The sequence below is a fragment of the Theropithecus gelada genome, chromosome 18 (assembly GCF_003255815.1).
Source record: "Theropithecus gelada isolate Dixy chromosome 18, Tgel_1.0, whole genome shotgun sequence".
NCBI lineage: Eukaryota > Metazoa > Chordata > Mammalia > Primates > Cercopithecidae > Theropithecus > Theropithecus gelada.
In genome coordinates this window covers 42,802,799-42,874,887 of record NC_037686.1, presented here as the reverse complement: position 1 = coordinate 42,874,887, position 72,089 = coordinate 42,802,799, and the positions used below count along the sequence as shown (strand labels likewise).

At 43.4% G+C, this 72,089-nt stretch overlaps 1 protein-coding gene and 1 pseudogene across 1 annotated transcript; both read right to left on the bottom strand.

The window, feature by feature from the left end:
- Positions 1-28,635: 28,635 nt before the first annotated feature.
- On the bottom strand, positions 28,636-29,704 carry LOC112611605 (annotated as a pseudogene).
- A 15,699-nt stretch (positions 29,705-45,403) lies between these two features.
- On the bottom strand, positions 45,404-68,700 carry MEX3C (mex-3 RNA binding family member C). The gene is made up of 2 exons (XM_025365572.1): positions 67,414-68,700; positions 45,404-48,430 (listed from the first exon to the last, which is right to left on the bottom strand). The coding sequence occupies exons 1-2, from the start codon at positions 68,159-68,161 to the stop codon at positions 47,205-47,207; spliced, it is 1,974 nt and encodes a 657-aa protein (XP_025221357.1). The 5' UTR covers positions 68,162-68,700; the 3' UTR covers positions 45,404-47,204.
- Positions 68,701-72,089: the final 3,389 nt, after the last annotated feature.

Here is a 72,089-nt window from a genome sequence, read left to right as displayed (position 1 = left end):
CAGGGGAGGCTCTGATTGGCTCATGTGTGTCATATGCTCAATACCAAATGCTGGCAAGGATGTGGAAAGGCTGGATCTCTCATCCGTTATTGGTAGGAATATAGAATGGTACTGACACTCAGGAAAACAGTTTGGCAGTTTCTTAAAAAACTAAGCAGACACTTCCTGTATGACTCAACAATGCCATTCCTGGGTATTTATCTCAGAGAAATGGAAGCTTACATCCACACAAAAACCTAAACACAAACGTTCATAATAGTTTCATTTGTAATAGTCCCCAAAAAGCCAATCTCAAAATGTCACCTATTGTATGATTCCATTTATATAACATTCTTGAAATGAGAAAATTAGAGAGGGGGAGAAGAGATTACGAATTGCTAGGGGTTAGGGATGGTAGGGGTGGGCAGGGTAGCGTGCGGGAGATCTTTGTGAGCTGGAATAATTCTTTATCTTGATGGGTGGTGGGTACAGGAAGCTGCACACTGAGGAAATGGCACAGCATTATACACACATTGTATCAATATCAATTTCCTGGTATGCTGTTTTACCGTACTTATGTAAGACATAACCATTGGGCATAGAGGGGGGTGAAGGTTACATGGAACCTCTCTATACCATTTTTGTAACTTGCAATCTATATTTATTTCAAACTAAAAAGTAAACAAATACTGGAGAACACTTAGCCCTCGGGGGAAATTACCATTCTGTGGGGGCTCAGGCAGTGCTAGGTGAATGACCAAATCCCAGTTGCCCTGGGGGAAGGGTGGGACAGCTGGCTCTATTTCTGCCTGTGCACTGAGAGAAGAGGGTTTTTTCTGTTCTCCCATTAATTCCAGTTGCAACCATAACTGTGCTGAGTGATAACCTTCAGACTCATCCACCTAGGTCTCCCTGCTCACTCTTAGCTCAGGTTGGAAAGAGAGGCCCATACTCCCACCTCCAGGTGCATGTGTAATCCCTTGCATAGGGGAGGAGTCTTAAAGGCACTATTGGCCTTTTGAAATGAGAAAGTTCACCCGGCGTAGTGGCTCACGCCTATGGTCCTAGCTACTCAGGAGGCTGAGGCAGAAGGATTGCTTAAGGCCAGGAATTCGAGGGTGCAGTGAGCTATGATTGTGCCACTGCATTCCAGCCTAGGAAACAGAGGGAGACCTGACGCAAAAAAAAAAAAAAAAAAAAAAAAAAGTCGATGGAATTTTATTCAGACAGCCAAAATGAATCCAGTATAACGTAGGAAATACTTAGGATGGTCAGTGAAACAATTAGGAGACAGTTTTATGTGCTCCATATCTGTACCTATATATAAAATACGAGTATCTGGATAAAAACAGGAAGAGAATATGTCAAAATGAACACACTGTATCATGCTTTTATGGCAGTAGGATTAAGGGTAGGTTTTCCTCTTTTGCTTTTCAAACTATTCATGAAGTTGCTTGTGGTACTTTTTATTTTAGTTTTTAAATGTATAATTGAGACATTCTTTCTAACTGCCCCCATATCCTGGTTCCCAACAACCACTTTAGTTAGTTTCTTGTACATCCTTCTGAGATGTGACAATGTGCTAGCAGCCTTCACTCTCTATGCCTCCTCAGCCTCAGTGTCCCCTCTGGCAGTGCTTGAGGAGCCCTTCAGCCCCACAGCCACTGCACTGTGGGAGCCCCTCTCTGGGCTGGCCGAGGCCGGAGTCGGCTCCCTTGCTTGCCAGGAGGTGTGAAGGGAGAGGCGCGAGCGGAAACCAGCACTCACAGGCCAGCCCAAGTTCCAGTGGGTGCGGGCGTGGGCTCAGTGGCCCTGCACTCTGAGTGGCTGGCAGGCGCCGCCAGCCCCGGGCAGTGAGGGGCTTAGCACCTGCGCCACCAGCTGCAGAGGCTGGGTGTGCCTAGTCCCCCAGCACTGCTGGCCAGTGGGCGCTGGGCTGGAGTTCTCACTGGGCCTCAGCTGCCTCCCAGCGGGGCAGGGCTCGGGACCTGCTTGGCGTCGCCCAGTCCCATCAACCGCCCAGGGGCTGAGGAGTGCAGGTGCACTGCAGGGGACTGGCAGGCAGCTCCGCCTGTGGCCCTGGCACAGGATCCACTAGGTGAAGCCAGCTGGGCTCCTGAGTCTAGTGGGGACTTGGAGAACCTTTATGTGTAGCTAAGGGATTGTAAACACACCAATTAGCACTCTGTGTCTAGCTCAGGATTTGTAAATACCAATCAGTACTCTGTCTAGCTCAAGGTTTGTAAGTACACCAATCGGTACTCTGTATCTAGCTAACCTAGTGGGGACTTGGAGAACTTTTCTGTCTAGCACTCTGTGTCTAGCTCAGGGATTGTAAACACACCAATCAGCACTCTGTCAAAACGGACCAATCAGCTCTCTGTAAAATGGACCAATCAGCTCTCTGTAAAATGGACCAATCAGCAGGATGTGGGTGGGGCCAGATAAGGAAATAAAAGCAGGCTGCCCAAGCCAGTCGGCAACAAGCCGCTTCAGTCCTCTTCCACACTGTGGAAGCGTTATTCTTTCACTGTTTACAATAACTGTTGATGCTGCTCACTGTTTGGGTTCATGCTGCCTTTATGAGCTGTAACACTCACTATGAAGGTCTGCAGTTTCACTCCTGAAGCCAGCAAGACCATGAAGCCACGGGGAAGAGCAACCAACTCCAGACGTGCTGCTTTTAAGAACTGTAACACTCACTGCAAGGTTCCCCGGCCTCATTCTTGAAGTCAGCGAGACCAAGTACCCACTAATTCTGGACACGCTTTCACATTTTTCTTTCGTTTTTTTTTTGAGACTTTGAGTCTCGTTCTGTCACCCAGGCTGGAGTGCAGTGGCGCGATCTCGGCTCTCTGCAACTTCCGCCTCTCAGGTTCAAGCAATTCTCGTGTCTCAGCCTCCCGAGTAGCTGGGATTACAAGCGCAAGCCACCATAGCTGGCTAATTTTTGTATTTTTTGTAGAGACAGAGTTTCACCATGTTGGCCAGGCTGGTCTCAAACTCCTGAGCTCAGGTGATCTACCCACCTCGGCCTCCCAAAGTGCTGGGATTACAGGCATGAGCCACTATACCCAGCCATCCTTCCGCATTTTCTTGATGCAAATATAAGCAACCCTGAACTAAATATATATATATATATATATATACACACACACACACACATATACACATACTTTTTTTTTTTTGAGGTAAGGTCTCACTTTGTTGCCCAGTCTGGAGTGCAGTAGTGCTACCACAGCTTCATGCAGCCTCAACCTCCCGGGCTCAAGTGATAGTTGTGCCTCAGCCTCCAGAGTAGCTGGGACTACAGGCACGTGCAGCCACACACTTGGCTAAGTTTTTTTTAACAAGTAGATACGGAGGTCTCACTATATTTCCCAGGCTGGTTTCAAACTACTGGGCTCAAGCAATCCTCCCCCCTCAGCCACCTGAAGTGCTGGGATTACAGATACGAGCTACTGCACCCGGCCCCTGAACGATATTATTTCTCATCAGTGGAACATAAATGCTGCATACCCAAGGCAGTTTTTGCCCATCCCCCACTTTTTATTACTTTTTCTTTTTGTATCGGTACATAATACTTTTTAAAAAAAGGCAAAAATCCCAAACAAGCAAATAGATGTGTGAGTGCTGTGATTGCCAAACAACAGGCAAATGAGAATCCTGCAGGCAGAGGCTCACCTGGTCCAGGCCACCCCCTCAACCTAAATCTGTCTTCCCATTCACCTCCTAGTAAAATGAAAGGCTCGCGTCCCTTGCCATTTACCAAGCATTGATCTGCAGTCCAGGCTAGTAAGCAAGTATCTGTTCCATGTTGGTTAGTTTTGGGAACAGATCTCAATGGGTTTCTGTCAGCAGCTAGGGGCATCTCCTGCTCTGCTTTGTCACTTACTGGCCTGTTTCCTCCCAGTAAAGAAGACTGTTTCTTTTCTTATTGCTTTAACCTTTTTAGTCGACATGTAATAATTGCACGTGTTCACGGGGTACTGAGTGATACTTCCATACATGTCTAAAATGTGTAATGAACAAATGAGGGTACTTAGCACATCCATCACCTCAAACACCCATTATTTCTTTGTGTTGGAAACATTCAAAATCCTCTCCTAGCTATTTGAAAACATAAATTATTGTTAATTCTAGTCGTCCTGCAGTGCTATAGAACATTAGAACTTGTTCTTATCTCGCTGCAACTTTGTATTCATTAACCAATCTCTCTCCACCCTCCCCTCTGCCTTACCCTTCCCACACTCTTGTAACCACAATTCTTGAAGTGGACTAATTTTTAACAATATAGGCAGCCTTAGTTATAACTAAAGCCGAATTCCCTCCCCTGCAGAGGTAGCCTGCCCTGTCCAGCCTGCCCTGTCCTGCCTGCCCATTTGCAAATAAGATAAAATCTCTGAGTCTCTTGGGACAATTAAGAGCTTCCAAGGCCTTCAGCGGTAAGCTGAGACGCCTCTGGCTGTGAGGGCTGCTCAGTTCCAGTCTGGGTCCCACCCTTGCGTGGCACCCTGCCTTCCCTGTTCTGAGAGCTGGAAGCATCTGAGTGTGGCTGGCCCCAGACACCCTGGGAGACAAAACTGCACTCCAGAACCCCAAAGGTAGGATGCCATCAGGGACAGAGGATGTCACAGCAGCGGGAAAAGGAGCAGGTGAACATTTGTCAGAGGCCACTGCTCTCTCAAATGTCTCCTGTCATTGGTTTAGCTTAAACTGTGTCCCTTTCTTTTCTGGGCCTGGTTGTGGCTCCTGGAAACAGCCATGGGGTGGCTGACTGGACTGGATTCTGCTCCCTAGGCTGGGCAGACCCTGGTTACTTGGCCCTCAAATATCAGAAAGCTGGGAAGAAGCCCCAGATCTCAGGACACCCTCACCCTGGGTACCACACTAGAGCCAGGTCCTTGTGTTTGGTGGATGGCAACTTCTCAGTGCTTCAGGTTCCCCATGGGAGATGGGTACAAGAACCACCTTCCCTTTCATTATGGGATGCAACAAAAAAGTCAGATCAGGATGGCAAACTCAGGTGCCTCCAATGAGCAAATGGGGAAGGCAGCTGGGTTAAAAAGAGAATAGATTTCTTTTTTCTTTTATTTTTCTGAGGCGGAGTCTTGCTCTGTCACCCAGGCTGGAGTGCAGTGGCACGATCTCGGCTCACTGCAACCTCTGCCTCCCGGGTTCAAGTGATTCTCCTGTCTCAGCCTCCCCAGTAGCTGAGATTACAGGTGCGCGCCATCACGCCTGGCTAATTTTTTACTATTTTTAGTAGAGATGGAGTTTCGCCATGTTGGCCAGGCTAGTCTTGAACTCCTAGATTTACTTTCTTGAAACGTGAAGCTCTTTTGGCTTCGCTTAGATTTCCTGGCCATTTGGTAGAGACATAGGAATGAAAAACACCACTTGCCTTCTCAATCCTGCTCTAAGGAAAACTAGAGAGTGTAGTTGACTGTAGCTGCCAACTGCTTCGGGCCTCAGTGCGGGCAGGGGATGGGCAGTGGGGACGGATGGGGGGATGCCACTTCCGGGGGCAGCAGCAGGCCATGGCCAGGCAGGAAAGCAAGGCTTTCGCTGCCAGGGCAAACTTTTCAAGAGAAGTCAGAAACCTGTATTTATTTATTAATTTTTTTTACATTTCTCAATGTTTAAATGCTGGCAAATGATTCAAGAAAGTTTCAAACACTTTGGGCCAATCAAAACAGGTCTGAGGGCCAGATTTCAGCCTCAGGCTGCCAGTTCACTGACCTCAGACCCAGACCTCTTTGGAGCCACGTGCCGGCTGGCACTGGGCCTGCTGTTTCCACAGGCCGTGGGGAACGTCCGCAGACCAGCTGTCCCGCCCCACAGCTGTCATTCTCTGGGAGACACTGAAAGATTTCATTTTGAAATATAAATGTACTAAGGGTTTTCTGCAAGTTTGTCACCCACCTTTTTCACTGTTTCTCAGCAACAGCTTGACATAGCTTAAGTGCCTGCACATGGGTGACTACAAGCTGGGTAAGTCATTCCTCTCTAGTCCTCAGTTCCATCATCTGTAACATGAAGGGGTCCAACTAGACACTTATCCAGCTCAACCTTCACTGGCTCCAAGACCAATTTTGGGGGGTGGGGAAGGAGTTTTTCTAAAGGTAACAACTTCACTCATGGTTTTAGCTGAGTCTCTAAGAGTGCACTGCAGAGGTAATTTTAAATCTTCTAGTAGTCACATTAAAAAATTAAAAATTAGCTGGGCGTGGTGGTGGGTGCCTGTAGTCCCAGCTACTCAGGAGGCTGAGATGGGAGGACTGCTTGAAGCTGGGAGGCAGAGGTGGCAGTGAGTTAGATCACGCCACAGAACGCCAGCCTGGGTGACAGAGAGAGATCCTGTCTCAGAAAAATATAAAAAAATTTAAAAAATAAAAAATAAAAAATAAATAAAGTTAATGTTAATGCATTTTATTTAATGCAACATAGAAACATATCAGTTCAATATGTGATCAATATAAACATATTAATGGGATATCTGACATTACTTTTTCACCCCAAGTTTTGGAACTCCAGTGTGTGTCTTACACTCACAGAACATTTCAGGCACTCTGTGGCTACCTGTGGCTAGTGGCTACCATATCAGAAAGTGCAGTTCCAAGGCAAGAAGTGCCAGCAATTGCCACATTCCCAAGAGAGACGCTAGATTACCTAAGCGGGAAGAGAATCCTGCATCTCCCGGAGTAGGTAAAGCAGTTCGTATTCTCCCCACCTGCCCCTCAGCCACATTTTTCTTTCGACTGAGAATATGTCTTCATGGGCCCCACGTGGTGGCTCACGCCTGTAATCCCAACACTTTGGGAGGCCGAGGTGGATCATTTGAGGTCAGGAGTTTGAGACCCCATCTCTACTAGAAATACAAAAATTAGCCTGGCGTGGTGGTGCATGTCTGTAGTCCCAGATACTCGGGAGGCTGAGGCATAAGAGTCACTTGAACCCAGGAGACAGAGGTTGCAGTGAGCCGAGACCGCGTCACTGCACTCCAGCCTGGGTGATAAAGCGAGACACTGTCTCCAAAAAAAAAAAAAAAAAAAAAAGTCTTCATAGTGAGGGAAGACCACAGCATGCTCAGCTTACCTGGCACACACTGCTGTCCAGGCCAGCAATCAGTAGTCCCCCTTATCCACGCACGGTTTCAGTTACCCGAGGTTAGCCTCAGTCTGAAAACACCAAATGGAAATTCCACTAATAAACAATTCGTAAGTTTTAAATCATGGCTGTTCTGAGTAGCGTGATGAGCGTGATGAAATACTGTGCCGTCCTGCTGTGTCCTGCCCGGGATGTGAATCATCCCTTTTCCAGCATGTCCATGCTGCAGACACTCCCCACCAAGTTAGTCACTTAGAGACACTTCAGTTATCAGATCCACTGTCACAGAATCGCAGTGCTTGTGTCCCAGTAACTCTTCTTTGACTTAATAATGCCCCCAAAAGTGCAAGAGTAGTGACATTGGCATACTGTTATAAATGTTCTATTTTATTATTGTTATTGTTAATCTCTTACTGTGGCTAATTTATAAATTAACATTCACCATAGGTATGTATGTATAGGAAAAAACAAACCTTATAGGATAGCAGGGTAGTAACCCTACCCTATAGGATTGTAGGGTTTCATACTATCTGTGGTTTCAAGCATCCGCTAGGGGGGCTTGGAACATATCCCCTGAAGGTAAGGGGGGACTCCAGTATCTGTTTCCACCATCAGCTATCAGAGTACCCCCTTATTCGGGGCTCAGCTTACCAGGTATGTACTGTTGTCCAGCCCAGCAGTCAGCCCTGGTGCCAGCTTTGAGTAGTTAAGACCCAGGGAGCAGAGAGTAAGAGCCCGCTCTGGAACTTGTAGCTGACACTGCCTCCAGCCGGTCAGGGCCACTATCCCACCGCTGTTGACCCTGAAGTAGACATAGGCAGCTGTGAGGGTGAGGAAGAGAAACTTGAGGTACGGAATGCAGGCAACACCCACCCAGGCCCCCTGGAGAAAGGCAGGCTCCCAGGCTGCAGCAGCCTGGCCCTGGGTGGGAGAATAAGCTTTAGCTGAAAATGAAGTTTGAGAGTCCTGGATCATTCTGTGGGGTGGATTTACTCATTACTGAACTAAGGCAGTTTGAGTTTCTAAAATTAATCAGAGGGCTTGCTTTAAAACATTCCAGAGGCTGGGTGTGGTGACTCACGCCTGTAATCCTGGCGCTTTGGGAGGCTGAGGTGGGCGGATCATGAGGTCAGCAGATCAAGACCATCCTGGCCAACATGGTAAAACCCTACCTCCACTAAAATACCAAAAATTAGCCAGGTATGGTGGCGCGCCTGTAGTTCCAGCTACTCAGCACGGTAATCGCTTGAACCCGGGAGGCAGACGTTGCAGTGAGCCGAGATCGCGCCACCGTACCCCAGCCTGGTTACAGCACAAGATTCCATCTCAATTAAAAAAAAAAAGTTCCAGAAAAAAAATTTGTTGGGGTGAGGTGGGAATTCGTATAACAACATGGCTGTGAATGGTTACATGGCAATCCACCATACCATTGTCTTTTTTTCTGGTGATGTGTGAAAATTTCCATAACGAAAAATTTTAAACAGTGGCTACAGGGCTTTTTAAAATTTTGAGTAAGCAGGAGAGGTACAGAACCTGCTGGAAATTCACACATGGGTGGGATCAGAGCTATCTTCAAAGAGTAGGTTTCAATGGGCAAACTATAGGGGGAAATGATAAAATAATCCAGTTGTTTTCTGAGTACACTCTGTGAGATCACTTGTCCAATGTTCTGCTTATTTTTTCTGGGTGGTTGAATTTATGTGTTCCCATTCTCCATTCCTAGAGAATGCCTTCTGGCCAAGACTTCCCCAGTGCTCACCCCAGTAGGATCTGGGCAGTTCTGTGGCTCCCTGGCTTTTTTGGGCAATCTGACGACATGGCAGCTCCTTGCCACAGACACCAAGATAGATGTTCCCAGAGTACAGAGCCCTGGGGGTGCGGAAGGACAGCCTCTGTGAAGATATTCAGCACAGCAGGGGCCATTAGTCACCAAGGATCATTTGACATTTTGAAATGAACTCCTGGGCTCTCCTAAGTAAGCTGGAACACTGAATCATGCCTAGGCCGGTGGCTGGGTCTGGGGCTGAGGGTCCCCGCCAGGAGGGGAGGCTGGGTGCAGCGCCTCAACGCGGGGAAGTGAGCAGCATAGCGCATGCGCAGGAACCCCCTGGGTCCGCCTGTGGTTCCTCCGCTGGGGTCACAGCCCATGGCAGCTTCAGCGGTGTGGATAGGTGACCTCGCTTACCATTGACCTTTGTGACAAGCCTTACTGGCTCTTCTTCAGGAAGTTGCCACCGAATGTCGGCCGAAACCTGAGTCGGCTGAGGCCTAGGCCAAAGGTCCCTCTAGCTGTCCTTTCTCAGGCCCAGAGGATGCTCACGGAGAAAAGCCACCACTCAGCTGAGTCCATCTCTGGCACCAAAGCTCACAATGAGGCTACGCTGAGGAAACTGGCTTTTCATAGTCAGATTTGGTTTTCTTCCCTGAGCGTGACAGCCGAAACTTTATGAAGACTCCCTGAATGCTGGGCATTGTTCAATGCTTGGAATCATGTAATCCTCACAGCAACCCTGGGAGGAGGGGCTTTCCGCTCCCTGTTGTATGGATGAGAAACGGAAGGCTTGCAGAGGCTGCCATGAAGTGACTTGCCCAAGGGCACATAGCAGGCGAGTTGTGTCTAGGACTCAACGCGGCCACAAAAGCCTGGCTCTCAACCACTGATCCTGCCTCCCCGGGAGCTTTAGGAAATCAGGTTTATTACAAGTTCCATTCAAGGCAGGGATGGGCGGGGATCCCAGCTGAGGCCCTGGAGCAGTCCTGCAGCCTTACGTTTCTTCAGAGCCCGGTACGTGTGGGACATTCCAATCCAGGTGTGGTCAAGTGAGGCCCTGTCATGCAGGGGTTCCTGGGTGACCTAGGGGAAGAATGATTTTTTTTTTTTTTTTTTTTGAGACAGGGTCTTGCTTGGTGGCCCAGGCTGGAGTGCAGTAGCTCAATCATGGCTCACTGCAGCCTCAACCTCCCGAGTTCAAGCTCCCACCTCAGCCTCCAGAGTAGCTGGAACTACAGGCACATGCCACCAGACCCAGCTAATTTTTGTATTTTTTTGTAGAGAGGGGATTTCACCGTGTTGTCCAGGCTGGTCTCGGACTCCTGGGCTCAAGCCATCTGCCCACTTCAGCCTCCCGAAGTGCTGGGATCACAGGCATGAACTATCGCATCCGCCCTGTGCTGTCTTTTAAGGTTCATTGGTGAGGCCGGGCGTGGTGGCTCACATCTGTAATTCCAGCACTTTGGGAGGCCGAGGCGGGTGGATCACAAGGTCAGGAGATTGAGACCATCCTGGCTAACATGGTGAAATCCCGTCTCTACCAAAAAATACAACAAATTAGCCAGGCATGGTGGCACGCGCCTGTAGTCCCAGGTACTCGGGAGACTGAGGCAGAGAATGGCTTGAACCCGGGAGGTGGAGTTTGCAGTGAGCCAAGATCGCACCACTGCACTCCAGCCTGGGCGACAGAGCAAGACTCCGTCTCAAAAAGAAAAATACAAACAAACATTGGTGAATGAGTTCATTCATTTACTAGGAATTCTTGGATGTTTGTTTATAAATGCCTATCTCCCCAACCAGACTCTGAGCCCTTTTAATCAACTCAATGCATTATGAAACAAACCAACGATGCAAGCCGACTAAAAAAAAAATGTGCATCTTGTCCCCAAGTAGGAACTTCCCCACAAATCTCCTGATCTTCCAATAGCCCCTTCTCCCCTGCACAGCTAGCATGGGTTCTGGGGTAGGGTTTCTGTCTCCAAAAGTGCCTAATAGGAACTTATCATTAGTTCTCCAAATCTGGGGAATGCTCATTTGCTTGTGCGAAAATGAATGTATAGTTTACCCAATACACACACAGACACCTACAGACATGCACACACACACACACACACATGTTAGTCGAGCACAGAGAACAACGTTTGGAAAAGTGCCAGATCATAAAGAGTGTTTAATGCTGGGGTTGGGCCAAAATGTCATTATAGGCAATTTTCACCTTTTGTGAATGCTTACAGCTTATTCAAAAAATATTTTCAAAATAGAATATTGAGTATGTATAAAAGAATAGCAATAAAATGTAAGTAAGGTATGAAGAGTTATGATACAATAGACACTCATACTCACCACCTGGGCAAAGAAATAGAACATAGTACTATTTCCTCTGAAGTCCCCTGTTAGCCCTCTCCAGTGCCATCCCTGCCCCTTATCCTTCAGAGGTAACCATGTCCCTGAGTTCTGTATTTATCAGTCTACTTTTCTTTTAGTTTCACCATATATGTTTGCAGCCTGGACAAGCTTATTTTTCATTTTGCATTTTTACATTTTCAATAAATGGAAATATAAGTACTTTTCTGCAACTTGGGAGATTAATCCACGTTGTTGCATATAGTTCATTCATTTTCAGTGAGTACAGTTTATTCGTTTTCAGTGCTATATAGTATTCCATTGTATGAATATATTATAATGTATTTAACTATTTTCTCATTGTTGGACAGCTGCATTGTTTACAGTTTTTTAAAAAAATATTATAAGTGAGGCTATTATGAACATTTTTGCACAAGTCTCATGGTGTTACACACTGCCATTGAGAAAAATATCTGAGAGAGGAATTTCTGGTCATAAGAATGTACATATTTAACTTTACTAGATGATGTCAGTCATTCAAAGTGGTTGTACAAATGTATACTCCCACCACAGTCTTTGGAAGCTTCCATTGATACTCTTCCTTATCAATACTCAGCAATTCTTGTTAGACTTCTTAATTTTAGCTGCTGGGTGGGTGAGTAATAGTGTCTCATTGTAGTTGTAATTTGCATTTTGCTGATTACCGATGAGGTTTAGCACATTTTCATGTTTATTGGCCATTTGGAAATCTTTTCTGAAGTGCCCGTTCGATTTAAATTTTTTTTTCTCTTTGTCCTCTGGTGCTAAAACTGAAAACCTGTTCAATACTTTAGTCTATTTTTCTACTGGGTTTTTGATGTCAGTTTTTGGTAATGCTTTCTATATCCTAGAGATGGGGGTCTTTAATATGTGCAGCAATGATTACCGCCAGTTCCTCGGCTCGCCTTTTCATTCTCTTCGTGGTGTCTTCTGATGAACAGGAGTTCCTAAATGTAATGCACTCAAACTTAGCAACCATTTCTTTTATGTTCAGCACTTTTTGTGTTCTGTTTAAATTTTCCTATCCTGACAGCATGAAGATATTTTCCTATATTAGTTTCTGGAAGCCATCTTGTTTTGCCTTTCATCTTTAGATCTACCATCTACACTGATTGCTGTGTATGTTGTGCGGTGGGGCCACATTTCTTTTCCTTTTTCATGTGGATATCCATGGAGCTATTGAATGGAAATGGGTGCCCTTTTCCCACTGCCCTGCAGAACTGCCTTTTCCATAAGTGTGCATGTGCCATAGATCCGTCTCTATCCTATTGGTGTATGAGTCCATTCTCACACTGCTATAAAGAACTACCTGAGACTGGGTAGTTTACAAAGAAAAGAGGTTTAATCGACTTACAGCTCCACAGGCTGTGCAAGAAGCATGGTTGGGGAGGCCTCAGAAAACTTAAAATCATGGCAGAAGGTGAAGGGGAAGCAAGCACATCTTACCACAGTAGAGCAGGAAAGAGAGAGCAAAGGCGGTTATGCCACACACTTTTCAACAACCAGATCTTGTGAGAACTCACTCACTATCACGAGAACAGCAAGGGGGAAATCTGCCTCCATGATCCAATCACCTCCCACCAGGTCCCTCCCCCACATTGGGAATTACAATTTGATATGAGATTTGGGTGGGAACACAGAGCCAAACCATATCAATTGGTCTCTCTGTGTTTGTTATACAATATAACAGTATAATGTCTTATTTTAGCTTTCTAATGAATCTTGCTTCCTGACAGAGGAGATCTTCAAGATGATGTCAGCTACCCTTGACCTTTTGCATTTCCTTATTAATTTTTTGTTTTGTTTTGTTTTTGTTTTTGAGATGGAGTCTTGCTCTGTCGCCTGGGCTGGAGTGCAGTGGCGTGATCTTGGCTCACCACAACCTCCTGACCTTGTGATCCGCCTGCCTTAGCCTCCCAAAGTGCTGGGATTACAGGTGTGAGCCACCAAGCCCGACCTTCTTTTGAATTTTAAAATCACCTTGTCTGGGCCAGGTGTGGTGGCTCACGCCTGTAATCCCAGCACTTTGGGAGGCAGAGGTGGGTAGATCACCTGAGGTCAGGAGTTCAAGACCAGCCTGGCCAATGTGGTGAAACCCTGTCTCTACTACAAATACCAAAAGTAGCCAGGCATGGTGACAGGAGGCTGTAATCCCAGCTACTCGGGAGGCTGAGGCAGGAGAATCGCTTGAACCCTGGAGGCGGAGGTTGCAGTGAGCCGAGATCGCACCACTGGCCTCCAGCCTGGGCTACAAGAGCGAGACGCTGCTTCGAAAAAGAAAAAATCAACTTGCCTGTTACCACAAGAAGGAAACTTTGATTGGGCTTGCACTGAATCTATAGATTGGTTTTGGAAGAATTTATATCTTTACAATATTGAGTCTTCCAATTTCTGAGCATGATATCATTCTTTATTTAGTTAGATCTTTTTTTTCAGTACTGTTTTATAGTTTTAAACATATGAGTCTTGAACATCTTTTGTTAGAATTATTCCTAGGTATTTATTTTGATGCTGTTTTAAAATTTAATTTCCAAACTACTGCTGGACCCTAGAGATGCAACCGATTTTTATACTGATCTTGTATTTCAAAACTTTGCTATACTGGCCCTTTCTGCATTTATTGAGATAATATGATTTTTCACTTTCATTATGAAAGTGTGTCAAATTATAATGATTGATTTTCCAAAGCTGTCACTCTTGCTGTCTAGAAATAAACTCCACTTAGCCGTGATACATTATCCTTTTTATATTATATATCATTGGATTTGGTTTGCTAATTTTTCAAAGGATTTCAAAAATTGATATTAATGACACTTGACTTACATTTTCCCTTTTTGTAATTTTGCTGTCAGGTTTGGTATCAAGTCTATGTTTTAAAAAATAAGTTTGGCGTGGTGGCTCATGCCTGTAATCCCAGTACTTTGGGAGGCTAAAGCTGGCGGATCACCTGAGGTCAGGAGTTTGAGAACAGGCTGGCCAACTTGGCGAAACCCCATCTCTACTAAAAGTACAAAAATTAGCCGGGCGTGGTGGCAAACGCTAGTAATCCCAGCTACTCAGGAGGCTGAGGCACAAGAATCGCTTGAACCCGGGAGGCAGAGGTTGCAGGGAGCAGAGATCATGCCACTGCATTCCAGCCTGAGAGACAGAGTGTGAGATTCCATCTCAATAAATACATAAATAAAAATAAAAAATAAGTTTGGGATTATTTCTCTTTTTCTGTTCTCTGGAAAAATTGTGTAAGATTAGTGTAAGGGTTTCCCTAAAAGTAAAAACTTACCACTGAAGCTGTCTGGAAGTGAAGGGTTCTTTGTGGGGAAGGATTTAGTAACAAATTTAATTTCCTTGATAGATACGGACTATTTAGATTTTCTATTCTTGTGTCAGTTTTGATTAAGTAGTATTTTTGTTAAGAAGTTGTTCATTGTCAGTTTTCCAATGTAATGCCCAAAGTTGTCATAATATCCTCTTATCATCTTTTTTCTTTTCTTTCTTTTTTTCTTTTCTTTTTTTTTTTTTTTTAGAGATGGAACCTTGCTCTGTTGCCAGGCAGGAGTGCAGTGGCGCGATCTTGGCTCACTGCAACCTCCGCCTCCTTGGTTCAAGCGATTCGCCTGCCTAGCTGGGACTACAGGCGCAAGCCACCACACCCAGCTAATTTTTGTATTTTTAATAGAGATAGGATTTCACCATGTTGACCAGGATGGTCTTGATCTCTTGACTTTGTGATCCACCTGCCTTGGCCTCCCAAAGTGTCTTTTCTTTTTTCTGTGAGACAGAGTCGCTCTCTGTCACCCAGGCTAGAGTGCAGTGATAGGATCTTGACTCACTGCAACCTCTGCCTCCATGGTTCAAGTGATTCTTGTCCCTCAGCCTCCCCAGTAGCTGGGATTACAGGTGTGCACCACCACATCTGGCTACTTTTTGTATTTTTAGTAGAAATGAGGTTTCACCATGTTGGCCACACTGGTCTGGAACTTCTGGCCTCAAGTGATCCACCCACTTTGGCCTCCCAAAGTACTGGGATAACAGGCATGAGCCACCACGCCCAGCTACCTTATTATCTTTTGAATGTGTGTGGGATCTGTAGTGATGGCTTCTATTTCATTCCTCATGTTGGTTGTTTGGATTTCACTCTTTCTAGTCAGCAGCTTATTGATTTCTTTCTTTCTTTCTTCTTCTTGTTTTTTTGAGGTGGAGTCTCATTCTGTTACCCAGGCTGGAGTACAGTGGCGTGATCCCAGCTCACGGTAACCTCTGCCTCCGCCTCTGCCTCCTAGGTTCAAACTATTCTCCTGCCTCAGCCTCCTGAGTAGTTGGAATTACAGGTGCATGCCACCATGCCCAGCTAATTTTGTATTTTTAGTAGAGATGGGGGTTTCACCATGTTAGCCAGGCTGGTCTCGAACTCCCAACCTCAGGCCTCCCAAAGTGCTGCGATTACAGGCGTGAGCCACTGTGCCTGGCCATTGATTGATTTTTTTGAACAAAGAACCAATGTTCAGCATTGTTGAATTCTCTATTTTATTTGTTTTGTATTTTATTAGTTTTGTTCTTATCATTACTATTTCTCACCTTCTACTTTTTTGGGGGGCTAATTTGCCTTCTTTGAAAAAAAGGTTTTTTAGAAGAATGCTTAGATCATCAACTTTTAGTATTTCTCCTTTTCAGTTGTGCAATTAAAGGTATATATGTCTCTCTAGGCATAGTTTTGGATGCATGCCACAGGTTTAGAGATTTTTATTACATATTATTATTTGGTTCAGAAATATTTGGTTCTGGTGGAGCATGATGGCTCACTCCTGTAATCCCAGCACTTTGGGAGGCCGAGACATGCAGATTACCTGAGGTCGGGAGTTCGAGATCAGCCTGACCAACATGGAGAAACCCTGTCTCTGCTACAAATACAAAATTAGCCAAGCGTGGTGGGACATGCCTATAATCCTAGCTACTTGGGAGGCTGAGGCAGGAGAATTGCTTGAACCTGAGAGGCAGAGGTTGTAGTGAGCTGAGATTGTGCCATTGCACTCCAGCCCGGGCAACAAGAGAGAAACTCCATGTCAAAAAAAAAAAGAAAGAAAAGAAATATTTGGTTCTAAGTTACTTTTTGATACTGTCTTTGATCTAAGTGTTACTTAGAAGTTTATGAATTTCCAAACATATGGAGATTTTATAGGATTTTTTAATTGATTAAAATTTCATTTCTACAGTGGTCAAAGAATATATTCTGTGACTTCATTTTTTTTGGCATTTGTTGCAAATCAATGGCCCAGAACGTGATATATATTTGTAAATTGTCTGTGTCCTTAAAACAAATGTGTATTCTGCAGTTGTTGGGTTCAGTGTTATATATATATCGGTTAGGTCAAATTTGTGAATCATGTTTTTACAATTTTGACTTTCAAAAAACTTTTTATTTTTAAATATAACACACCTTCAGAAAATCACATAAAACAATGTACTGCTTAATGAATTTTTATAAGGTGAATATTTTTGCAACCACTACTCATGTAAGAAGATAGAAGCTTGCAAGCAAGTGCCCTCTGCTAATCATAGCCATTCTCTTACCCCACACAAATGTCTACTATTCTGACTTTTATAGTAATGACCTTCTTGTCTTCATGACTTTGTCATCCAAGTATAAATACCTAAACACTACAGTTTAATTTTGACTTTTTAAAAACTGTTTTTATATGTCTCTTAATTTGTAGTTTTCCTCTTCTTCTGTCTCATAATTTGTTTTAAAAAACCAGGTCATTGGTAGAGTTTCTCTTATTCTGGACTTTTCTTTTTTCTTTTTTCTTTTTCTTTTCTTTTTTTTTTTTTTGAGACAGGCTCTGTCACCCAGGCTGGAATGCCCTGATCTTGGCTCACTGCAGCCGCAACCTCCTGGGCTCAGGTGATCCCCCTCAGCCTCCTGAGTAGCTGGGACTACAGGTGCACCACCATGCCCAGCTAATTTTTGTATTTTTTGTATTTTTTTTTTTGAGACACAGCTTCACCATGTTGCCCAGGCTAGTCTTGAAGTCCCGGGCTGAAGCAATCTGCCTGCCTCAGTCTCCAAGGGTGCTAGGATTATAGGTGTGAGCCACTGCACCCGGTCATATTCTGAATTTTGCTGGTTACATTTCCATGGCATAATTTAACATACTCCTCTATCCTCTGTATCTCTTGTAGATTGGTAATTGATGCTAGAGGACTAATGAGAATTATGTTAGTTTTGTTGTTTTTTGACAAGAGTCTTCATGAATAGTTGCTTGTTTTTTGTTTTTTTCTATCAGGAGGCACAAAATGTCTAGAATTCCCTCTTTATGAGATTTAGAAGGTATTGGTGTTTCATGTCTAGGTGCATTAATTCATTCAAGGTTGCAAAATAGTGATATTATAGTTCTATCATTCCTCCTTCATTCATTTGCTGGAATACTTCTAGAAAGAGAAAGTTTACCTCATCTACTATTTAATTCCCAATTGTACAATTCAATAGAAAAGGCAAGATAAATGCTTAATCATTTCCCTTTTCCTACCAGTTTTCCAAATAAAGAGTTGGTTTCTCAGCAATCCTCCAAGGGTAACCAATTTGTATTTTGTGTGTGTGTGTGTTATAATGAATCAATGGATTTAAACATATTTGATGTGTTTCATACATTGCAGTAATTACCCTGGATGTTCAAATTGTCCCATATTTGGGCAGTTGGAGAGCTAGTTGGCTCCTGTGTTTCTGAAAGCTTCTTTTCCATCTGATAAAATGAGATCCTCCAGGCTTGTCTTGTACAATTCTTGTCCCAGACATTTTTCCCTGAAGCAGTGGTTTCTTTTAGTGGAAAATGATACACTACTATCCAAATATGGTTACTGAAAACAGTTGGAAAGATTATTTTGTGTGTGACTTCTCACCCCATTCTACTTTGCCCTGCTCTTGCTCTTCCTCTTCCAGGGAGCATACAGTTAGTTTCATATGTGCACTTTTTCTTTTATATCCCTCATGCAGTGTCAGTTTTACACACACACACATACACATATCAAAATGCCATTCCTTAGCAGTTTCCCAAGAAAAGGGTATAGAATTAATATCCCCTGAGTTTTTTAATGTTTTGCATGTAATTCTTCTGCAATATTCATATTAAAAGTTAATTTGGGCTGGGTGTGGTGGCTCACACCTGTAATCCCAACACTTTGGGAGGCTGAGGCAGGCGGATTACCTGAGGTCAGGAGTTCGAGACCAGTCTGGCTGACATGATGAAACCCTGTCTCTACTAAAAATACAAAACATTGGCTGGGTGCGGTGGCTTACGCTTGTAATCCCAGCACTTTGGGAGGCTGAAGCGGGTGGATCACCTGAAGTCAGGAATTTGAGACCAGCATGTCCAACATGGTGAAACCCCGTCTCTACTAAAAATATAAAAAATTAGCCAGGCATGGTGGCGGACGCCTGTAATCCCAGCTACTCGAAAGTCTGAGGCAGGAGAATTGCTTGAACTTGGGAGGCGGAGGTTGCAGTGAGCTGAGATTGAGTCACTGCGCTCCAGCCTGGGCAACAGAGAGAGACTCCGTCTCAAACAAACAAACAAAATGTTAATTTGACTAGATAAACAAAAAATCTTGGCCTTTATCTTCTTTACTTGAGTATCTTGAATATCTTACTCATTTTCTTCTGACATAAAATGTTGCTATCAAAATGTTTTTTGACAAGCACATTTTCTTTTTCCTGTAAGTTACTTGGTCTTTTTGCCTATATATCCAAAAGATTTTTCTCCTTTTTTTCTAAAGTATAATATTTAGTTTCTCCAGTTATACTGTGCCCTTTAGATTCCTTTCAGATTTTTTGTGTGTTTTCCTCAAAGTTTTGGGAAAAAAATGCATTACTCTTTCCTAACTATAATTTTGGATTTGCCAATTTTTTATTTTAGTTCTAGTTGCTTTCTACATTTTTGAGTCAATGCTATTATGTACATGCAAATTTAGATTTGCTAGATCTTTCTGGTAAATTAAAACTGTTATTATAATAAAAGACCTCTTTACCTCTAGTAATGCTTCTTGCCTTTAAATCTATTTTTTTCTGATATTAATACCCCAACTTTCTTTAGATTTTTGATTGCTGTATCTTTTTTCATACTTTAACTTTTACCATTCTGTGTTTCTTAAGCATGCTTCCTGCAAGCACCTTATAATTGGGTTTTGTTTTTTTTAATTAAGCCAGACAATTTTTATATTTTAATTAGAGCATTTAGCCCATTTATATTTAATATAATTACTGATTCACTTGAGTGTAAATGTTATTATTTACTCTCCTTGCCCCAATTAGTCTGTGTTCCCTTTTCTTTGTTGCCTTTTTAAAAATTATTCAATTTTCTCATCTCTTAACTTGATAATTACTTTTTTTTTTTTGAGACAGAGTTTTGCTCTTGTTGCCCAGGCTGGAGTGCAATGGCACGATCTTGGCTCACTGCCACCAACCGCCTCCCGGGTTCAAGTGATTCTCCTGCCTCAGCCTCCCAAGTAGCTGGGATTACAGGCATGTGCCACCATGCCTGGCTAATTTTGTATTTTTAGTAGAGACGGGGTTTTTTCATGTTGGTCAGGCTGGTCTCTAACTTCTGACCTCAGGTGATCCACCTGCCTCGGCCCCCCAAAGTGCTGAGATTACAGGCATGTGCCACCATGCCCCGCCAGTAGTTACATATTTTTAAAAATAAGCTCTTTAGTGGTCAGATATTGCAACATATTTGAGTTACCAAATTCTAAAAGGAATTAGTACATTTACCTCTTCTCAGACAATATGAGTGCCTTAGAAAGACATTAATTCCATTCACTCTGCTTCTGACTTATATGCTATTATTGTTGTTGCACACCCCCACCCAGCAGCCTGTCAGGCTTTCAAAAGCCATGTTCAGTCTTATCAGCTGTCTGTACAACCAGTAAATGCATCTAGGCCCCAGAAACCTGCCTTATCTGCTTGAGTTTCTGCTCTCCAGAGATCTTGGCTGAGTAATTTTTCACTGTCATCTGGGCTCTTTGATGCTTTCAATAATTTCCATATTTAGTCCAGCTTTTCTAGTTGTTCTTGGTGGGACAATTGTTCTGGTTTACCTATTCTGACATTAGTGGAAGAAGAAGCTCGATGCTACTAACTATACTTGATGAAGACCCATTGAGCAGGCATAGAGTATGGCTGCCAGCAAAGCAGTCTAAGCCCCATAGCTCCTCAGAATCTGCAGTGTCTGGGAGAGGTGACTCATGGCCCAGCATGCGATGTTGCATCTGGAGTCAGAGGTGTGTGCTAGCCAGGCCTGGGAACTGTATGCATTGCTTAGCTGTCTCAGTAATGGTGTCTCTTCATCCACAAGGGCACCTGAGGCAGCCCGTGCTGTGCTGAGATTTTGGATCTGTGCCCAGGGCCCAGTGCCATGGAGGTCTACCTAGAAAATAGTCTCTGTTCTACCTTCACCAAGATAGATACAGTGAGCGCTTGGTGCAGGTTCAATGCCCTGTAGCTCAAAGACAGGAGTCTGGGCCAAAGGTTGGTGTTATACCTCATCCTTGCCAGGGGCTGAGGAAGGGTGAGAGATGGGCCACTCCTGGAGCTACTGCTTCATCTTCTCATGAAGGTGAATGATGCTGCCACTGCAGGTAAGGGCTCAATAAGGACAGAGCTCCAGCCTAGGACCTTCACACCTTGCACAACGCCATTTTATCGGTGTTATGGACTGAATTGTCTCCCCCCAAAATTCCTGTATTGAAATCCTAACCCCCAACACCTCAGCATGTGACTGTATTTGGAAATCGGACCTTTATTTATTTATTTATTTTGAGACAGAGTCTCACTCTGTCGCCCAGGCTAGCATGCAGTGGCATGCTCTCGGCTCACTGCAACCTTCGCCTCCCAGGTTCAAGCGATTCTCCTGCCTCAGCCTCCCGAGTAGCTGGGATTACAGGCATGTGCCACAATTTGCCTGGCTAATTTTTGTATTTTTAGTAGAGATGGGGTTTTGCCAGGTTGGCCAGGCTGGTCCCAAACCCCTGACCTCAGTTGATCTACCCGTCTCTGCCTCCCAAAGTGTTGGGATTACAGGTGTCAGCCACCTCGCCTGGCCTGGAAATCAGAGCTTTAAAGAGGTAATTAAGGTTAAGTGAGGTCATGAAGGTCTGGCCCCCACAGTGTCCTTACAATAAGAGGAGGAGGAGACGCCATGTATACACAGGCACAGAGCAAAGCCCATGTGAAGGCACCACAGAAGGTGAGCACTGCTGAAGACGGGCACTGTAGAAGGCGGGCACTGCAGAAGGCGGGCACTGGGCACTGGAGAAGGCAGGTACTGCAGAAGGTGAGCACTGCAGAAGGTGGGCACCAGGTGAAGGCACTGCAGAAGGCGGCCAACTGCGAGCCGAGGAGAGCAGCAGCAGGAGAAACCAACCCTGCAACACCTCCGTCTTAGACTTCCAGCCTCTAGAACTGAGAAAATGAATGTCTGTTGTTGACACTGCCCAGTGTGGTATTTTGTTACGGCGGTCCTAGTACACAAATACATTTGGGGTGGGGTCAGACACTCAGTTGACAGGAAGGTGATGGTGAAAGTTTCCGTCCTCCCTGGAAACACCCCACCCACGTGGTCCTGAGGTGTCTGGCTTTCAGAAAGTGACTCTCCCCAGTACCTCATTTGCTCCGTTTGTTTCTAAGTGTGTCTGGGTCTGTTTCCAGCCTTATTTTGTCTTCCTTTACCAACCACCTCCTTCCAAATAAGAAGATTCTAGCAGGTCCATTCTCAGAGGGCAGAAAACCCAGATCTCTGGAGTTTCTGTCTTGAGGGGACCTGGCACCTAACTTCCTGACTCGACTGCTGGAGGGACCTGGAGGACTGTTGATTGGACTTGCTCCTTCGTCGGGTCCCCACACCGTGAGTGGCAGGACTAGAGCCTTGCTGCATTATGGGCTTCTCTACTGGCTGGCACACATTTGGCCACTTCTGGCTGTAAACCTCTTGCACAGCTGCGCTTCTTGTTCTGATTCTGTGGTCACTGTGGTTTCTGAGATGTCTGAGGAACAACCTGAACAAAGCTGTGGCCCTTGCCCTCCTGACCATGACAGCCCAGACCTAATCCCTGGGACCCCCAATCCACTGGCGAGGGAAAGCCAGTGAGTGCTTGAAGTGTCACACACTCCCCTGCCCCCAGGGCAGTGGAGCAAGTGAGGAGCCACTTTGTCACTCCCAGGGCGATGGCCCCACCTGTCTCCTGTGGCCTCCGGGGCTGTGTGCGCGTGTGTGGGTGTGTGTGTGCACCTGTGTGTGTTGCTGGTAGTGAACATGCCCTCTGGTGGCCCCCGCAGACAGGCTTGCTGCTTTTTCCCTAGATGTTAGCCTCGCCTCTTTTTTTTTTTTTTTTTAACCTCTTCCGCATCTGCTTAACCTCAGTTCCCAGTAAACATGCAAGGGACAACAGGCTTCCCTAGGGCCCCCTCTCTTTGCTAGTCCTAAGCCCTAAAAGACCTCGCTTTAATTCTTCCAGCCTGAGCCTTTGTTGTAGCTAATTCTAGCTATCTGATTCAAACATGAGAATAATGGTTTTTGCACCTGAGTCATGTACAAACCGCTGTTACACAAAGGAAACCAGAAGTCGTATGATTCCCTAGGGATGACTGAAATTTTTTTGTTTATCATATTACTTAAATAGGTACGAACTTTCTTTTTTTTGAGACGGAATCTTGCTTTGTTGCCCAGGCTGGAGTGCAGTGGCGTGATCTTGGCTCACTGCAAAATGTGCCTCCCAGGTTCAAGGGATTCTCCTGCCTCAGCCTCCCCAGTAGCTGGGATTACAGGCATGCGCCCCAATGCCTGGCTACTTTTTTGTATTTTTAGTAGAGATGGGGTTTCACCGTACTAGCCAGGATGGTCTCGATTTCCTGACCTTGTGATCCTCCCGCCTTGGCCTCCCAAAGTGCTGGGATTACAGGCGTGAGCCACCGTGCCCAGCCATAAAATTACTTAAATTCTGAATATTTTAATGACTCTTAAATAATTCTAAAACCAAAATCAGTGCACAAAGAAAACACCAAAAGTCCCTGAAAAACCACCCAAACTCGTTAGCACATTAATGTGACTTGCTGTGTTGTCTTTCTGAACTCAAACACCATGACTGCCGTGCTCAGTGATACCCCGGCTGTGTGGTGTAATCATGGGGCTCTTCAAATCTTGCCTGTATTGGAAAAATTGCCACATTTCACTCATATAGAACACTATCATGGTATTTACAAATGACATCATCTACTCCATCCTATTAAATTACTACTATTTGGCTCTGAGATCTCTAGAAGTACTTAGTTGTGAGATGATCTGTCATCTGATGTCAGATGTGTTTACATTAATTTTTAAGACCTTCATTCAAATGAAAACTAAAAGTCTCGTAGAGGGGTCACGAACCTCCTGAATGTGTCTGGTGTGAGTCTCAGGGTGTTTGGAGACTCCAGATCTAAAATTCTTGGATTTGAGATCCTGGTATTTCACTTAAGAAGCTCTTTACCTGCCTCTCCCTAGGCCTGGGTTTGACTCCAGCCACTCCCAATGCCCTGTGGGGCTGAGGTCCCTCAGGCAGGCACTAGGGGTGTGGCTTGTTTTTGTTTTGCTTCTCCTGGGCAGGGCAGGTGCACACTACATGCTCGATGCGAACTGAAACACAAAGTGCTGGGTGGCCGCTCAGCAGACGGAGCTCCCTGCTCCCCTGTGGCACCTCAGCTCAGTCTCTGAAGGGTCCCCACGCCCCCAGGCTGGGGGGGCCTGCTACCCAACTGATGCTGGTGGGGGACCAGCTGCTCATCGTGCCTCCACCAGAGGAAAAAATAGCAGTTCAGTCTTTGGAAAAAACTAGCGACTCACACGACCAGAATAGCAACTGAAGACGCTCTAAAAAACAGAAACACCTGCTTCAGAATTATGGCAGGAAATGAGATTTCAGAAATGCCACAAGAAGCTGGTGTCGCAGCTGCCCCTCCCTCGTGTTCCCCCAGCCTTCGCCCGCCAGCTGGGGCTGCCCACAGGGAAAGCCCCTTGGCCCACTGCCCGTGGTGGCCGCTGGACAGGGCCTGGCATGTGGGGTCAGGGCCCAGTGCCGCCTGCCTGGGGCTGTCCAGCAGCTGCCCCTGCCATGCTGGCTGCGGGCAAGACTCCATACTCCTGTGTCTGAGCCTCTGGAGTGGTAACAGAAACTCAGGGTGGACTGGTCATGCAGGAAAGAGGGATATGTGGTCTCCTGCGAGCCCCCTGGACTGAGCCTTTCTTAGGCAAACTGTGCAGCTGTTGGTTGAGCCTCTGGATTGATGACATCTCTTGAGGGACTCCACAAGGCTTTCAAGGGAAGTGGAGGGGTGATGTGTGAGCAGGGTTCTCCAAAGTGGGGTGCATACATCCCAGAGGGCTCAAGGAAAGAAAAACAATAGTGCATCTACTTAGATGAGTGTTTTGCTTCCAACATGAAAGAAAAAGCTCTGCGATGTTGGTAATTTTGAATGTGGAGGGACTCACGTGCCTTAGACGGCTGTGTGGGAGGAGTACTTTGTGGGAGGAAGAGCGGGGATTTCATCAAATTGCAACTTACATAGTGCCCACCAAAGGGAATTTAGATATTCTATTATCTATTTTTAAGTCAACTAAGGCTCCCAAAAAGGATAAGTGGCTTTAAAACAATGTTGAAAAGAAATCTTGGACTGAAGACAACACTAATATGGAAATCACACTGCACAGCCCCCACACGGCAGAGCTGACCCTCCCTCCTCTGCCCCCAGCCACATTATGAAATGAAAACAGCAGCGCTTTCCTCAGACCTTGCAGAGTTGGCTGCAATTGCAATCATCCAGAAGACTATTTGAAATACGACTTTACATCCATAATCATTCTAGTTGGATGTTGTCTGAAATTGCGTATTGTGCCAAGAGAGGGTAATAAGACATTTAAAATATTGTTAATTTCACCTTTATCTCATCCTTTTTACTCTTCTTTTTTGGATGTTAAAAAATAATAGTATGATAGTGCAATGTATGATAGTGCAGGGACTCCTGATCCAGCCCAGTGGGTCTCAGGCCCACCCCCAGAGTTTCTGATCCATTGGGCCTGGAATGGAATGGAGAATTTGCCTTTTTTTTTTTTTTTCCTTTTTTCCAGGTAACCATTATTTCCTTCATTTTGTTTTCATTATAGCATCTTTGCTTATTTTACAGCAAGCAGAAAATAAGCTGGGTCTTGTTTTGATCCAAACATTGATGTTTGAAAAGCTGTACACAATATTTCCTAAAAATAACACATAACATTACCTTTTTAGAAGTTTCTATTAGAAAGAAAATACGAAGTTTAACCTCACAATTTTCCTCTTTGCCACAACTTCAAACTACTGGTACAGTTTTAAATAGACTTTTTGTTGTTTAACCATACATCCAGGAAAATCTCAAAAAATTATAGAAACGTGCATATAAATGATGCATAGCAGAACTTGGACATTAACTGCAAATGGTAAAGAAATGAAAGTTAGAAACACTATCAAATATACAAAGGTTCTAGAATCAATCCTTTATAAACACATTCCACAAACAATATTTAAAAGCCACGTTTTTGTTCTTTACAGGCAAAGCCTCGATTACTAAAACCAAAATTGAAAAAAGTAATCCTTTAAAAGGAATTGTTTCCCTAAGATAATTCATACTTAAATATGTAAGCAAGCATGTCAGATTTTAAAAGATGCTAGCTTTTTATTCTGAAACGAGATTGGACATGTCAAGTCACTTTTGCCCCCAAAACAATCTTTCAGAGAAACACTTTAAATTGTAAATGATATATTTGAATGAAGGGTATAATAAATGAAGGGTATTACTCCATTTTTAGTCAGGCACTACATTGATAACCAAAAACTCAGAGATGTGACTTGCTGAAAGTTGACTAATTCTTTTTCCAAAATTACTTTGAATTTCATGGCACCACAGAATCACCTAGAATGAAGTGCTGTCTTTCATCTTAGCTCACATTAAATAAACTGAGGCATGAAGAGCAAACCTCCCTCATAAAGAGGTAGGCAAATTTGATACAAACGCACACGCCACAGACTGCAAGCATCAAAATTTAGTACTTTTATATTTTATTTTTTTGAGATGAAGTCTCACTGTGTCACCCAGGCTGAAGTGCAATGGCGCGATCTCAGCCTTCCGAGTTCAAGTGATTCTCTTGCCTCAGCCTCCTGAGTAGCTGGTATTACAGGCACGTGCCACCATGTCTGGCTAATTTTAGTATTTTTAGTAGAGACGAGGTTTCACCATGTTGGCCAGGCTGGTCTCGAACTCCTGACCTCAGGTGATCCGCCCGCCTTGGCCTCCCAAAGTGCTGGGATTACAGCTGTGAACCACCGCACTCGGCCTAAAATTCAGTACTTTTAGATATGCACATGCAAAATCTACTTTGAAACAATTTACTTGCTTCTAACAGCAGTATGAAAACAAAGCAATACCATGGTCAACAATGCTCCTTAAATCTTAGAATAATTGCATGGGAACATTCTTTTCCCCTTAAAATGATTTCTGCCACCACTGAACTGCTCAAATTTTAAGGTAAGTTTTTCTCATGTTTTCTATGTCCAAATCTTCATAGAAACCAAAAGAACTAGTGAAGACTCCACGTTTCAGTCAAAACTCAATCTCCCTGAAACTATTGCATAATCCGGTTGGCATCATTCCCTAAAACAGTGGGGTCAACAAAAGAACTATTCCCCATTGCATGATAAACAAACGATTATCACGGACCTAGACATCTTGTTAAGACATCCAGGCATCCAGGCCCAGCCTGAACCTAAATGTGTCTGAGCAATAGTACTTTACTGTGGCTACAACTTCACTTTTGTATCATTCTATCGTATTAGCAAGCTACATTTCTAAGTTAACAATTCTACCAAATATGAATATGAAAGTTTATTTTTAATAAGACTATGTGAGGCCGGGCACGGTGGCTCACACCTGTAATCCTAACACTTTGGAAAGCCAAAGTGGGTGATTTGCTTGAGCCCAGGATTTTGAGACCAGCCTGGGCAACATGGCGAGACCCCATCTCTACAAAAAATTTTAAAATGAGCCAAGAATGGTGGCGTGCGCCTATAGTCAAACTACTTGAGATGTGGTGGTGGGAGGATCACTTGAGCCCAAGAATTAGAGGTTGCAATGAGCTTTGATTGCATCACTGCACTCCAGCCTGGGTGACAAAGCAAAACAGCCTGTCTTTAAAAAAAAAAAAAGAAGAAAGAAAATGTTGCAAATTATGGCCAAGCAACATCTTTTTGCCACAAATTTCAAACACGAAGAAAAGAATCTTTTAAAAATATACAGAGACACCACGAACTGGTGGTTACCTATAACCTTAAACAAACTGGACTCTTTTTTGTTTGTTTGTTTTTTGAGACGGAGTCTCGCTCTGTCGCTCAGGCTGGAGTGCAGGGGTGCGATCTCGGCTCACTGCAAGCTCCGCCTCCCGGGTTCACGCCATTCTCGTGCCTCAGCCTCCCGAGTAGCTGGGACTACAGGCGCCCGCCACCTCGCCCGGCTAATTTTTTGTATTTTTGGTAGAGACGGGGGTTTCACCGTGTTAGCCAGGATGGTCTCGATCTCCTGACCTCGTGATACACCCGCCTCGGCCTCCCAAAGTGCTGGGATTACAGGCGTGAGCCACCACGCCCGGCCTGGACTCTTTTTTTAATTGTTTTTTGAGACGGAGTCTCGCTCTGTCTCACAGGCTGGAGTGCAGTGCGCGATCTTGGGTCACTCCTAGCTCCGCCTCCCGGGTTCACGCCATTCTCCTGCCTCAGCCTCCCGAGTAGCTGGGACTACAGGTGCCCGCCACTACGCCCAGCTAGTTTTTGTATTTTGTTTAGTAGAGACGGGGTTACAAACTGGACTCTTAAAAGTGACTTCTCCACAGCATATCATTTGAATTATTACCATTGCCTGGTACAGTGTTTTTAAAAAGAAGTGTTTTAAAAGCATCGTTACAATATTGTGTTCCTGATTTTTTTTTTTTTTTTGAAATAGGGTCTAATTTTGTCACCCAGGCTGGAGTGCAGTGGTGTGATCTCAGCTCAATGTAGCCTCGATCTCCTGGGCTCAAGCAATACTCCTGCTTCAGCCCCGCAGGTAGCTGGTACCACAGGCACACACCACCATGCCCAGCGAATATTTTAAGTTTTGGTAGAGATAGGGGTTTCACTATGTTGCCCAAGCTGGTCTCGAACTCCCGGGCTCAAGAGATCTGCCTGCCTCAGCCTCCCAAAGTGCTAGGATTATAGGGGTGAGCCACCATGCCTGGCCAATTCCTGATAATTTAAGTAAACCAAACTATAAATAAATGATATGTGCCTAAAAACAATCTTAGTTTATACTATCAGTGGCCGTTGGCGTTAGGAGCAGTCCAATACCTTGATTTAGATTTTGAACTAGAACTAGACTGTGATCTTGACTGACATTTGGATCTAAATAGTTCTTTTTTCTTTGATTCCTTTTCATATCTTGAGCCAGACTTATTTAATATGTTTGGAATCTGATTTATTTATTCATTTTTACTTACTTTTTGAGACAGGGTCTTGCTTTGTCAGCCAGGCTGGAGTGTAGTGGCACAATCGAGGCTCACTGCAGCCTCCACCTCCCAGGCTCAACCAATCCTCCCACTTCAGCCTCTCAAGTAGCTGGGACTACAGGCATGCACTGCCATGCCTGGCTAATTTTTTTTTTTTTTTTTTTTTTTTTTTAGAGACAGTGTTTTGCCACGTTGCCCAGACTGATCTCAAACTCCTGAGCTCAAGTGATCCTCCAGCCTCAGCCCCCCAAACTCCTGGGATTAAAGGTGTGCGTCACTGCACCCAGCCTGGAATCTGTTTTAGAGGTGCCTCTAGTTTTGGTGTGGGATGCAGACCCATAATGTGATTTAGCCTTCATCCAAAAAATATGGATTTTGGTGTTTGAATCCACCATTGTCAGAATGGCTTCTGCTACTCCGTGGTTTTCCAGTTGGTTGATTTCTAGGACTGTAAGATCTTCTATAATTGTAATCAAAAGACTGACTTCTGGATCTCCTTTAATAACTTTGGCTTCTAGAATCTCTGTATCTGTCATAACCATCATGGCGTGAAGAACTGTACACATTCCTCTGTTCCTTAGCTTTCATCTGATTTGGTGTCTTCTGATTCCCCTGTGTAAACTGTATTTCAACTTGATGTCCACAAATCTATTTCCTGTCTAAATTATGCAAAGCATCTTCAGCATCACGAACATCCTCAAATTGAACATAAGCAAATCCTCCTGGACGGCAGGTGTGGAAATCAAGTGGAACATAAACATCTCCTGTAGGACCATCATGACCAAATTTATCGTGTCCATCTGCAGACCTGGTGTCATTGGCCACGTTCCTGATGGACAGAGACATGTTTTGGAGGATTGTGCAGGTAGTGGGACATGACGATGGCGTGATTCCAGGCCGGAGGCCCTAACAGACCAGGCAAACTGTCCACAGCTCTGCTGTTAGAAATTTGTATTGCTAACAAGTTCCTAGGTGACGATGATGCTGATGGTCTGGGTACCACTGGTCTATAGAAATGACCACAGCCTGAATGAAGACAAGCTGAAGGCAGTGAGGCCACCTCTGCCCTTGTCAACCTTGCTCACAGGTGGAGAAAAGACTGTCACCTGAAGACTGATGATCTCTCCCCACAGCCTGCCACGTGCCTGAAATTCACCCTCAGCGCCGGACTCCTTAGCCTTAAAGTTGGCTTTGCAACTGCCTCTAGAAACTAGAAGCAGTGTTAGCGAGAGGCGAGCAGGGATGCAGAGGGCAGGGATGCGGAGGAGGAGGGGTTTGTGATCCCACCTACCAGCCTCACTGCTGAGGGCACAGGCTTGGAAGCCTTAGGCTCTGATGTCAGAGATAGCTGAGCTGGTTTCCCTGTGCAGCCGCTAGCTAGCTATTGACCTCAAATCTCAAGAAAAAAGACCTTATTGTTTCTAATTCTCTTCCTGCCTTCTAAGATGGGTGGGTCTTGGTAGCTGCAGGCTCTTGTCTGCCGGACTCAGTGTGGGTCATGGGCCTGTAAGCATGGAGGAGCTGGTAGCGGGAGCTGGGGAGTGGGAGGCTGCTGTGGAAAGGAAGAAGGAGGAAGCTGGGGCCAGTGAGAAAGCACTGGGGAGACCTAAGAGAAGGAAGCTGTGAGCTATCGGGGGGGAAGCCCACCCTGTTCCTCTGGCCCTGCATGTTGCCATCATCTTCTATGGGGCAGGTCCCGGGAGGCTGAGTCCATATCCTGGTGGGTGTGAGGAAGGCCTGGTGCAGGACACGTGCCTGGTAGGGCAAAGTTGCCAAGTAGATATCAGGGCCTTCTCCGTTCCTCTCTGCCCCAGGACTCCTTTCACCTCACACATTCATTTTTCTTTCTTTATTATTTTTTTTGTTTGTTTGTTTGTTTTGAGACGGAGTCTTGCTCTGTCACCCAGGCTGGAGTGCAGTGGCGCAATCTCGGCTCACTGCAAGCTCCGCCTCCCGGGTTCACGCCATTCTCCTGCCTCAGCCTCCCGAGTAGCTGGGACTACAGGCGCCCGCCACTGTGCCCGGCTAATTTTTTCTATTTTTAGTAGAGATGGGGTTTCACCGTGGTCTCGATCTCCTGACCTTGTGATCCGCCCGCCTCGGCCTCCCAAAGTGCTGGGATTACAGGCGTGAGCCACCGCGCCCGGCCTTATTTTTTTGAGATGGAGTCTCGCTCTGTTGCTCAGGCTGGAGTGCAGTGGTGCGATCTTGGCTCACTGTAACTTCCACCTTCTGGGTTCACATGATTCTTCGGCCTCAGTCTCCTGAGTAGCTTGGATTACGGGAGTGAGCCACCATGCCTGGCTAATTTTTGCATTTTTTAGTAGAGACGGGGGTTTCAGCATGTTGGCCAGGCTAGTCTCGAACTCCTGACTTCAAGGGATCCACCTGCCTTGGCCTCCCAAAATGCTGGGATTACAGGCATGAGCCACCATACTTGGCTTCTTTATTTTTTAAATATGCATTTTTATAAGGGATTCCTGAAAACCAGAAGCAGTGACACACCAAGGGATGTGACTTTAATCGCAGGATTTCCTGGACAGCACAGGCCAGGAGAGAGTCAGTGTCCTTCAGATAGGGCCAAGTCATATCCATGCATCCAGGCTGCTCGCTTCTGCAGAAAGGCCTGCTGTGATACCAGGTTTCTGGACCTGCCCATGCTGGCATTGGAATTCCAGCTTCCAGCATGCAGCCTGCAGGGAGAAGGGAGCAAGCTCTATGCAGCTCCACAAAGTTCCAGTGTAGCCTGTCTGTGCCTGGTGCTACTGGCTGGGGCTGACATGGGGGAGCCTCTGAGCTCCCTCCTTTTTCAGCATGGCTCATGCACCCATTTGCCTTTGGGGTAATTCTGGAGCCTCCTTTACCTGCATGAGTTAGTGCCTATATAAGGCCGGTGAGAACTGTGTGGAGACAACAGGCCTCAGAGGGTCCAATCCTCATCCCATCCCTGGCCACCTGGGTGACCTTGAGCAAGTTCCTCAATATTATGGGCCCCAGTCCCTTGCTCTGTAAAATAGGGTGATGAGGGTGCTGACTGTGGACGGCCATGAGGGTGAAGTGAATGTGTGTGAAGAGAAAGGCCCAGTGGATGCTCCCTTGCATCCTTACTATAGGCTCATCCAATTGGACTAAATTCTAAAAAACCTTGTGGGTTATGTCACTGAGCTAAGCTCAGGGAATCTTATGGTGGGATTTCTGGGGTACCTGAAGGTTAATTCATTCCTTTATCCATGCGACAAATGTATACGGAGTGCTGACGGCATGTCAGACAATAAGCTAGTAAATAGCTAAGAACAAAAGCCTCTCTGGGAGGACTATTCACGCAGTAGGGCCTTGAGGCTCTGGCAGACCTCCCTGGAGACTAAGCTGCTGGGCAGGTGAGAATAGGGCAGGCAGTGGGCATTGCCAACGGATGGAAGCCCTTTTCCATACCAGGCAAAGTGGCAGAAGACCACGGAGGAACTGCCAGGCTGAAGGGCCCTCAGTGAGACCTTAGGGAGTCTGAGGCTGCAGGGAGTAGCCAGCCGCCTTTTTGGGCCATGAGTGCTCGGCCAGCTCTTCATCTGGGTGGGAGGATGGGAGGAGGCTGGGCTCTGCAGGAGCTACTCTCTGCACATCTGCCCTCCCGGAGTCGTCCCAGTGCACTGCAAGCTTTGGAGGTCAGGGCTTTGGAGTCAGACCTGGATGCAGACCCTCCTCCTCTACTCTGCCTTGGGAAAGTCACTTTAACTTCTGGGCCTTAGTTTCTCCATGTGTGAAATGGTGATGATAATTGCCTCTTCTTATTTACTCTGCCCAGGAGAACCAAATGAGATAGTAAGAGCAAGTGCTTTCAAGATGATAGCACCTTATGCCCAGTGTCTACCATGTGGCAGTCTATAGCAACAACCTCCTCCTCGAATGGTTTTTATATTTTAAAACAGAAACAAAATCTCTCACATGTAACAGAAACATGGAACAAGGACCTTTCAGCCTCTTTATGGCGAGGCAAGGATCTTACCAGACCGATAGGGGAGTTGGAGGAAAGGAGCCGAATATTGGAGCAGCTGAGCTGCAGCGTGTAGGAACATCTGGCTTACCCTTAGATGGACAGTGGGTCTGAATGGCTCCAGTGGGTGCCCCAAATGCAGTGGCTGCACAGATGGTTCAGTGGGCAGCTGCTGCCTTGTAGATGTGCTCAAGCTACAGCTTCAAGACAGCAGTGGCCACACTGCAGATGGTGGTGACCTGTCTGCACTCCCCACCTCCTGCTTAGGGTGCTCAGTGGCTTCCTGTTCACTCAGTTTTCTCACCCAATCTTTTCGATAGAACTTTTACCCACAAAGCACAGCCAATGACCAAGGACACCTTAGAGCAAGGACTAGTAAACCACAGCCTTTGCACCAATGCGCCCCACTGCCTGTTTGTGTACAGCCTATGAACTAAGAATGATTTTTCCGTTTTTAAATGGTTGAAAAAAACTCAGTAGAAGAATATTTTGTGATACGTGGAAATCATATGACACTCAGACGTCAGTGTCCATAAATAATGTTTTGTTCACTTGTATGGTTTATGGCTGCTTTTGTGCTACAAAGGCAGGTTGCATACTTGCGACAGACTGTATGGCCTGCAAAACCTAAAATATTATCTGGTCCTTTGCAGAAAAGGTTGGCTGATCCCTGACTTAAAGATACCTTTCTTCTAGGAGGAGTTGCAATTTAATTCACATTCATCCCTTAAGCAAAACAGATGAAGCTCTAATGGTGGAATTTCAGGCGTGTATCTATGACAAGTTGACCTTTCTAGGGGGAAGTATGAGGAATATTAGAGCCAAGTAACAGAGGCAGCAGGATGTAAAATAGAAATTTTACTAGGCAATAGGAATCCTGGTTTCTAATTCCACCTTCAACTAATGAATAATTATGTGATTTTGAGCAAAAAGGCTTTTCATGTCCCAGCCACTTTCCTTACCCAGGATCTCCTCTCCTGCCCTTAAAAAGGAAGACAATAGCTGTGAAATGCTTTGAGACCTAAAAAAAGTCATTCAAATCAAAGATTAGGAGGGAAAAAAAAGATTAGGCAATTCTAGAACATTTTGATAAGGTGATATCTGATATTTCTTCCCTTTTTTGATATCCAAAATATCTGGTATTTCTTCCTGCCTTTTTTTTTTTTTTTTTTAATTTTTTGAGATAGGGTCTTGCTTTGTCACCCAGGCTGGAGTACAGTGTCACGAACATGGCTTACTCCAGCCTCTACCTCCCAGGCTCAAGCAATCGTCTTGCTTCAGCCCTCCAACTAGCTGAGACTATAGGCATGTGCCACCACGTCTGGCTAATTTTTGTATTTTTTGTAGAGTTGGTGTTTGCCATGTTGCCCAGGCTGGTCTCAAACACCTGGGCTCAAGCCATCCGCCCGCCTCAGCCTCCCAAACTGTTGGGATCACAGGTGTGGGCCACCACGCCTGGCCTTTCTTCCTTTCAAAGAAGGGAAACAAAATGTCTATAGGTGTAGTGACCCTATGCTCCTCGAAACCCTTAGCTTGACAGCAAGTCTATTATAGACCCTTGACATCTGTGCAACTGACATGCAGTCATTCCCAAGCCACCCAGAAGGTCCCTGACCTACATATTTATTATTTTGCCTAGGCACAAATCTGAGTTACTCAGCCACTACTAAGTGAACCTAGTGGATGCAGTGGATGCAGACATCCCAGGACAGCTGGCTGTTCTTTCCTGGTTATGACAGACATAGTAACTAATACAATGATTCAAAACATTCTTTGTAAATAAACGCTCTGTATTCATGACACTGGCCCTCTCAACTGTCTAAGGAAGGACTCTCCATGAGTGATGTGTTTTACATTAAAAGTATTTATTTGCAATCGGGACTCTAGCCTGTGTTGGCCATTTCTAGAAGCTGTCGAACATATCTTTAAATACCGCGCCCAGAAGTGGCTTCCTTTCATGGCAGTCTCAGTTTCTGGTTCCTAGAAGTTGCTGATTCCAACAGCACCCGATGACCACAAGTCATCTGAGGGGACCTGTGGCCAAGAATGGATGACAACCACAATTTATTCGGACACCAAAGCAAGTTGCAGCCTGAATTGCAACCACACCTTGCAATAGCTCCAACACATGCAACAGAAACAGAATTTGCACTTGGTATGTTTATTTCCATTGCTCTTCAAAATGCAAACCCACACTAAAGCCCATGCCAAAGACAGTTGGAACAAATTGCCTCACCTGGATTTTGGGGTTTGTAATAGCTAGCCTATGTTGGTGTGCAAATTGGCCAGTTGTATGCTATTTTAAACCCTTCCTGCTCCCTTTCCCATTTTGTGCCAAGGGCACACAAAGCTGCCTAGAAGGAAGGAATTCAATCAGCATCAGAAGAATGCATTGAAGTCCTGTTTCCTAAACCCCAGGGGAGAGCTGAGTGGGAGGGAAGGACCCAGCTAGCTGAGGACAGAGTCCTTTTTATGTGTCTGTTTCCCCAAGCCGAATGCTGGGCCCAGCTGACAAATGTTAGTGGGAGGGAACAATGGAGGAGGGTGGCTGGATGGCAGTGAGAGGCCTGGGAAGGGCCTGGGGATGAGAAGGGGGTGGAAGCACTTCCTGAGAATCCATCCAGGCCCAGAGTTTTCAGCTGCCACCTCCAGAGCTCCGCTTGCCTGCTTGGCCAGGTCCAGTTGGCCCTGGCAGAAAGTCATCACCCTGTCCTTGCCAGCACTCCATCCCTGGCTATAAGTCTTATCTGGTCAAGCTGCTCTCTGTATTGGACTCTCCAGTCAAGTATCTGGACTGCTGGGCTGATAGTCACCTTTTTTTCTATGATGTTTCTCCCTGGTCAGTCTCAGAATTAATACATTTTTCCTCTGCTAGTTCCCTCTCCTCTTCTGAAATAGCATGGAGGTTCTGTCCACTCTAAACTCACCCAGCGTTTGGGCTTGGCTGGGCCAGATGCCCTGCATGCTGATACCTTCATGTGGTCAGCCCACGCCCTGGGTTATTTGCCAACCTGCCTCCCAGTTTTGCACAGTGCCATACCTCAGGTGTCCTCTCATGCCAGCTAGTCAGAATAGAGTGTCCTCCTATAGGACCCAGGGATAGGTTAGGGGTTGAAGTCCCTCACAAGGCCTCTAGGGTGTCAAGGCACAGGGCATCTCATGGAAGCACTGGTGTGGGATCAAGTCCACCCTAAAAAAAGTCCTATGCTGTATTGTACCTGCTAAGGGGCAAGGCTGGCCCCCCATATAATAGGTATCATAGGTAAGCCCCTAGCACAGTGCCACCTCCATGTTCTAGGTGCTCAGTAATGTAGACTAACAAATACTTGAGTGGCCAGGGCAGGCTGATTACTATGAACACCACAGAAGAGACAGGTGCTTTTTTATGAATGAAATATTTCACACCCAGGGGACTTTGTTTTACCATTGTTAATACAAACTGTGAATTTAGAGTTTTTTCGTTTTTTTTTTTTGAGGTGGAGTCTTGCTCTGTCTTCCAGGCTGGAGTGCAGTGGCACGATCTCGGCTCACTGCAACCTCCGCCTCCTGGGTTGAAGCAAGTCTCCGGCCTCAGCCTCCGGAGTAGCTGGGTTTACAGGTGTGCACCTCCATGACCAGCTAATTTTTGTGTTTTTTAATAAAGACAGGGTTTCACCATGTTGGCCAGGCTGGTCTTGAACATCCTGACCTCAAGTGATCTACCTGCCTCGGCTTCCCAAAGTTGGGATTACAGGCGTGAGCCACCACCCGGCCATTTTTTTTTTTTTTGAGATGGAGTCTTGCTCTGTCACCCAGGCTGTGGTTACTCACTGCGAACTCCGCCTTTCGGTTTCAGGCGATTCTCATGCCTCAGCCTCCCTAGTAGCTGGGACTACAGGCATGCACCACCACACCTGGCTAATTTTTTTTTTTTTTTTTTGTATTTTTTAGTAGTGATGGGTTTCACCGTGTTGGCCAGGCTGGTCTCGAACTCCTGGCCTGAAGTGATCCACCCACCTCGGCCTCCCAAAGTGCTGGGATTATAGGCGTGAGCCACCGCACCCGGCCAATTTAGAGAGCTTTAAATGCTGAAAGCATTCTGTGAAGAGGTGTGTTCCGGGTTGGAACCTGGAGGTTGTTCAAACCAAATGGACCCGTGTGGGCTCAGCCTCCCCAGTTGTTATTCTGGCATCAGGGCCTCCTGGTTCCCAGTTCCGGCAGCCCTGCTCAGCCCCCTTCCCCTCATCTGTAAAATCAGGTAGCTGTCCAACTTCATAGGATTGGCAGAAGAGTCAAATATAATATATGGAATTCTTTCTGGAATGAAATAAAAAGACAGAGAGGCATCTAAGTGGGAGCAACAGAAGCCCGCAGGTCTGAGGCCTGGGGAGGCGGAGAAGATTCTCGCCCTGCGTTGGGCCTCGGGATCCCTGCTGTACCTTCAGGGTTTTCCTCCATCTGTGTCTTTTTTCCTGGTCAAAACAGACTGTTATTGAAGCACTGAGCTTTTTGTTCCTCTTTCATTTATGTCTCCAGAGGCAACTGCAACTATGTAGCCTATGAAGCCCCTGAAAAACCTGAGCCCACACCCAGGCACTGATTCAAATGAAAAAGCAGTATCCAAAAGCCCAAGGAAAGCCCAAGGAAAATGGTCCATTGCGAAGCTGGACAATTTCCTCTCCTGTCACATCTTCACAGCTTTGTAGACTGTGAGAGCATGCCTTGTTCTTAAAGAGCTTACCTGCCTCAAACTAAAGCAAAACCTCCAGGAGCTATGTGATATATGTAATAAACATCTTGTGCATTGATTTTACTCCTGAAAATGTGTGTGGTGAGTTAACTGAAGAGAGTTTAATATTAAATACGGATTTTGTTAGGAAAATGCAAATTTATTGATTAAGATAAAACACAAGACGTCAAATAAATTTCAGGCTTGCAGCATAAAGCAGTGGTTCACAACCCTGGCTTTGGAGGGCTGAACACCCCGCTCCCACACAGCCCTGCCTCAGCCCACCCACTAATTCAGGATCTTAGAGGGGCGGTGTCCAGCATCAGCACCTCTAAAAGGCTCCCAGGTGACACTAAGGTTCAGGTGGGATTAAGCAGCACTGCCTCAAGGCTGTGTTTGCCCTTGAAACCCAGGTAGGAGGTGGACAGGTGAGCACACTCCCTCAGCACTGGTTTCTGGGGTCCCTTTGTAGATGAGATAAAGTGACTTCTTCAAGATCTGAGTGATATAGTGACAAATCCATTGTGGAGCTTTGCTGGGTCAAACCAGTGTGACATCAAAGCCCTACAGAGGTCCACTGGGGTTAGCTCCAAGTGGTCTTAGCACTGCCCTTAGCACACCCTTAAAAAGTGGATCCAGATCTGGCAAAGAAGACCAAGGACTCATACTTAGGTGTCTTTCTACGTTGTTACTGGAAGAGCAAACTAAGGATGTCCCTCTAAGCCCTTTCAGGACTTAGCCAAGTCTCAAAGCCCCGTGAGACAGCATCCCAACAACCCTTTGTGAGGCCTGAAGGTGATGGTTCTGAAGTCCTCTGGTTCCTTCCTGGAACAACGGTCAAATGGGAAAACCACAGGAAAATGAGACTTCCTAGAAAGGTGCAGGCATCCCAAGTTTTCAAATAAAATCTTACTTGAAGCCTCAGAAAATGGATTCAGGCAGCCGAATTCTTGTTTGTTCCATGCACAACCTATCTTTCACCAGATTCTGAGGCAACTTGATGCGGCTGCCAGGAATAGGCAGACTGTCTGAGGTGGGAAGTGCAGCAGGCTCGGGCCTGGGTGACTGTAAAGCAGGTCCTCAGGGCACAGTGGTCTGGCTGCCTGGCAGCAAGATCTCTAGAGAGAACCTGGGAAGTGCAAGAGACAGCTTTGTAAAGGGGTCCTCGGGCTTAGGAACCCTGACTGTGGCATTTCAATTGGAATGTAAGCTGCTCGGTAAGGAAGCAACACACAGCAGGGGTGAAGAACATGCACATCACAATGGCCGAATGCCATTCTTTCGGTCATTGTGTGACCCTGGGCAAGTTCATTCATCTCCGAGATGGGGCTCTTATCTGTAGGAGGGGGTACTACTTCCCTCACAGAGTTTAAGGATTAAGTGTCATTGTATATAAAACATTTAGGAGCATGCTTAACTCAAGTACTCAACCTAGAACTTGCTTGCTCATTAGCCCTGGAATGGCTAATGAGGGTTTGGCTTTCAATGTCAGAAAGCATTTTTGATGGTCACAACTGTGTGTGCGCGCGCATGGTGTGTGTGTGTACTACTGACATCTAGTGGGTGGAGGCCAGGTATGCTGGTAAACACTCCATAGTGCACAGGACAGCCTCCTACCCCCCAACAAATTATTCAGCCCAAAATGTCAATAGTACTAAGGTTGAGTACCTCTGGTCTAAAGGGAGAAGCTGAGGTTAGCCCACCCAGACAAGGGGAGGTGGGTAGGAAACAGGCTTACAAGTGTGGGATCTGGCAGCAACTTTAAAGTCCTGCAGCCATCCCTGGAAGCAGAACCAACCCTCTTCTCAATTGGTACACTTTTAGCAGCTATTAGTCAAGGGTATGTTAGAGACACTGGGATCAGAATGAAGACCCATAGGTCAGTGGACTGATTTAAATAGCTTTTTGGTAAAATGTGAAAAAGCGATAGAAAATGGAGGGCCAGAACAGAAAAGAAGCTAGAGGTTGAAATGTGGTCCAGGTCACTTGAGGTCAGGAGTTTGAGACCAGCCTGGCCAACATGGTGAAACCCCGTCTCTAATAAAAGTACAAAAATTAGCCGGGGGTGGTGGCAGCCACCTGTAATTCCAGCTAATCGGGAGGCTGAGGCAGGGGAATTGCTTGAATTCAGGAAGCAGAGGTTGCAGTGAGCCGAGATCATGCCACTGCACTCCAGCCTGGGTGACAGAGCAAGTGAGACTTTGTCTCAAAAAAAAAAAAAAAAAGCAAAAACAAAAACAAACAAAAAAATGTGGTTCAGGAAGAGGGAAAAAAAAAAAAAAGCATCACATAGTAATAAAATATGAGGTCCATCACCCATTCTTGATTTTTCTCTCTAGGACAAGGCAAACTACATACTCAGAACTACAAACACTTAAGTCAATGAATATGCATTATTCTAGAAGAAGACCAATCCTTCAAAAAGTCAACAAAGTTGTCTGGCTGGGCCACTATCTGCTCATGCTATGGCGTCGAAGATGAAACTAAGTAAAAATTCTGACTCCACCATAGCTTTGGCTGATTTTGACATTTCATTTGCTTGGCAGGGCAAGTGCCCATTGAGTCAACAAATAGATTCTGAAACAATTATTTGTGCCTTAACTAGCCCAAGCTCTTCATGGTCATGACAGTCTGAGGATATTAATTACTCCTATCATATTAAAAAGGGCCACTGAAATCTTTTGATTGGCATGCCCAGGAATGAGAGAACCAGAGTTAAATGAAAAATGCTCACATGTGCAAAAAACTGAGGCATTTTCCATGGAATTCTCTTAAAATGCCTTTAGACTTGGGAATTTTTACCTTAAGCCTGTTACTTATTTTTCACTCTTTACTAATTTTTACCCTTAAGCCTCAGCTTTATTCTCTGCAAAATGGAGATAATACTTCCACCTCTAGGGGTATGGTAAAGATTAAGTATGCACCTGAATTCACTTTGTACTAACCGGGCCACACAACTAAAGGTAGTGCTCTAAACCCCAAAGGCTTCTCACTTTTACTTTACACTGCTCTTCAAGAGCCCTTCAACAGTATTTTTCAGGGTCATGCTGGATTTTTAAAAGAAACAGAACAAGAGGATGCTACCTATGAAAGGAAATTAGGTACTTCACAGCAAGCCTTTCTATGCCTTAGTTTCATACTTAGGTTTCACGCAGTTCTCAGAGGCAACTATTTTCATTTTACAGATAAGGAAAATGAGATGCAAAATACTAATCTGTAAAATATGGGATTAAATACCCTCTAACAAAGCCAGAAAATAAGGGAACTTGAAACGGAAGCCCAAGTTGGAGACTAAAATGAAATTCTACAACTCCCATGCCCTGACACCTTTGTAGGGCTAGCCCAGGAGCAGTTTCTAGGTGTAATGACCAGGATTTGGGAAGCATAGGAAATGACTGAAAAATCAGATGTACTCTAAAAGGTGACTAAATTCCCTTCATTGGTCTACTTGGATTTTAAGACCCCAGGGAGAGAGAGCTGTAGAGTCCTGATTCCATCTTTTCTCATGAAGGGGCGGCAACTAAGGGTGTCTAAGTAGTGGTGATGGTGGAAGGGATGGCAGAAGGATGCTATTCCTGGGGAAAGTTAAAAAGATAACGGCACCATTTAAAGTAATAGGGACATCAAAAAAGCCTGCCTATTAGCAAAGAAAAGGGACCATTTCTGAAATCCTTGACCACAAATGCAATCTTCAACATGAGGATGCATTTTTGAAAAAGCACTTGGAATCACCTGCTTAGGAAAACATAAAAGATAGGACTGACTCAAGAGTTCTCATAAGCTTCCAGACATGAGAATAAGATCTTTTCATTGGATTATGTGTGGTTCCAGAAAAACTACTGGGAACAGTCTAAGAAAAGCGGATTTTGTAGTTGGCTTTCTCAAATTCAAATGAGATGGCAGCTCTCAGAATATGAATTCTGAGAACCTTCATTCATGCACTGAAGACACAAACTTAGAAAGATCTGCCTAGCCTCTAGATAACTAGAGCTTCCAGGATTTTTAAAAAAACATCCTAGGTAGGCTGGGCACAGTGGCTCATGCTTGTAATCCTAGCACTCTGGGAGGCCAAGGCTGGAGGATCGCTTGAGGCCAGCCTGGGCAACACAGTCTATCTGTCCAGTATTTCTCTGTTGTTTTAAACGGTCTTTCAGAAAATTTTACTTCACCAATACTAATAATTTTTCAATAGGCATTGCTATTTGTTATCTCTATGATCACATTCTCTTGTCACCTAATAAATCTGGCTAATTTACACATGTTGGGCATTAGCCAAATCTACGAGTTATCAAGTATTCCCTCAATCCTTTTTGAAATTTTAGCTTTCTAGAGACAGGGTCTCCCTGTTACCCAGGCTGCTCTTGAACTCCTGGGCTCAAGTGATCCTCCAGCCTCGGCCTTCCGAAGTGCTGGGATTATAGGCATCAATCAGCTACTGCACCTAGCCCTAGTTTTATCGTTAAGGTATAATGCCTAGCACTTCACCTCTGACTCAAGTAGACTTGAAACCACTACCCATTCATGTCCCTTGTGATACTACTTTGGTAATTTCCCTGAAATTGCAGAAACAGATCATGTCAAAAGTTCCACTCAGTGTTTCTGATATTGAAAATGTCATGAAACAGATATAAAAGCCTTAATGCTTTAATATAGGGGAATATCTACATTTTATTTCCAAATTTTAAGTAATTACACTCAGATTTTCCATTTTGAATATAGGTAAACTATTGCTGACTTATCCAAGATGATTCTAATTTACAAGAACCACCATCTGACTCAGTTTATGGTACAGATCATGTTTGTATCTTTTTGTGCAGCCCTGAAGATGGTGTGACTGACTTGTCCCATCCCCATGCTCCATATTTAAATATGCAGAAAATTATGTGTAACACTGCTGGCAGCTTTGGGTAAACTGAAATGTTGCTGGTAGGAGTTGAGCAGACTCATAATCTTGACTCTCATTTACTGCCTCTTTTTAAACTAGCAAGCCTCTTGTTACTAAGCCAGTTCTTTTCAGTTTTTGGTTTAAACTCAGCTGATTACTGTAGTTCCTTCTTAAAACTTCCACATTACAAAAGGAAGGCACTTACGCACATGCTTTCAGAGATTGAAGATTTATCATTTAGAACACATTCAAAGGCAGCAGGAAGTCTATTTTTACAACTCATTTAGTAATCAAGTTACAAATATCCCCATTTTCCCTGAGACTAATGAGGATCTAAACTCACCCCAAGGGCTTAGAAATGTGTGGTTTCTCTTTAGCCATCTTCCCTCCCAATTCCAATCTCTGATCAGTGAACTCCATTTACTTTTTAAAATATCTAATCATTTACCCTCCTTATGAAGTTTTCTTGTACTGGTGTACAAACACAATCCTTTAAAATGTAGATAAACGAGTATGGAGGCAGTAGAAAATCTCAATGGCGGGAACATTTCTTTCACAATTCTCAATTATTACATATAATCAGCTGAAGAAACTTAATAGGAAGAGATGCTCTGATGTACCCAAGGGGGAAGGTATGACACTTTAAAGAGAACAGCTATTTTAAATCTTGACTAAATTGAATCTCCTCCTGAGGCTTCTCAATGTCCTTCCCTATATTTCATCAGGGCTCCACTGCCCATAGTTACTTCAATTAGTCACTAAGAGCAAATGGTTAAGTTATGGGATAGCCAGAAGAGAGAATATTACTGCTACCATTAAATTACATTGTAGAAGTATACTGACAAGGAAAAGATGTTCACAGTGTATTATAAACATCCCCAATCCCCATTATTTATAAAAAGTTTTAGAATGAGAAAAGTAGAAATTTAAGGGATAGAAGGGGCAGGTGGCAGAATGAGAACCAGTGTCTGGTTTTGGGCTACCAGATTCACTGAACAATCTGTAAAAACACATTTAATACCCCTGTTTTATACCTGTTTTTTTAAACCTAATTATTCTAGCCTCCATTCTTGCTAAAAGTCTACTTTGCAATGGGATTCTTTTGATAAAGTCTTTTATAGGAAGAATTATAGAACACTACAATAACTTGAGCAGCTATCCAAACCTAATGTTTTCAGTTTAGCATCCACCTTTCCAGTTGTGAAAATGGAATAATGTAAAGGTCTCCCAATAGGTTTGCCTAATTCTTGGTTATTCACATTGCAGATTATCCAGTGTGGTATGGCTATTTCCTGTAACACAGGCCCACAGATTTCCTGAAGTCTCTCTTCCCCAATACTTCAGTAAGCAAGAAAATTAACACAGGCACACAGGGAAAGGCAGATCCCGACTTAGAACCAGAGTAAGTGCTTATCAGTTTTGCTAACATTACTTCCAGACAAGTTTTGGCTTACTCTGGGACAAGGAAAGCTTCTAAAATAGAGATTATTTTCAAGGCCGCCTAAAAGATTTTGACCTAGCATTAGGTAAAAGTTAATTCATTTCACAAGTTATCCAATCTAAACAGGAATTGTACAAATACTGTAACACAACCGAGTAATCAGACTAATACTTCCGGGGGCTAATCCTAAAGTTGACAAAGTAACTCTGCCCAACAATTCTAGAACGATGATCTTGCCCATCATTGAATCTATGCTTGCAAGTCTACCACAGCCTAAGAATTTGTCCAAAACCCACAGTGAAGTCTTGGTATGGATATGTGATACGTCTAAGTATTAAGAATAAATAGAGGTAAGGCACAGTGGCTCGCGCCTGTAGTCCCAGCACTTTGGGAGGTCAAGGTGGGCGGACCACTTAGGGTCAGGAATTTGAGACCAGCCTGGCCAACATGGTGAAACCCCATCTCTACTAAAAATACAAAAATTATTAGCTGGGCGTGGTGGTGTGTGCCTGTAATCCCAGCTACTCGGGAGGCTGATTTGAACCCGAGGGGCAGAGGTTGCAGTGAGTCGAGATTGAGCTACTGCACTCCAGGCTGGGTGACAGAACGAGACTCCATCTCAAAAAAAAAAAAAGGACAGAATTTTAGTTTCTTTAAAATTATCTTAGAAATGCCTTTATTCTTGCTTTTTAAAACAATGTCGGCCGGGCGCGGTGGCTCACGCCTGTAATCCCAGCACTTAGGGAGGCCGAGACGGGCGGATCACAAGGTCAGGAGATCGAGACCATCCTGGCTAACACAGTGAAACCCCATCTCTACTAAAATACAAAAAAAATTAGCTGGGCACGGTGGCGGGCGCCTGTAGTCCCAGCTACTCAGGAGGCTAAGGCAGGAGAATGGCGTGAATCCAGGAGACGGAGCTTGCAGTGAGCTGAGATCACGCCACTGCACTCCAGCCTGGGCAACAGAGCGAGACTCTGTCTCAAAAAAAAAATTAAAAAAAAAAATAAATAAATGTCAATGATTTACTTCAATCTGTATCAAATCAATTTCATAAATGGAGAAATATTTCTGTCAACTTTTCAGAAGGTAGTTTTTCTTGAAAGGTAAACTGGTGCTTTTGTATTAGAAAAGAACTTGTTTTACAGATTTGGTGATAAAAAGACAAAAATCCATAAACAAAGGATGCAAACCAAGTAGAATTTAAGTTGAATTCAGGATTTCAAGTAACGATGTATAAAAGAAAGTCACTTACTATTCACAATTAGATCACTAGTGGTTTGTGGTCAACTACACAAATATGCAATTAAATCTACAACCAGCCAAATTTCCAATTTACTGCAATGTAACACTCATTTAAAGAAAAAACTAAACTTGGACAGGAACATAAGCGACACACTCAAAACCAAGAGCACACATATACAAAATAACTACAAGAGTGAGCAGAGATAGCTGGTTGGGGAACAGGGAGTCTATAAAAGAAAATTTTCAATTCTGTTAACTAATCTTCTAGTATAAACTGATGATTATATGAAACACACCAAGGAGAATACATTCAAGTTAATGGAAACAAGTCTTTATTAAGTAACTTTTAATATCAGAAAAATAAAACTCTTATAATTCTCTTTACAGCAAATATATAATATCAGTGCTTTGGCCATCTTAAGTTAAAGGCCCTTTATCATAAAATATATGGTTTTAAATTTTACTCAAATTGAATTTATAATCCCTATGACTTCCCTACATATACATAACAAAAGAGTGTAGTAAAATTAGCAAATACTAAACTATATTGATAATTTATCATTCTTAGTTTGTGGTTTTTAGAAACAGTACACGCACCTAATATATGTCGATTCCTTGGCTTATTAGTTGCAGTGTACAATGCAACAAAATACAAAATACATGCTTGGTGAACATTCGTTCATATCTACAAGACGGCAGCTAGAGATTAGGTTTCAATACTGACATTTACTATCCTACAAGCAATTAGCATTACATCATAATATGCCATCAAGGCAACTTTTTTTATACTGAAAAAATCAAAATAAAAACCGTTATTTGTAAACTTTTATAAGAAATGTAACTCTTCAAGTGGAAATAAAAAATAAAATTTGTCTATTTACTATTGAATACACATAGGATTTCAATTTTCATTATACCGAGAAAAAAGCTCTTTTGTGTTGGGAAAATAATGCTTCAAAAAATAATTAGTAGAAAAACCCACCAGTATAATGTTTTGTCCTTTCAATGCCAGCACAGATTTGGGAACATACTGAGGATGAAGTTATAGACATCCACAGGTGAAATGTACGAGTGTATTTTAAATAAATCTTTCCTTGTGATTGGAAATAGTTTTTGAAATGAAGTAAACTGATTGGAGGTTGTCACAGCTGCTTTTATGAATTATGCCAAGGGCATCATTATCCCTTTCCCCTTCCTCCCTCCCCTAAATTACTAAAAAATAAAAATATATTTATAATGTGCAAGACAAATATGGATTGAACATAAAATGTTTCACATTTTGATCTATAGCCTAAAAACTAACAGCTCGAGCACACTAATGAATGGAATGTTCGCATCCTCAATTGTTAGCCAATATAGGTGCCATCCCAAAGCCCTTCCTGATATGGGAAAACCAAGGTGGCCATTTCCACATTCACCAAGAGAGGCAATGGGCAGGAATTCAGCATTCCTGATCCACTGATCATACCAGCCTTGAGAACTCTGGGCGAGATGAAAGTCGATGTAGCAGTTTTTGTCCCAAATTATAACCAGTGATCTAGTAAACTGCCATCAGCCCTATTATTACCAATAAGTAATCACAATGCATTAAAAAGTTACTTGCAATCCTGCAGAATTAGGCATAAGTTGTTGTAAAATAAAAAACAAACAAACCTGTTTTGTCAAAACTGGCAGTGTAAAGAAGGCAGCACTGGAAGTGTATGAATCGTCTGTAATGCCAAGTACCCTCCATAAACTCTTAAAGTGGTTAGGCTTTGGGACCCACTGTTTTGAAATCTTAGACGTATACACTTTTCTCATAGGCTCACACAACCTATGATTATCTTCACTCAGCCAAGTTGAACTTCAGCTTTAGCAATTCTTATATAAACTATGTCTCTGGGTCTACAGGATAGTATTAATAATTCAAACCAAACTAATAGACAAGAGACCACTTAGGTTTAGTGTTACCATAGCAGCCTTTTATAAGTTTACTAACAACTTTAGCCTAATCCCAATAAAGCCTGATAACAGTCATAAGAAATCATTAGGAAGTTTACTGGGGGGTACCATTATACCCATGCCTTTACGAGTCCATATAGAGATATAGTATTTATGTATATATATATAGTTAAGAGTGAATTTGGATTGCCTGAGTAACAGCTGTCTGGCAAACTGGACATGATGGCGTTCTCTTTTCACAGATCTTGTTGGCACATTCCATGCAGAAGAGGTTGTGGCCACATGGAACTAGGGCAGCAATAACCTCATTCTCAAAGCAAATCACACAGTCGTGCTTTCGTCTTGATTCTGGAGGTGAGCTAGAGGTGGAACCACCATTGGAAGAGGAGTAACTATTGGTACCATTAGAAAAAGCAGGGATGTATATTGGAAGGCCAACATGGTTGCCTGTACTAGGTGGGTCGCTCCTAACCCTCCGAGCAAGTGGGTGTTCTATGCTCTCAGGAAATGTAGGAGACAGACGAGGAGTAGATGGCTGACTTCCTCTGCGCTGAGTCTTCATGTTACCAGAAGGATCACTCCCAAAGCCAGAGAGTGGGTTAACTGGTTCAAATGGAGTCCAGATAGTTTGAGCAGATGTTGGTAAAGAGTCAAAGGCAGGAGAGTCAACTGCAAGGTCTTCTGAGCCTACAGATGGTAGTGTATCTCCAAACCAGAAGTTTCCTGTACTAAATGGGCTTGTTGGACTAAAGTCAGCCAGCCTGTTGCTTCCAAAGTAGGAATCTGTGGAGCCACTTCCTAGAGAACTGGAACTATCATTTCGATAATTGGATATCATTCTCGCGCGGCTAGGAGGAACAGGATTGGAGGAGAGCCACGCAGAGCCAAGAGTGCCACCTTCAAAGCTTACATCGGTACCATTGTAATGGAAATCATTCTCTTCATTGAGCTCTATATAGTTTCCTGTACGCATGGCAATATGCATTTCTATTTCTTCCCGTGCTCGGTCGACATTTTCAGGCATCCCTGTCACTTCAAAGACAGGTTCCTTATCTCTGCTCGGAGTTACTATGTAAGTGTGGGTCTGCTGCTGAATTCTTTTAATAGTTGCTCCTTTGGGTCCAACCACTAATCCTACCACACGATAAGGGACCCTGACTTGGACGGTGGTTTGACCGGGCAGATTAGGACTACATGACAATCCTCCCAGGGCAGGCCCATTTTTGTTTCGAGATGCACGAATCATGGAGAAGTGCTCTGCAGCTGAGAGGATCTCTCTTTTGGCCATGGCAACATCTTCTTTCCTTCCAGTGACAACAAAAATGGGCTCTTCACCACGAACAGGAGTCTTGATATACGTGTTTGTCTTGGCTCTCAGTGCTTTAATTTTACAACCTGTTAGAAAGAAAACATTTCATAAGAATCAACATGTACTTCAATGATATATATAAAGACAAATCACAGAATGCACCTTTTAAGCTAAGTATCTGGTTACGGGTAAGTTTTAGAGTTTTTCACAAAGCTAGGAAGTGGCAGAGCCAGAAGTAAACCTAGTTTGACCTAAAAATCTATGGTCTTTTTGCTAGTCCAAGAACCTCAATTTTCACAATTATCTTACAGAAGTTTTTAAACTGACTTCTACCTAATTATCTTATCACTTTAACTTAACATTACTCTTTCCTCTGTAAAACTCAATTGATGACAAAAACACTGTGCTCATGGCTAGTAGGTCATCTCACTTCTGCTCCCACCAGTTAAATTCTAGGCCTGCTATGATTCAGTTTTGTTTATTCCCATGTTGTTTGTGCTAGGTGTACTCACGCTAGTAACTGAATTATCTGAATTATTGCATAAACTAATGAAACATCAATGCAAAAAAGACGAGTATCTTAAAGAGCATCTTAAAGAAAAAAGCTGCTATTGAATTATGAATAGGTGAGACAGCTATAAAGGGCTGGGATAAAAAAAAGTAACATAGAATGATTTTGTAATCGTTGTAAAGTCCTGCTCCATTTAAAAGAAACAGATACTGCAGATTGTATGGAATGTGGGTGCTGGGTATGGTTTTACTCAAGGACTGCTCTGATTGACAGACACAATTTCAAACAAAAGGCCTTGACAAATCCTAAGTATATTTAAGTTAAAATAAAACATCTAAGACACATGTATAACTTTACATAATTCCCCACTTTAACCAACTTTTTTTTTTTTTTTTTGAGTAATCACAGATTACTAGTGCCAACTATGTTAACATTAGAGGGTTTCAAACTGTAACTTAAAATGTCAAGTATACATCAAGGCATAGAACTCTGGGGTTATACTTTTCAAAGACCCTAACTTGAGCTTGCCAGGATAGATGTGTTCTCATGAATATATCATACTATTCTTAGTTCATCAAAATAAAGAAGCTAGGTGTTATAATTTACCCAGCACTTTGGGAGGCTGAGGCAGGTGGATAACCTGAGGTCAGGAATTCAAGACCAGCCTGACCAACATGGTGAACAGGGCGAAACCCCATCTTTACTAAATACACAAAAATTAGCCGGGTGTGGTGGTGCCACCTATAATCCCAGCTCCTTGGGAGGCTGAGGCAGAATTGCTTGAACCTGGGAGACAGAGGCTGCAGTGAGCCGAGATTGTGCCACTGCACTCCAGCCTGGGCAACAAGAGTGAAACTCCATCTTAAAAAAAAAAAAAAAAAAAAGGAGAAGCTAGGTGCTACTGAAGCTAAGTGTCACAATCTGAGCATGTCTTTTTCTTAAATATTCCCTTCCTTTTTTGTCCTTAATAAATTAATATTCTCTATACCACTTTAGTCAGATGATGCCTTTTTTTTTTTTTTTTTTGAGACAGTCTTGGCTCTGTCACCCAGGCTGGAATGCAGTGATGCGATCTTGGCTCACTGCAACCTCCACCTCCCAGGTTCCTCCTGCCCCAGTCACCCAAGTAGCTGGAACTACAGGCGTGCACCACCACGCCCAGATAATTTTTTGTATTTTTAGTAGAGACAGGATTTCACCACGTTGCTCAGGCTGGTCTTGAACTCCTGACCTTGTAATCTGCCCGCCTCAGCCTCCCAAAGTGCTGCATTACAGGTGAGCCACCACGCCTGGCCGATGCTTTCTAATAAAGCACATGATCTGATCACGTTTTTGCACAAAGTGGGACTCGTTTGTTTGCCCTTCCAAAGCATTCCCAAGCCACTAGGTGTTGACTACACAGGTTGAGTTATCCCCTATCCAAAAACACATGGGACCAGGAATGTTTGAGATTTTGGAGTATTTGCATTATACCTGCCAGCTGAGCATCCCTAATCCGAAAATCTGAAATGCTCCAGTGAGTATTTTCTTTGAGCACTATGCTGGTGCTCAAAAAGCCTCAGATTTTGGAGCTCCAAAACAAAATCGGAGGGTTTTTGAGCATTTAGGATTTCAAATTTTCAGATTAGAAGTTTCAGCCTGTATCTGCTTTTGTTCCACAATAGAAAAATCAGTTAGAAGACCAGAGAGAACAACGAAACTTCCACATCTACTTATCATTTATACAGGCTAAATGTCCAGGAGATTCCCTCATTCAGCACAGCAGGAACGGTTTGGTGTACAGAATTGAGATCACTTTCTATTGATGCTTAAGAAATTCTGAAAGGGGTATATGAACACAGAACTGGTCATACTCTATACTTAGGGGAGTTATTATTTGGATATGTAAGTTCACAGTGGGCTACAACTTGACAAGGTGGCAAGAAGGCAGTCAGCCACAATTACATTCCTAACAAGAGACAGACGTTATTCTGCAGAAAAACACGGGCAAATTCCATTAAGGACAAAGGTAGAATTAGTCCAAGGGTCTAGGGTTGGTCCCTTTCATTCCTTACTAATATTGACCATTAGAAAATTGAAAATAAATAAAAGAAAAAAAAAGAAAAACAGAAATAAAAGAGAAAAAAGAAAATGACGTAAAAATCCCTTAATCAAACACTTCTGATACTATAAGCAACTGCCAGTCACATCCTTAGTAGAATATTTTCTGTTAAATACCTAATAGGTATGTTATTAACTAAGGAAATATGATTGAGGGTCCACAGAACACTACCTAGCCTATGGTTGGTATTAATAAATAGGTGTTTAATGCATGGTTCATTGGGTACAGATAAGACAAATGGTTTGAGCATGGGCCACTCTTGGGACACAGGCCTGGTCTACACCCAAAAGGGTCATGTGCTTATTAGGTTTTGCAGATCAGGGAAAAAAGTAACAGGAAGACAGGAAAGCCAACCCTGGGGATTTTTTGTTGTTGTTTTTTGAGATGGAGTCTCACTTTGTCGCCCAGGCTAGAGTGCAGTGGCACCACATCGGCTCATTGCAACCTCTGTCTCCTAGGTTCAAGCAATTTTCCTGCCTCAGCCTCCCGAGTAGCTGGGTTACAGGTGCCCACCATCACTCCCGGGTAATTTTTAAAATATATTTTTAGTAGAGACAGATTTTCACCATGTTTGCCAGGCTGGTCTCGAACTCCTGACCTCAGGTGATCCACCTGCCTTGGCCTCCCACAGTGCTGGGATTACAGGTGTGAGCCATCGCCCCCAGCCGCCAACCCTGTTTAAGCCACTGTCAATAAAGATAGAGGAAACTATTTCTTCACTTCCCTAAATCTTTTGATTATAGTACCCTAAACTCAGATTAGGGATTATAGGGAAGCTCACCAATCATAACATTGTTTCTATAGGAACACATATTCTGAGTTCCAAACAACTAACATGATTTCTCAACTACAAATACCTTCTAACATTGGGGACTACTCGAATAGATAGTTTTTAAAAGGTGACACGAACTAAAGGAGAAAAAACAATCTTGTTTTGTAATTTTGCAGGTGACGAAGGTATTAGTTTTTTTGGGTACTTTAAATTGAGTTTTTATTTGAAAACTCAAAGATATTTTTAAAAATCATAGAATTTATAATCTCAGAGTGACATAAAATTCAGAAGCCATATTATGATATATTAGCCTGTATTTTTTAAGTTGCTACATGGCACAAGTCACCAAAAACAAAGTTAAAAAAAACCTAAAATATTTATAACATTTTCTCACTTTCTTACACACACATATACACACACGCACGTACACATCTCTCCCCTACAAATCAAAACAACAAAAACCCAATAAAAGGGTGAAAGAAACAGCTAACATCAAAGTAAATATACAAATGGCTCTGAAGATGGAAATTCCCATTTTCATGGGAACTGACCTATTATTTTCCACCTATAAGACTGTCAAAGAACAAAAACCTTATAACAATGGTACTAAGAGTGGGGAAAAGAACTCTCATATTTAGCTGTGAGAGTATAAACTGCCCTCTAAGAGCTATCACAGTTGTAAGCCCAGGTACTCTTACATTTCTACAATCTTCTTGTAGAATTGATCCTGTAGAAATATGTGCACAAGTACAAAGTAACTTTTGTATTTTATAATTATTGAATTAGCATGAGGCTGGTACAGCTATATAATGGTATGCTATACACTTATAAAACTGGTTGACTTAGGGGGACAGGGAAGGAGGGAGGCAGTTTTCACTGTATATTCTTATTTATTTTTTAAAATAAATTTTGAGTCATACATACACATTACTTTTTCAAATAAATTAAGTTAGAAAAGAAAAAAAAATCAAACATACAGAAATGATACACTTTACTAGTCTTAGCATATTGATTAGACTTTTGGTTAGTACTACCGATATTATTTTAAATTACAGTAGCCCCCCCTCCCTTATCTGCAGTTTCACTTTTTATCATTTCAGCTCCTTTCAGTCAACCATAGTCCAAATGCAGGTGGATATAGTACAGTATAAAAAGATATTTGAGAGTAAGACCACGTTCACCTAACTTTTATTACAGTATATTGTTATAAGTGTTCTATTTTATTATTGTTAATCTCTTACTCTGTCTTGTTTATAAATCAAATGTTACACAGGTATGTGCATATAGGAAAAAACATAGTATGTATATATAGGGTTTGGTACTCTGTGGTTTCAGGCATCCACTTAAGGTCTTGGGAAGGCATCCCTGTTGGATAAGGGGGGACCTACTGCACACAAACAGCAGGGTAAATGATTTCGTAGCCTCAAAGTTGAACAAAGTTTTGAAATTTAAAAATGTGAGGACTACACTTCTTATAGCTAGAGATAAAAATCCATGTATGGCAAGTTGTATTCAAGGTAATCAATGGGCGGAAGTCTAGACTAGACTGTTTGGAGGTCAAGAACTAATTTTATCTTGATTTGGAAGTAAATTCCCTAAAAAAAGAGTCTCCAACTTACCTCACTGGTGTAGGAACCCATTTTCCCTTCCTACATCACTGTTGCTGGGGCCACGTTTCACCTTAAAACCCTTTAGCTGCAGCTAGAACTCTGGTCCTCTCACTCCCTGATACAGTAAAGGATTCTGCCTTGCTTCTCCAGGGTAAATAAAGATAAGGGTATCTTTATTTAGGGTAAATAAGTAAGGGTATTTATTTACTCCAGGGTAAATAAATAAGGCTTTTCCTAGCCTTAGAAATTAAGACGGGGAGGTCCTCTGTTGCTGGGAGAGGGGTTGAAAGAAAAGAAATTAAAGAAATAAATTAAAAAAAAGAAAAGAAAGAAAAGAAATTAAAAATCTAAAAAAAAGAAAAGAAATTAAAACAAAGGTAATCTTCAGGGTTTTTCAAACCATGGGTTGCAGTATCAATTCAGTGGGTGCAATTAGCATTTAAAAAAAGGACTCACTATGTTCCTAATGTTTCAGTAAAACATATAATGGGCTGCAATATAAAATGTTCTTTTTCCTGCCAGAAAAGCTTAAAACCACTACACAATATCATCTTTAAGGCCACTTTCTAGTTCCATAGCACATGTGAAATGACGTACTTACAACTAAGAACCAGTACAGTGACAGTGAAATGGAGGGAATGTGGCATTACTGAGAAAACCTGGGTTTAAGATCTGACTTTACAGATGAAATTTTCATAGAGTTGAAAATGGTAATACTATAGTTCTGCTCTATGGTCACCTAAAGTAGCTTGTGCAGGCCAGAGATCCCAGACATATTTATAACACTGAATTTTAAAAACCCATTATTTATTTTCCAGCCACCAGCAACACATCTTGGATACTTAGAGCAGGATTTTTCAAGTTTTGTTTTTGTTTTTAAACCACAGTTCATTTAGATGGTAGCAAAAAGACCACATGGCCTATCTATACCACTTCCCAACAGAAAAAGCACCATGTGATAAAGAATTGAGTTAACATTTAGGTCACCAGTAATGTACAATTAAGCAGAAAATAAAAGTCCATGGAGCTGTTCATCATTCACCACTAAATCCTTTAAAAAGCTACGGTAGACAGTATGATAGGCAGAATCCTAAGACGGTTCCTCAAGATTCCTGGGCCTAGTGTACACATACTTTCAGTTAAACAAACACCAACCTACGTGGCCCCTGTGAAGGGACTCTGCAACTATAATTACAATCCAAATCAGTTCACCTTAAAATAGTAAAATTATCCAGATTATCTGGGTGGGCCTGACCTAATCACAAGTTTTTTTAAAGCACAGGTTTTGGTTGATTGTGGTGGCTCATGCCTGTAATTCTAGCACTTTGGGAGGCTGAGGCCAGAGGACTGCTTGAGGCCAGTTCATGACCAGGCTGAGTAATGTAGCAGGACCCTGTTTCTACCGGAAAAAAAAAAAAAATTAGCCATGTATGGTGGTGTATCCCTGGAGTCCTAGCTACATGGGAGGCTAATAAGGTGAAGAACTGCTTGTGTCCAGGAGGTCACGGCTGCAGTGGGTTATGACCACACCAATGCACTCCAGCCTGGGCAACAGAGTGAGACCCTGTCTCTTAAAATATATATATATATATTTTTCCTAGCATGACTCAGAAAAGAAGTCAGAGATATGTGCTCTGGCTAACCTGGAAGAAGAAAGCTAACAATGTACGTTGTAAATTGCCTATGGTGACCCCAAGACAAGGAACTTCCAAGTGTCTTCTAGGAGCTGTGAGCTAGAAGAAAAATGGAGGTGGAGGTCATCATCCTGCAACACCCATCTCCCAGCCCCTGCTCAAAATGAATTTTATCAACAACCAGCAAGCTTGGGTAAGGACATGAGCCGCAGATAAGCACTGCAGTCCTGCCCAATACCTTGATTTGAATGCAGTGAGACCCTGAACAGCACACCATGCCTAGACTTCTGACCTACAGAAATGGAGATGATAAATTTGTGTTGTTTTAAGCTGCTAAATTAGCAGTAACGGTTACAAAGCAATAAAAACTACTAGAGCTTCTCAGAGCCCTTAAAAACTCCACAATCACTGCCCCAAGAGAGCAGAGACTAAAATGTTAGATATATTACATTCTTATTCAATACTCTAAAAGACATTCTGGAAGTCTCTCAAGAATTATTATAAGTAGCTTTTGGCCATGTGTGATGCCTCAAGTCTGTAATCTCAATGCTTTGGGGGGCTGAGGCAGGAGGATTACTTGAGTTCAGGAGTTTGAAACCAGTCTGGGCAACATGGCAAAACCCCGACTCTACAAAAAATATAAAAAACTATCTGGGCGTGGTGGTGCACACTTGTGGTCCCAGCTACTTGGGAGGCTGAGGTTGGGAGGATCACCTAGGATGTCGAGGCTGCAGAGAGCTGAGATCGTGCCACTGCATTCAAGCCTGGGCAACAGAGTGAGACCCTGACTCAAAAAAAAAGGAAAAAAAAAATAGAATTAGGAAGCAGCTTTCAACATAAAATACTACATTAAGGTGTTACAGTAAATATGGAATTGTCAACAGTTCAAGTCCAAAAATATTTCTGTCCTTTAATTCCCTATTACCTGCTTTAGTTTCCTAATGCTGCCATAACAAGTTCCCATAGTGGCTTTAATGACATAAATTTATTATTTTTACATATATTTGTTATTTTACAGTTCGGTGGGTCACACATCTGATAGGGGTCTCAACAGGGCTAAAATCAAGGTGTTTGCAAGGGCTGTGTTCCTTGCAAGAAGCTTGAGGGATCCAGTTCCTTGCACATGCAGGTTGTTGGCAGAATTTGATTGCTTGCAGTGAAAGGACTGAGCGTCCTTGCTGGCTGTCAGCTGAGGGCCATTCCCAGCTTCTAGAGGCCACCACCTACATTCCCTGGCTTGACTCCTTTCAGCTTCAGAGTGAGCAACGGAGGCTGAGTCCTTCTCATGCTTCAAATCTTCTTTCTCAGATCTCAGACCCAACTGGGAAAGGTTTTCTGCTTTTAGGGTCTCATGTGTTTATACCCAGACGATCATCCAGATGATCTCAAGCTCCCCAAAGCAAGGTCCATACCCTCAACTGCATCTGCATAAACACCTGCAACATCCCTTTTGCCAAATGAGGTGACGTGTTCAGAGTTCCTGGGGGATTTGGACACGGACTTCTTTGGGTGGGTAGGATTACTCTACCTATGACATTATCTTTCTCCTTTCCTTCAATTATTTTCCTTTTTCCTCCAAGTATCTAGCTTTTAAATCCCAATTCAGGAATAGTAACCCGAAGGCCAGGGCAGTGAACAGACATAAGGTAGGGTCAGGAAGGGTTTGGGGAATCACAAGCATTGGAATAGGTGAAGGGATAAAGCTAAAAATCAAATAAGGGCTGGGTGTAGTGGCTCACATCTGTAATCGCAACACTTTGGGAGGCAGAGGTGGAAGGACTGCTTGAGGCCAGAAGTTCGAGACCAGCCTGGGCAACATAGTGAGACCCCATCTCTATAATAAACAATTAAATATTAAAATAAAAATATCAAATAGGGAGAAAATATACAAGCCAAGTGTTTACAATGACTTTTACTAGGAGATTACGTTTATGCTGGGAGATTAGTGGTTTGGTATGTGATACACAAGTAAAAGTAGCTTCCACTTATCCTAGGTGTTCCCAGCAAAATCACTGCTTGGGTGAACTTTAAGAGCATTTTATCAATTGTGAGATAAAGTGCAGCCTAATGCCTGAACTTACCCATTCACATGTTAAATTCCCTATAAAGATGCTAGTGTTACTTCCAGGTGGTATAAATGAACCGGCATCTTTTCTGCTCTCAAGCTCAGTCTAGAGGGAAATTCAATACTGAATACGAGAACTGGTTTAAAGGTACCTACAAAGCAGTAGGTACATACAAAAGGAGATGACTTTACTACTTACAGTAAATAAAAGAAAGCTTTAAAGGCATTTGAACTGAGGCTTAAAGACAGCGGTTTTGCCAGATGGGAAGGAGAGCAGAGGGAACTGCAAGTGCAAAAGCAGGGAATCAAGAGTACGGGATGGCACAGTCAGACAACTGGGTTCAGTAGTGTGAGAACTTCAAGTCACTGGAGGGTAGAATGTCAGGGATAAAGCTGGATGGGGAGACAGAAGTCTTCGATGTCAGGCAAGGGAATTTCGACTTTATCGTAGACTAGAAAAAATTGGAGGTAGAAGGTAACATAATCAGATATGCATGTTAAGACTAGTAGGAGCATAAAAGATGCAAAAGAGACGAGACGGGGGACTCACCGCAAAGCCTATCACAATAATGAACAGAAAAAGGCTGAGAATGAAGGACAGAATGCAAGTCTGGGGCTATGTATGACCACTGTTATGAACATCAAGTACTTGTGTTGTAGATTTTGCAAAAAGGAATTTGTTTTCTAGAAACTAAATTCATTATGTTTTCCATTCATTTCATACATTAGCTACAAATATAAGGTGACTGAAGAAAGTTCAAACCCTTACAAGCAAACACCAAAATTGCATCATGTATATATTTTCACTTTTGGTAGTCCTTGGGGTTTTTCTTCAAAAATTTCCCAAGAGGTTTTGTTTTGAAGGGTAAAGAGAGGGGAGTTAAACATCTTGAGTAGCTCTTCTTACCTTCAAGAAAAATAAAACTCTTTGGCCTGAAATTAAGTCCCTACCCCTTCTGCACATTAAGTGGCCATAACCTACCTTCTCCCAGACTTCATCCCCCAAATATGTCTTGTTCCTCTTCTATCTCTGCTCAGTTATTTCCTTACATAACCTGGAAAATCCTCCTAGTATTCCTTTTCCTCCCGGAGTTATCTGAATAACAAACATGGCCATTTGGAAAAGATAAAACTATGTGTAAAAGGCTCCACGAACTCAAGAATAATACAAACATACGCACAACTCATTATTACAGCTATCATGTATGAATCCTTCAAGGTCCAGTTCAAGGGAAACAATATAAGGAGCAAAAAACTGACTATCTGCAGGACTGGGAACCTGCTGTTTCAACATTAGGGCAAACTATGATTAAAGATACTTCCTTCATTTGTTTTTCGCAAAGATTAAATGAAAAAAATGTATCAAACATGCTTACTACAATGCCTGTTATTCAGTTAAGTACTTAGCCCAAATTGTCTTAATTCCACACTCCTTTCATCATACGACTTTCCCCTAAAAACACATCATTTCGGGAGGCTGAGACAGGAGAATCGCTTGAACCTGGGAGGCAAAGTTGCGGTCAGCTGAGATCATGCCACTGTATTCCAGCCTGGGCAACAAGGGCGAAACTCCGTCTCAAAAAAACCCCAAAACCAAAAAACAAAAACAAACAAAAAAACCCTAAATCATCTCACAAGTTTCATGATATATAAGAATGAATGAGGGGGTCGTATTAATAATTTTATACAAAATAAGGTCCCTTTCCCCTTGGAAGAGTCTAGACAGAATATTCAAAAGCTCCTTTCATTTTATAGAAGCACATACAATACTGTATTAAGGTGTTACAGCAAACATGGAATTGCCATTAGTTCAACCAATCAATTCTCGTATTCTATCTTCAAAAACTGATGAGTATCAGCTAAATCCCAGTAAGAATGTTTCTTGTGTACACAACATTAATTCAACATTTTAAGTAATAATTTAAGAATGCAATGTATTCCTAAATGCACAATATAAAACTAATAGCTTTCCTTTCTAGGGTTCAAGTGGCCTCCTTGTAGCTATTTCAAGTGAAGAATATTGTTTGTCTCACTTTAGGGATTACTATGACAATACTTCAAACAGCTTCATTTATGTGATTTTAGTTTCATTATCAGTATTCATATAAACATTTAATGCCTTCAACCAAGTAGCATCTACTGTACTTCAAACAAAAGTGCCAAACAACTTGAGGTTGACTGGGTCCTTAAATAAAAAGCTGTTTGGATGGGTGTGGTGACTTACGCCTGTAATCCCAGCATTTTGGGAGGCCAAGGCGGGTGGACTGCTTGAGCTCGGCTTCGGCTCAGAAGTTCAAGACCAGCCTGGGCAACGTAGTAAATTCCCGTATCTACCAAAAATACAAAAAATTAGCCAGGTGTGGTGGTGTGCACTTATGGTACCAGCTACCGGGGATCACTTGGGCCTGGGAGGCGGAGGTTGCAGTGAGCTGAGATTGCACTATTGCACTCCAGCGTGAGCAACAGAGTGAGACCCTGTCTCAAAAAAAAAGGCTGAGAATAAAGGCAAGAGGGAAGAAAACCCCAATTAACACAATGTGGAAAGTACAACGATAAACAATGAAATGGCAAGTTTATAATTTAAAAATTCAGCTCAATAAAATAAACAGGAAGTATTCCATTTTGTTTTAGGTACTTTAACCAATATTAAGAATGCAAAGATGACTAAGATTCAGTTCTACCTTCACTGACTTGCATTAACTTCAAGCACTAAAAGTATTTAGTGACACGTGTTCACGTACAGATAGTGACCTATTTTCTTTTCTTTTCTTATACTGCTGGTTGGTGACAGTAGTCAGATCTTCTACAATATCCTTGCTGATTTTTGTCTACTTGTTCTACCACTTACTGAGATAGGTACGTTGAAGTCTCAAACAATAACAGCTTGAGACCTTGGGTAAGTTGTTTGTACCTCTATAGAATTGTCGTCTTTTTGGTGGAATTAAGAAAGGATTAAATGAGATGATACATGTAGTTTTTGCACAGTGCCTGACACAAGTTTGTTATTAAAAGACAAGTGAACTGATTTTTATACGGAGTTAACATTTAAAAAAATACTCCTAAAGATAAAACATATTATAAACTCTGCAAAATTGAGAAGATTTTGCAAAGTCAATCTATCTAATTGGTAATATGAAATCTGGTTTACTTTTACGTAATTTTAGGGACTCTCTTTGGACAAAAATCAGAATATAAGAACTGTGACAGACCACCTAGTTAAATCTCATTTTAGACATGAGGAAAATCGAAGCCTAAAATTGTCCAGTTATAAACTAGTGACCTCTAAACCAATGTTCTCTCAAGTTGTCTTATTTTCCTAAATCCCAGTAAGAATATTTCTAGTGTATTTTTAGGAGTGGAGAATTACCTGCATGTACAAGGTATTTTAAAAAACAGAAGTTAAATTAAATCTAAAACCTCTCTTTTTTCACTTATTTTAGACAAGACAATAAAAAATATTTAATGAAAAGGTTTATTATTTGGCCTTTCGGTAAACCTGAAAGAAAAAACCAGAAGAGGGTGTTAATTAGAGATGAAAGGCAGAAGTTTTCCTAACTGGGGAGCTTGAAATTATGTTCATGCTCTTTAGAGAATGTTAACAGAAACCTTAGAATTATCTATTTGGGTATCTACCATACAATGGAATTAGATTCACTTGTAAATGATTCTCTTCCAGACTTGCTTGGTTCTTTGCCAGGAAATACATTTCCAAAGCTCTGATTTTAAATAAATTTTAAGACATATTGTAAATTTAAAAAATATAAGTTACGTAATTTATTGGTATCGCCTAGGAAAAACTTACCAAAATCACATTTTTTTGGCTTTAACTAGCATTTGTTCAGAGTATAAAAGAAATTTAGCAGTAAAAATTTACCTTATCTGATATATAATTTATCATCTCTGTACTTTCAATTGTACTGTCAATTTCTACTAATGCTATCTTCTCAAACTTGATCCTTAGAACAAATGAGGGAAAGGGAAGAGAGAAACCTGAAAGAACAAGTAGATGAAGCAGGTTTTTTCCAGAAGGAAAAACAGGCTCAGAGAGGTTAAGTGATTTATCCAAGGTCACAGGCAGCAAGTGGCAAAACACAAGGTTTCTAACTCCAAGTTCAACGTCCTTTCCTGCATTATACTAAATGGCACTGATAGAAAGGCAGAAGAGAAGGCAAAGGGAAAGGGAGGCACAGAGAAGGGAAATAATAATAAAAAGGTGAGCCCCAAATACAAATATACACTTTTACACTGGTAACCATTTTGGGAGATCTTTTCTAGTTGTTTGAAGCCATTCCCTCCCCACTTCCCCTTCAATCATGTTCAAGACCAAATTCTTTATGCTTACCTTCAACTACATCTGCAGTTTTCATTGAAGGATTTTCTTTATTATTTTAAGGCTTAGTCTTATTATTCCATGATACAACTTTACTTGTGACCAAACCAGGCTTCTCTGCATGCAATGATGAACTGTAGTCCGCACTTATTGGACAAGGTCAACAAACACTTGAATTGTCCTTACATCTCAAACACTGGCACGGAAGAGGTCTTACAGTTAGTGTAACTCAAAATTCTCGAAGTCAGTTATAGAACAAAGACTCGAACTACTCAAAGAGTATTAGACTATGCATACGTTCAATTTAGTATATCTGGGTTTGGTAATCTTAACATTAGAAAATTATTTTCAAGGCTTAAATATCAGATTTAATCTTTGTCTCTATACAGTAACTAATGGTAGCATGGGAAAAATTTTAAAAGTAAATCCAAAAATTATGGTATATAAGCTATTTGGGAAGCATTAAGAATGCAGTTTAATAAAAAACATATCACTTAAGGATCACCTGAATATCAATGGCAATTATCCATGATCTATTTAGAGCTTCTTAAAAAGCTTTTTTTTTTTTTTAAGTGCAAATACACTCATTTAGTATCTTATGAACATTATCTACTTTTTCATCTTGAGTTTGGTTACAAATTCTACATGGCAGGAATGACACTGTTTAAAATTCTATAAGAATCCTATAAATTATAAAATAGGACTGTGGTAGTCATCATGGCTCTCCTTGTGGGCACAGAGTTGTAATATACTTTCTCACTCATTTGAAGTTAGGTGTGGCCAGACGATTTGCTTTAATGAAATATGAGCAGATGTGATAAGCATTACTTCTGGATCTAACATTTTAAGATCAGTATGTGCTATGCCGTAGTCTTTCATCTTCTGGCACAACGGTAGATCAGTAATACTGGAGATGGCGGCTGCTGTTGGCCTGGGTCCCTGAATGACTAAAATGAGCAGAGCCCCTATGAACAAGAAATAAACCGTGGTTGTTTTTAACACTGAGGTGTCAGAGTTCTTTGTTAACCATAGTGTAAAAAGCCCATCTTGACAGAAGTGCCAGGTATCTGAAAGGCCTTCAGATATCTGTTGGTTCTAGTTGTTACATTAGAAGAATACAATGAGTGAAACTATCTGCTAAAGCCAAAAAAGGCGGACATAACTAAACGGTGGTTCCCAATTAATTTCAGATTTACCTTAACAAAAGTAATGTGCTTACCACTTAATAGTTTCATATATGTCAATTTCTTTGTGTATCTTCCAGAGTCTCTACAGGAATTGTAGATACGATTAGGCCCAGGTGCAAAAGAGGAATCTGAAGCCTAGGGAGTTTAAGTGACTTGTTCAAGATTACATAGTGAGTTATTGGCACAGGAATATCTATTTCTGATTTGGCTCTTTCCAATATACCACAGCCGAACAGAGACTGTTACAGGCAGTTTGGTGTAGCTACAACACGTATTTTTATATTAAAATACACATACTAAAACATTTTTTAAATCAGCTTAAGGCAAAAGTATTCAAAACCAAATCAGCAATATATTAAGCACTACCTTATAACTAAATGCTACCTTTCCTTAAAAACTTACGCTGTGAAGAACCACCTAGAATTCCAACCCATAAACATTGTTTGAAAATTTTCTAGGTAGAAATCTCTAACAGACTAACACAAATACTTGGTTTCCTGGATCATTTTCAGGTTGTTGGTAACCAAGGGGTACAAAATATACCCTTGAACTACCACTTCATTTCCCATTTCCTCCCTAGTGAATCAGAATAGTTCATTAGCTGAATAAGGCAGGAAGTAAGGCAGTAGATTTCCCCACCCATTTGCAAAAACAATTACAATAATTGAACCCTTCTCAAGGGTCCCAGAGCTAATACAAACCACTATTAACAAAATTTAAATTTTGAAGCCTAGAAAAATTGTAATACTTAATTTTTAAAGCTAGTGTCTATATATACACAAATTAACTCTCAGAACTACAAATGACAGTGAATTTTTAGCTAGACACAGAACTATATTACAGTTATAACTGTGCCTTGTGGGTAGCAGAGACACCAAAATTTTATCAAGTAAACTAATTTGGATAGTGATATTTTAAATTATGCATACTAGAAATTCAGTATCCTACGATTAGGGCACAAGTTAATCCAAAATACTAATCTTCCAGAGCAGAATGCTTCAATACTGAGGCGGCAATGTAGAGTACAAAGAATTTTATTTCTGATGTCAAACTATACTAAATCCAAACTCCACTATTTGAGCAAGTTAGTTCTCAAAACCACAGTTTCTACCTCTCTAAATGGCAGTAACCACCTAGCAGGGTTAAACGGCACTGGTAAAGCACCTAGCATAGTACTAAGCAAAGAGAAGGCCAACAATGCACCCTCATCCCCATAAAAGAAAAAGACAATGTGCTGTAGCATCATTCTGAAACTATTCTCATGAAATATGTATTTCTCCTTGAAGAGAAAATTTATGTACAGCAAGACCAAGCTTTCTCTTTTTCTCGTATAAACCTTATTTCAGTTGTGTTAGAGCTTGAAGGGTGGTTCCACCCTAAGAAATTGGGAAGACAACTTGAAACAGTGTAAAGTATTAATTGTTAATAAAGAATTTTATGTTTTATAATGTGTAATATATTAAGCACACTTACTAGTCATACATAAAAACCCAGAGATTGGGAGTATGCACATTTTTTTGGACAGGGTGGACAATAAAAAGAAGCTAGAGATGACTTTTCTAGACTATGTGGCTAGAGAACACACATATCCCATCAATTGAAGTCTAATGAAAATAATGAAAAATACACATTTATCCTAATAGTAATATAAAATATTGGGTTACAAGTCTCTAAACAACTGAATTTATGACATTTAGTATTAATTTATAATGTAGTTAAGAATGGGTACACAGTTCTATTTTAATTCACTTTTTAGTCTAAATGGATATAAATGTACAAACTGGAACGAAAACCTGCTGACTAAAATTAGACCTGTTAATCACTGTTAATATGTCTTGCAGGTACTATACTTAAAAACAGAGATGTTCTAAGTTTGTAAAATTAGGTCTTAAAATCTGTTGTCAGGTTTATTTTTGATGTCCATATTCTAAAACTTTTTTGATTATATTCAGTTCCTGGCTTCATACTGTTGTTTCACAATAGATGCAATGCTTTAAAATACAAGGCCAATTTAACATTTACAAACGACCATATGCTACTGGGGAGTATAAATTCGAGGTCAAACACTCTGCCAACTTTCATCGGTATCAAAAGCGGTAGCTTGTGTTTAGGAAAACACTGGAGCTCAGAGGCCATCTACATGAGTTGCTAGTCTATGTGACTCAGAATTCCATTTGTCCTGCTCTTTGCTTCAGAGCTGAAGTCATAAATGTCTCCATCTGTGACATAATTATTCCCAAAATCAATTAAGAGATGTCAAACAGAAAATTGTGGCTTCAGGTAATACATAAAATGGCAGAAATGGATAATTTAATCTTAAGGATGAAAATTTAGCTCCCTCAAAGCAAACAAGAAAATGAAATGATTTGCCCTGTTTTCCTCACTTAGGACAGGTTCTCTCCCATGGGGAAATATCATACTGTAAAAGGATGTGAACATTAGAAGTTACTTAGTTCTCCATACGAGTAAGCAAATAACTTTACAGGTTTTATTACTATCGTGCTGGGACATGGGGGTGGCAAAGGGGTACAATGATCCACAAGTTGAATGGTTCAAAATAGCAAAAGGACCAGATTTTCTGCTTTTAAGACAGAGGATGATGACATACTTTTAACAGTATTGTCAACTCCGGGAAAATACAAGGTTTAAATGGAAGAGCCAGCAATTTGTCTCCATGTCCTAAGACATAATTAAATTCAACATTTCCTTATTAACCAAATAAGCACAGCCCTCAAAAGAAAAACTAAGGCTTTATCTCATTTCCTATCATGTAATAGCTGGTACACAATAAAAACTTGGAATTCACTTTTAAAAAATTGATTTCTATAAAGATAACAATGTACACAAGGGCCATTCTGCAGTGCTTTATGGGGTGTCTACTATAAAGAAGGACAAAAGTTTGTATTAAACTAAATCTATAAAATATGTTATCTTGTCCCTCTGTAAAACTAGCACGTAAATGGTTTTTTCCTTTGTTACCCTAGACTGTTATCATAAGCACACTGAAGCAACTTGTCCTGAGAAGTGGCATCTTCATATGGCATTCAGACTTCTTCACATTCCGGTGTGAACGCCTGCCTTCCCCCTTTTCCACCACTCCCCTTTACAGACCTCAAGTATCAAAACAACACTACTTGGCAATTATACCTAGAAGATGGTCCTCCACACCACTCCTCACATTGTTCTTCCACAGTTTTTCAATCTCCATTTGTTAAACTCCTTCCTACCCATTTTCCAAGGCCCTCCACGGTAGATGTTCTCCTATCTGATACTCTGTCACACTAAATATACTATAGTTAGTGCCATTCTACTGTTTATTAGACTGTTATCTTCTTAAGGGCAGAAAGTCTGAATTAACTTCACATTCTCAATACCACAAACTCAAAACCTGGCAAAATACATGCTTGGTACATGGCGATTCCTCAGTGTTCTCACATGAATGGTCAACTCATTCTGATGCAAATTGAGATGTTGTAATTTTATCCCATGTAAATAAAAGTTTTATCCTGGATTATTACTCTAAGTATCGTCAAAACCAAACAAACCAGGTATTTGAAACTCATTAACCAGAAGAACAACACACATAAGCTACCTCTCAATTGAAAGGTCCAGCTTTGAACAGTGTTGGTAAGTGCCAATCATCAGGCAGTCTGAAATAAGCTATCTCCTTTATCCAGATTTCATATGAGTTTGTATTAAAATCCTACAGATAGGAAAGAAATGAGCCAACTCTGATATGTGAAACCACTATTTCGACAGACCTCTTATTTATGTGTACTTTAGACCACTTGGGAAAGATGAGATCATTTAAGCAGCAGCGCCATCATCTCGCTTTATTTGACCCCAACAATGCTCTCAACCTAACAGTAAAGAGGCATGCATCAACCAGGCTAAACCATATTGTCATGCGGTGGCAGCAGGTAACATCTGCCCCTTTCACAAAGGGAAAAAGCTCCCATAAAGAACTTAGGACCTTCCCTAAAAATGTCGGATACAGAGGTACCCCAAGCATCCCCTTCCCCCACCTTCACAAATCTACTCCTGGAATCTGAGACATAGGTCCTTTGTCTGAACAATGTGGGAGGAGTCTGTCTGCAGTACTGGTGTGCTGGCAAGTGAAGAGGAGAATTAACTGAAAACTGTATAAACACAGAAGTTTCTTAATTACCTTAGTGTCCAATTTTTCTTCATCCTGCACACCGAACAGTTTCAAAAGACAGCCAGTGTGTCAGTGTGTCTTTCCGAGACTTGAAACGTATCGAGAGGAATACAGTAAGATCGGCGGCAGTGAGTTGGGCTGCTTTTCCAAAGCTGTTTCTGAACAGCGGAGGGGCAGGGGATGGCGGTGATACCGACCATTTGAACATCCCTTCCCTCCCCAGTGAGCTCAGTCTACAGGCCTCCATTTCTGTCCTTTTCTCCATCTGAACAAGTTCTTGTAAGGGAGGCTGAACGCTTTAAAAAGAAGACACTCGGCGGCGCAAACTTGCAATCTCGAAGGTTTCCGTACCCAAGAGCGAACCCACAACTCGAGCCCGACCTTTTACCACCTCACTGAGGTTTCTGGTGCCACGCCAGCCTGGTGTTCCACGAATACAGCCCAAGTAACGTGAACACCACCGGACTGGGTCGCCCGAAAAACTTCACACTTTTTACCAGGCGAGACGAGCGAAAAAGCGTGGGTTTTCGCAAGGTGACCCATCTTCACATCTGGTCGACCCTCGGCTCCTCCCAGACCCCTTCGGGGTGGATCTGGGGGCCTCGCCGGGTTCGCCCTTTCCGTCCCATGCTCATTTCTCTCGTCTCCCCACCCACGCCCGGGGCCATGCCCAGCTGGACCTCCCCACCCCTGCACTCACCCTGGCGGCCGACGATCTCGGCGACGTGCTCGGAGCTGGGCACCGGGACGCACTCGGTGGTGTTGACGCTCTTTCTCCGGAGCAGGGCCGCCTGCTCCCCGTTCAGGGCGGCCGCCGCCGCCCCACAGCCGCCGGGGCCGTAGGCGTGGGACAGCATCGCCGCCATCATGCCCTGGGCATCGTCCCCTCCGTACAGCACCCCCGCCGCCGCCGCCGCGGCCGCCGCCTCCCGGGCATCGAAGCCGGCGGCGGGCAGCAACACAGACCCCAGGGACCCGCCTGGGATCGGCTGGGTCTGAGAGGCGGTGGCCGCGGGCGGCGACAGCAGCAACAGCGACGACCGGTCTTCCTCCTCTGCTTCCTCCAGCTCCTCCTCCTCCAGCAGGTCTCCGTCCAGCTCTGCTTCCTCCCCCTCCTCCTCGTCCTCTTCCAGCTCCAGCTCGGCCGCCTCCGGGGCCCCGGGCCGGCCAGGCGGAGCCCGCTCCTCTGGAGACAGCCCCGCCGCCCGCCGGGCCTGGCCCTGCGCCGCCGCCGCCACGGCTCGAAGCGCCGGAGCACCGGGATCCGCCGGGCTGGGGTCGTCGAGGCCTAGCGCGGCCAGGCGCTCCCTCAGCTGGAGCCCGTCCCCCTCGAGCTCCGGGCCGCCCGAGGGCGGCGGCAGAGGCGGCGGCGGCGGCGGCGGGGGCGGCTGCGGCAGGGGCGCCGGGGCCGCCGCCAGGGCCAGGGCCGCGGAGCTGCCGCTCGGCATCGCGGCGGCGCGCTGTCAATGGCGGCGGCGGCGGCGGCGGCGGCCGGGTCAGGCGCGGCAGGCGGCGAGCCCCATGGCGGACAGGGCCAGGGCCCTGCTCAGCGCGCAAACACCTTTCCTCTGGGGAGGCGGTGGGGCTGGGGACCCGGGCCGTGGAGCGCCAGGGCCGCCCAGAGACCGGAGAGGGCGGGGTGGAGGGGCAGGGGAAGGAGGCAAAGGTAGGTAACTAGGTGGGTGGGTGGGGACGGCGGCGGGGCGGGCTGGTGGAGGTGGCAGCGGCTCCCTCTCAGGGTTTCTTTTGTTTCATGGCCTTAACCAGCCCCCGGCGCGCGCGGCGGCGGCGGCGACGCCCCACGCCGCTCTCCGAATGAAGCCGGCGCGCTCTGATTGGGTGTTTTTAATCTCTGGGAGCCCGCCTTCTCCTCCCGCAGCCTTCCAACTCCTTTCCCCAGCCCCACCCCCCACCCTCCTTCGGGCCCCGCCCCTCCCCTCCCCAGAGCTCTCTGATTGGGTGACCGGGACCAGCCAGCTCCCGAAGCCCACTCCTTCCGTCCTCTCCCCGCCCACCTCCCTCTCCATTCCTCCCGGCACGCGCGGAGAGGGACTGTGATTGTTCACTTTACACGTCACTCTTTGTGACGTCTCCGGCGGGGGCGGGAAAAAGGAGGCGGATGAAGGCGCTGCTGCAGAGGCTGAAACTAAGGGCCAAGCGGGGTTTTGGCGCAGGCGCCTGCGGTCGAAGCGCACACCTGGATTTGTTTCCCCTCAACCCTTCATCCCTGTAGCCGGTCTGGCTGAGTTCTTTTAGGGAAGGCACTGTGTGAGCGGCCTGGAGCAGAGCTGCAGGCGCAGGTTCGAGGGCATTGTTTCCTCGGGTTGAGGATGAGATCGCCCCCTTCAGAGGAAGGGCCTTAAGAAGAGTCATGGAAGGAGGGGCCACGCAATATCCTCCTATCCCCTCGCGGGGGCGGTTTCCTGAGCCGCGTGGCTCCCGGGCCTTCCCTCTCGGACCGGGGAATGCTCCTCCCTCGTGGCCTAACGCTCCCAACGCCCCGTTGACCCGGCTTTTCTGCCGGCAGGGTGGTTACATCAGCAGCCTGCAGGTGCTGAACTTTAGCTCTTTGGGGCTTTTTTTTTTTTTTGAAACGGAGTCTAGCTCCGTCGCCCTGGCTGGAGTGTAGTGGCACGATCTTGGCTCAACGCAACCTCCGCCTCCCGGGCTCAAGAGCTTTCCCTTGCCGGGCGCGGTGGCTCACGCCTGTAATCCCAGCACTTTGGGAGGCTGAGGCGGGCGGATCACGAGGTCAGGTCAGGAGTCCGAGACCAGTCTGATCAACATGGTGAAACCCCGTCTCTTCTAAAAATACAAAAATTAGCCGGGCGTGGTGGCGCACCCCTGTAATCCCAACTACTCGGGAGGCAGAGGCAGGAGAATCGCTTGAACCCGGGAGGTGGAGGCTGCAGTGAGCCAAGATCACGCCACTGCACTCCAGCCTGGGCTACAGAGCGAGACTCCGTCTCAAAAAAAAAGTTTTTCCTGTCTCAGCCTCCCCATTAGCTGGGATTACAGGCACGTGCCACCACGCCCAGGTAATTTTTGTATTTTTAGTAGAGACGGAGTTTCACCATGTTGGCCAGGCTGGTCTCGAACTCTGACTTCAAGTGATCCGCCCGCCTCGCCCTCCCACAGTGCTGGCATTAGAGGCGTGAACCACCTTGTCCAGCTCTTTGGTGCTTTTAAAGAAATGAATCCCCGTTTCCTCCTCCCTAGACACTCTTCCCACAGTATTGCTCAGGTGATCTCACTCTGTGGCTATCTTTTCTATAGGTTATTATTTTGTTGTTGTTGAGACAAGAGTCTCACTCTGTCGCCCAGGCTGGAGTGCAGTGACATGATCACGGCTCACTGCAGCCTCGACCTCCTAGGCTCAAGTGATTCTCCCGCCTCAGCCTCCCTAGTGCATCACCATACCTGGCGCGCATCACCATGCCTGGCTAATTTTATCTTTTGTAGAGATTGGGTTCTCACCCTGTTGCCCAGGCTGGTCTCAAACTCCTGGGCTCAAGCGATCCTCCCACCTGGGCCTCCCAAAGTGCTGGGATCACAGGGGTGAACCACCGCGCCTGGCCTCTAGGGGGTATTTTTAAATGGCTTGTTAAAAAGTATGCCTATTAACTTTCCTTTATCTTAGGGCTGTGACCGGCCCATCTATCCCTTCAGTACTAAGTCCTGCCAGGTTAATCTTAGCCAGCAGCGTGGTCCTATATCTACAGATACAGTGTAACAATGTAATTGTAAAATTTCTAAATGACCCCTTTAAAGCAAGAAGAAACATAGTTTTAATAAATACACTTAGTTCAATATGTCCAAAATACTATTTCAACATGTAAGCAATATAAAATTACTGATAATGTTTTATAGTTCTTTTGCACTAAGCCTTTGAAACCAGGGTGTGTTTTACACTTCCAGCAGTTCTTTTCACATGAACCACATTTCAAGTACTACTAAGTAAGTACTCTAAATTTATTGATTTTAAAATTATAACGGGACACTTTCTATATTGGATTAACTTATTATACCTAATTGCCTTAAACTCGTTTCGTAGGAGTCAGCTTTAATTGAACACATACTTTTCTAAATTGTCTAGGTGTTACCAAGATGGAGAAGGCTAAAGTGTGACTTGCATTCCCCATTTTGTGCCCATAGCACATTTGCACAGTCCTACCTCACCCCTCTGATCAAAGGCGTAGAGACTTTTAGCTAACACTAAACTTTTCCTGTTACTTCTAGATTTCCCCAGCCCTCCTAGAACCCTGTGTCTTGCTTCTCTAACAACACATTTGTAGCAGTAAGCCCTGGAGGAGGTGGGTTTATAGAAGAAATCTTGCCATTACCCATGCTGAAAAGTGATCTTTTCCTTCCCTACCTTCCCAATTACGGACAATTTTCACTGATTTACTACATCGACACCCTTTTTGAGATACGCCTTACGGACACATTTCATGATATTTTGGTAAAAGGTACTAAATCTTTTTTAATGTGTCAGTGAATAGCTTGTACAACTAGACATTTACTTATAGAATATACAAAAATGTTTGCTGTCTGATATTTAAGTTTAAACAATATTATTTGAAGGGAAGAACTTCTAAAAAAAACAAATCCAATCAAGGGAGAAAACCAAATGAAATATACAGCAGCCACTCCCAGGATATGTTGGTCATTGGAAGGAAATACAAATGAAACCCTTGAAAGTTCTTCTCTCCACCTCTTTTCATGAGTTATCATGTAATGCTCACTCCTTAGTCTTCCCAATTCTCTTGCCAAGAACCCAAAGCAAAAGCTGTAGCAGGAGTGATAGTTCATCACACATTTTTCTTTTGAGAGGGGGAGATGTAAGAAATAGATTCATGTACATAAGTCTCACAAAGATCCACTTGGCTAAGATTTCTTAAGATGCTAAATGCTTTGCCGGGCCATCTTGTAATCCCAGCACTTTGGGAGGCGGAGGCGGGTGGATCACCTGTCAGGAGTTTGAGACCAGTTTGGCCAACATGGCAAAACCCTGTCTCTACTAAAAATACAGACTAGCCAGGTGCGGTGGCTCGCACCTGTAGCCCCAGCTACTCAGGAGGCTGAGGCAGGAGAATCGCTTGAACCTGGGAAGTGGAGGTTGCAGTGAGCTGAGATCGCGCCACTGCACTCCAGCCTGGGTGACAGAGTAAGACTCTGTCTCAAAATAAAATTAAAAAAAAAAAAAAAGCTAAATGCTTTAATGTAGGTGTTTATAATATAAAATTGCTTTCTACTTCATTCTTACATATTGAGGTTTCATGAGTTCCTGTATACAAATATACACATTCATGCATTAATTTATATTTGATCAATGTTGTGATTTATGAATAAGGCAGGAGATATCGAAGCTCACAG

Bases quoted from the DNA above. Each gene is read 5' to 3' on its own strand.
- MEX3C (XM_025365572.1), bottom strand. From the start codon at position 68,161: ATGCCGAGCGGCAGCTCCGCGGCCCTGGCCCTGGCGGCGGCCCCGGCG. The intron at 48,431-67,413 runs GTGAGTGCAGGG...TCTTTCTAACAG, and splicing joins CGAGATCGTCGGCCGCCAGG to GTTGTAAAATTAAAGCACTG.